Raw genomic sequence first — 71,234 nt, 5'->3', positions numbered from 1 at the left:
TGCCAGACACATAGGGCAAAATGGGAATTTTAGAATTACGGAATTCTAAAATTAAATACTCGAAAATGATTAATTGAGAATTAATTATTATTTAAATAATGCGATTATTTAAATTTGAATTTGAACACCTCTAGATTTATCCATTTAAACTTATTTGATAAGTTGTTCAATTTAGAATTCAAATTAATTTAAGTTTGACTTAAATTGGAATTTGAATTTGAGTCAAAATTGGACTACAGGATAAATGATGATTTTCTTTTCCTTCCCTATCTGATATTGGCGCCACACAGGGATGAGAATCCCCTTAGAATGGCCGGCCATATAGGATAGAGGAAAAGAGGAGATTTGGTTTAAAATTCAAATAGGAGATAATTAACAAGCTTTATCTTAGAGATAGAGATTGGATTCCTTCTAGAAGTTTGACTTCTACTCTATAAATACTATTTTTGAGACAATTTTCGGAATGGTTTTTTGCCCTAATTTTAGAGGTAGCCGAAATTTCTCTATAGAAATTTTGGAAACAATTTTTCAGCCCTGAGAGTTAAGGCTGGCCGAAATTCTCAAGAGAGAAAGGAAGGAAAAATTTTTCTCCAAAAATTTCACATCGTGCATGCGATGGTGTTTGTGGAAATTCGAGTGTTTATTGTAACCCGTTTTGTCTCATGTGTGCCCACACACACGTCTTCGTGGATTCTAGGAATTGACGTGGAAGACATTGGTTTTCTAAACACAAAGATTGGAGCAAGGACTGTTCGTGGTCAAAGAACTCAAGTTATCATCCGAGTCGGCTTCCAGGTATTTTTCCTAATTGAGTTCTTGATATATATAAGTTAATGAGATTAATTTATTCGTGCATAAATTAATATAATCTATAGAGTATCTCAAAAGTTTTATGAAAATTTTTGTTATACACGATCCGCCTCTTCCCCGCACCACCACGCTTCCGCACCCGGATTCAATCCGGGCAACCAACAAGAACAACGATTGATCGACATGTTGAGAAAGCACAAATCTTTATTGGGTTGGATGATTGCTAACATCAAGGGTATTAGCCCGTTAATTTGCTTCCATCAGATTCATTTGGAAGAAGGGACTAATCCACGACTCCCAAAGATGCCTGAATCCAACCATGAAGGAAGTAGTTAAGAATGAAGTTTTAAAATTATTGGATGCTGGCAGCATTTATCCCGTTGCTAATAGTGAGTAGGTTAGTCCAACCCAGGTAGTGCCAAAGAAACCAGGAGTTACTGTGGTGGAAGATGAGAAAGGGGCTCTAGTTTCCACAAAGGTCGTGACTAGTTGGCGCATGTACATTGACTGTCTCAAGCTTAACGCTGTCACTCGCGAAGACCATTTTCCACTTCCATTCATCGATCAAATCTTAGAACGTGTGGCAGGTCATCCCTTCTATTACTTTCTTGATGGTTATTCGGGGTACTATCAGATAGAGATACCTTTAAAAGATCAAGATGAGACCACATTCACATGTCCTTTTGGTAACTATGCCTTTTGGCGAATGCCATTTGGACTGTGCAACGTACCCGCCACATTTCATATGTGTATGATGAGCATTTTCAGCGACATGATCGAGAAATGCATGGATGACTTGACAGTATTCAGAGATTCATTCGACACATGTCTTCTCAACTTGGATGTCGTTATGCAAAGATGTGAAGAGAAGGGTCTCGTGCTCAATTGGTAGAAGTGTCATTTCATGGTGTCATCTGACATAATTCTTAGACACATTGTTTCTGAAAGAGGAATCGAGGTAGACCGTTCCAAGATTGACTCATTTTCAACCTACCCACCCCTAAGGTTGTTAAAGATGTTTGATCTTTTCTGGGGCACGCCGGATTCTACAAGAGGTTCATTCAGAACTTTTTATCTATAGCGAGACCACTAAGCAATCTCCTGGCAAAAGATGTTGTGTTCAACTAGACACAAGAGTGTGAGGACGCATTCCGAACACTCATGACTTCTGCCCCTATTATACAGCCACCAGATTTGAGTTTACCTTTCGAGATCATGTGTGACACAAGTAACTATGCTGTAGGGGCCGTTCTTGGTCAACGGAGGGAGGGGAAGCCTTTTGTTGTCTACTACGTAAGCTATACTCTGAATAGTGCTCAGATGAACTACTCAACTACTGAAAAAGAGTTGCTTGCTGTAGTATTTGCTCTCGAAAAGTTTCGTGCATATCTAATTGGTTCACCTATCACCATCTTCACAGATCATGTTGCCCTTAAGTACCTTCTCTCCAAAAAGGATGCTAAGGCGCGTTTAATTAGGTGGATCTTTCTTCTTCAGGAATTTGACTTGACAATCAAGGACAAGAAGTGAGTCAAAAATGTGGTGGTGGACTACTTATCTGGTCTTGAGTTTAATGATTCCGCTGAAAGTCCTGCTATTGGAGATGACTTCCCCGATCAACATCTTTTCACCGTCACTAAGATGCCATGGTATGCTCACATTGTTAACTACTTGGTGACGGGCGAGATTACACTTACCTAGAGTGTACAAGATAAGAGGAAGTTTTTGGTCGAGATTCGTAACTTTTATTGGGATGACCTCTATCCTTTTAAGTACTACCCCGACCAAATCATGAGATGATGCACCCCGGATGATGAAGTGTCTAGTGTCCTGAACTTTTGCCACAACGATGCATGTGACGGTCTTTTTTCTGTGAGGAAGACTGCCGCGAAGATCTTACAGTGTGGTCTCTATTGGCCCACTTTGTGCAAGGACACCAATGACTTCTGTCGTTCCTATGAGAGGTATCAAAAGCTAGGTGTTTTGTCCCGTCGCCATATGATGCCCCTGAACCCGATTCTCATGATCGAAATATTCGATTGCTGGGGGATAGACTTTATGGGACCATTTCCACCTTTTTGTGGATTCCCCTACATATTCCTTATTGTGGATTACATGTCTAAGTGGATAGAAGCCGTGGCATGCCGAATCAATAATAATACCACTGTTGTGAAGTTCTTAAAGGAAAATATGAATGCCGCGTAGCATTATCAGTGATCAAAGCACCCATTTTTGCAACAGTTCTTTTGAGTCTTTGATGCATAAGTACGATGTGGTTCACAAAGTTTCGACTGCCTATCACCCACAGACAAATGGCCAAGTTGAGTTGGCCAACAGGGAGATTAAGTAAATTCTAGAAAAGACGGTTAATCCTGATCATAAGGATTGGTCTATGCGCCTTCCAGGCGCACTTTAAGCATACCACATTGCTTACAAAACCCAACTTAGGATGTCTCCCTACCGGCTTGTCCTTGAAAAAGCATGTTATCTACCTATAGAGCTCAAACATAAGGCTTATTAGGCTACCAAAGCCCTCAACTTCGATCTCAGCGCTGTAGGTATCAATCGGAAGCTCCACCTTTCTGAAATTGAGGAGTTAAGGAACGATGCTTATGATAATTCTAGGATCTACTAGGTAAAAATGAAAGTGGCTTATAATAAGCAGATCCTGAGGAAGAACTTCGAGCTGAATCAGCGGGTTCATCTTTATGGTTCCCGTTTGCATCTCTGCCCTGGTAAGTTAAGGTCGCGGTGGACTAGCCCGTTCGTAGTGAAACGCATTTTTCCCAATGGTGCTGTCAAGGTTGAGGACCTGACCGATGGGGAATCTTCAAAGTAAATGGCCAGCGTCTAAAGAATTACTTAGAATGGATGAATCAGGTTGAAGAAATCATTTTCGACGACCCCATTTACCAGCCCTAAGTAGTTTGCTCACATCTCCTGTACCAGTTTTTCATTTTCTGTTTTCTTTGCTTCTTTTTACATTTTTTTTGTGTGTTTTCAGAGAATCATATCAGGAAGCTTAGGCTATGCTCATATGTGGAATGCTCATCGTCCATGTGTATTCTTTCTCTATATTTCCATAATTTTTTATACTGAGGATACTGTCTGATTTTGGTTGGAGGTGGTGAACATATTCATGCGTAAGAACGATTTTTGTCATGTTGATATTTGGGTTAAAATTTTTACGAAGTTATCTGAGTATGATTTCAAAATGATTGGTTTGAGTCGATTTTCGCTGTCTTGGTTACTAAGAAATGACTTCCAGAGTTTCTTTTTGCACGTGCTAAACCTTATGGTAAGATGAATGTTAATGCATGTCAGCTGAGAAAATTTTTGAGTTTAAGTGCTTGATTTTTAGTGAGTTAAGAGAGTAGAGAAAATGACTTTTGAACCATCAATGATCTTTTGAGCTAGTAAAATCACTGTTAGAACATCATTACATTATTAGTGGTATTCTTGGTGCATATGCCTGAGGGATGAATTTTGGGTTAGATAGGAATGATCTTATATAATAGCCTCATTCGTTATCTTTCATTAAAAAAAAATGAGCAAGAGTAACATTTCACAGATCCTGTAGTTTGGTTGTAATCACATTTGATGCTATATAGTTGTTTGTCAAAAGAACACCTTTCTACATTCACTTCATTATTACAGGTTGTCTCTTGCCAAAAAAAAAAGAAAAAAAAAGAAGAAAAAAAAAAGTAATTTATTTTCGTATACATTTTTTTGGCTCTTTGTTCGTTTTTGTAAATTTATGTTTGACCTGAATGAAATCCCAAAAGCTGGTTTGTGGTAAGAATGGTGGAATGTTCTAGTAGTTGATTAACCTATCTTTTGATCAATATTCGTTCGATTGTTTGTCCTCAATATTACCTTCCTCACACTGAACGTTAACTGTTCCATTTCTAACTCCATGAGAGAAAACCTTTGCACTTAAATATTTCTGACACCTGTGAGATCAATGAAGTTAAGACTTCTGCTTGGTGAATTTTTCAAAGTTGCATTTGTTTTGGTCATTGGTAAGAAGGTTATGGTTTGGAGAACACACACACGACTCTGGACTTATAACTGAAATAATCTTGACAGTATCTTTTGACTTCTTACTTGCACTTTGTTTGAAATACTCAGAAGACTAAGCTAGTTGAGACTCAAATTTTCTTTGTGACGTGATTTCTCTTGCGCTTCGATTGCTAAGGACTAGCAATAAGCTGGTTGTGGGTTGTGATAAGTGCATGAAAATGCACCTTAAATACGGCTTTTGATTTATATAATATTATATTTAAGCTTTAGTTAAACAATTGTATTATTTTTATTCGTAATATTTTTAATTAGAATTTGTTTAATTTTTGCTTAATTATTTGCAGATGAAAAGTAATATAAAAAGCTACACAAGAAAAGCCATAAAAGAAATCCTCCAACTGAGCCAAGCCTTTCAGCCGAGCCACACAAGCCGATCAGAGAGAGGGAGAGCCGCGCCGAGCTAGTTGAGCCGGCCAAATCGCATCAGCACCGTGGGCCCCACCGCCCCAGCTCTCATACGTTTCCCCATATTTCCTTGCGTGTGTCACCAACACCGCTTAGCCACCAGACCGCATCTCATTCACGCGCAATAATGAGCACGTTCCATCCCGGTCTCGCGTGGGTCCCACACCAGCTTAGTCCAGCTGACTGCCCACTCTTCCCGTGCCAGTTTTCCAACGTGGACCCTGCACCTACTCACGCCAGCCTGCCTTTCCTCTCCGCACCCACCAGCTATCCTTCTTTTTGACCTACGCCACCACATGCCAAACAGTCCGATCGCGATACGTGGCGAGCTGACTCCCTCTTGCCAATTGCATTGCGACACGTGTCTCCTTAATGTGCTGAGCCCGAATTTATTTCCCAAAATCAGAGCAAATTGCCCAATTTTCTCCTCAAATCATATATCTGATTTCTTTTAATTTATGTCTAATTTTATTTTGTTTCCTTTTCTTATGTAATTTTCTATTTTTATTATTTGTTTCCTTATTTGACAGGTAACCTCTAAACACTTTAAATAGGGGATTAGCCTAAGATTTTTGGAAGTTTTTAATCTTCAGTTTTATGTTGTCTTGCTGTCACACTCATATTTTCTCTCTAGAACTTGTGAGAATGTTTTGCAAGCTAGGTTAGAGTTCTCTTGGTGAGGTTAGAGATGAACTTTTGTTAAGTGACCCAATTCGGGGTTTTGATTCCTTGTGTTGTAAAGTTCAATATCCGATTCATTTATTTTTCAAAATATCGCTTGCTAATTTTTATATGAGTTCAGTCACACTTTTCTTATTTAATTCTGTCATGCACTATTTTTTCATTCAAATTATTTTATAAATTGTCTTTTACTGTAATATTGTCAAATTGATATATTGTCAATTTTGGATAACTTGTAATGATAATATTTTCGGAGTCAACATAGAGATTCAATTTATTCGATCCTTTTATTTTGTGAATCAAAACTTAAATTGGTGAAAGAAACATTAGGGATTCTCGACACCTTACCGTTTTTACTACTAAACTTTCTTCATACAAATTTTCTCCTTTTTATTTTATTTGCAACAACAATCTCAAAAACTCTTCTTTTTCTTTAATTCACTTGTTATTTATTTTTCTCTAACGCTCTTATTCTGGTAATCTTTCTTGTTTATTTTGTGACCTTTCTATGGATACGACCGTCCTTCTGAGCTACAATTGACCGCTTGTGAACAAAACTTTTGGGCGTGTTTTTGAGATTTTTGTTGCAAATAAAATAAAAAGGTGAAGATTTGTATGGAGAAAATTCAACAATAAAAGCGGCAAGGCATCGAAAATCCCCTATGTTTCATTCACAAACTCAAGTTTTGATTTTCAAAATAGAAGTATCGAGTAAATTAAATCCTTACGTTAAAATCACAAAGATTATTATTATCAGTTATTCAAAATGACAATATATCAATTTTATAATATTGCAGTAAAATACAATTTGTAAAATAATTTGAATGACAAAATAGTGCATTACAGAATTACATAAGAAAAGTGTGACTGAACTCATATAAAAATTGGCACACAATATTTTGGAAAATAAATGAAAGATAGATGAGATTTAATTCATTCGGATATTGAACTTTACAGCACAAGGAATCAAAAGTCTGAATTGGGTCACTCAATAAAAGTTAATCTCTAACCTCACTAAGAGAACTCTAGCCTCTTGCAAACATTCTCACAAGTTCTAGAGAGAAAATATGAGAGTAATAGCAAGACCACATAAAACTGAATATTACAAACTTTCAAAAACCTTAGGCTAACCCCCTATTTATAGTGTTCAGATGTTGCCTGTTAAAGAAGAAAAAAAAATAAAAATAAAAAATTACAAAAGAAAAGGAAACAAAATAAAATTACACATAAATTATGAGAAATCAGATATTTGAGAAGAAAATCGGGCAATTTGCTCTGATTTTAAGGAAGAAATTCGAGCTCAGCACATTAAGGAGACACATGTCGCAATGCAATTGGCAAGAGGGAGTCAGCTCGCCACGTGTCGCGATCGGAATGGTTGGCGTGTGATGGTGCGGGCCAGAGAGCAGGACAGTTGGCACGCGCGGAGAGGAACGACAGGCTGGCATGAGTAGGTGCAGGGTCTACGTTGGACAGCTGGCGTGCAAAGAGTGGGCAGTCACTTGGACTGAGCAGGCATTGGACCCACGCAAGACCAAGATGGAACGCGCTGATGATTGCACGTGAATGGGATGCACTCTGGTGGCTAAGCGGTACTGGTGACGCGCGCGAGGATAGCTGTGGAAATACGGGAGAGCTGGGGTGGTAGGGCGCACGGTGCTGATACGACTTGACTGGCTCAGCTGGCTCGGCGCGGCTCTCCCTCTCTCTGATCGGCTTATGTGGTTCGGCTGAAAAGCTTGGCTCAGTTGGAGGATTTCTTTTATGGCTTTTCTTGTGTGGCTTTTTACACTACTTTTCATCTGCAAATAATTAAGTAAAAATTAGACAAATTCCAATTAAAAATATTTTGAATAAAAATAATGTAATTGTTTAACTAAAGCTTAAATATAATATTATATAAATCAAAAGCCGTATTTAAGGTGCATTTTCATGCACTTATCCAGAACTACCGCGCGTTCCCACTTAAACTCGTACAAGGCACTGCCCCATATGAATTCATCCACCCATCGGGTCCTCTGCAAGACACAAGTAAAAGCCAGGACTAACCAATCCCGTGGTATGAGGCAATCACGCAGCCATACCCTATGTGCGACGTGTTCCCCCACAAGTGCAAGATACTGGCATATCAAAGGCATAGGAACACCCACTACGCTCGTCAACACAGTGGAAGTCCCGATAAAGGATGAGGGTACTATCCATCATGCAAACCCCTCACCAGTGCGGTAATTTCACCGATCTCCAAATCAAAGCCGACATTGCGTCGCTGCTGGTCTGACCAACCGATGCCAACTATCGCAGTTGATGCCGAATCACTGATGGGGTTGATCCAACATCATCCAACTACTCAAAACAATCTACCTCTAAAGGATTAACAACTTATGACATGAGTTCACCGGTCGACTGGTTCTATTCATCAATCAAATTATGACGACCCTCTTACGTGGCCGTCAACTTAAACATACTTAACATATTTTTAGACTTAAATTACTTGAAATAGCAGAATTTTTTTATTTTTTAAATAAATACTTAAAATATAAGAAAGAATAATTTCATAAATCATAGTAATAATTTCCTAAAATGAAATATTAAATTTCTTAAATCCTTTCTTAATTTCAACTAAAATAAAACCTTCTAAAATATTTTTTTTTTTGTCAAACTGAATGGCGTTTGAACTCTTGTTTCAAATACTCTTTACAAGCCTTTCTAAAACTAGCTAATTTAGACGAACCATCTAATATAACCTTAAACCGGATTTCATGGGAAATCTTAAATTCAAGTACTTCTTAAAGTCTTTTCAAAAGCAATCCTTTAAAATGCCATATTTAGAAATCCATATGTTTGTTGCACGAACTGTTGCAACATTTTAAAATTTAAATACTCAAGACTAGAGTTGTTAGCTACAACCTCGGTTGTCTTTAACATACATACGTATACATGCTTGAAACCTTTGAGTCATATATATACACAACTTAACTTAAATTAAAATCTTCTAAGACAATTTTAAATAAGTAATCGTTATAAATTCGTATTTCAAATACTTCTTGAAGCCTTTCTAAACTAAGGTTGTATAATTACAACTTCGGTCTTCAATAACATACAAACATATATACATGAATCTCGTGAATCATAAATACATAATTTTATTTAAACTTACTGCAGAAGGTTTATTTAATCTTCACCTTTCGTCCGCCACTCGCCACTGCCCGTTAAGAATTGCTACTAGGTTCCTTACCTAAAGATATTTGAATGAGCTTTCGCTCAGCAAGTAAGAAATCATTCTCGCAAAACATAACTTTAAAAACATTTAATAAAATATGTATGAGCCGATTATGTTTCATTATGAACTTATCTTAAGAATATATCATATATTTTATTATCTTTTCATTCTTATGGGCCCAAGTGTCCGTACTGGGTGCACACGATCAGCAGGTAGAGAGGGTTTGTAAAGTCCCCAACTACACCGTGACCCTAATTTAGCTCCTCATGTACTGAATGATTGCCTCCTCAGGGCTTAAATCCTCCCATAGGTTGAGAAGTTGGTATGACACTCTTCACTTAACATTTCACTTGACTTATTGTGTGTATACAGTATGACATATTACTATACAACAACACATTCTTAAACATAATCATGGTATGCAAATATTAATCATATTGCATGACCTTTCATATATATATATATATATATATATATATATACACACATATAATATGACAAATCATGATCATAGCATTTCTCAAATATAACATATCATGACATTACCTAGCATATAACTGATCATTCATTTTCGTAATTCGTTATACGTATGAAAAACATTTTAATTTGAAAACCATAGTTTTCATGCTCTAGGGGAGATTCCTACTTAGTTTTTTTTTTTTTTTTTCAGAAATGTAATTCACTAGCTCGCCACGTACTTAATTTCTTCAAATAATTCCTATGAAAATCACCCATTGAGAGTGTAAGATAACTTGTGTTATGCTATCAAATTTTAGCGTAATCGTAAAGGATTTAATCTTTCTTATAACATATTTCCTTTGCTAAGGATCATAAAAATCACAATTCTTATTACAAGGATTAATTAATCTAAATCCTCATAATCGTGTTTTTCTTTAATTGCCATTACTTATACGGACTGGATTGATAATTAATCAAATGAATAATTACTAATTATCAGGGCTAAGATTGATAATTAATTAATTTAATAATTATTTATTTATTTTAGACTATAATTGATAATTAATCAATTGAATAATTAATTAATTATCTTCACCATTAATCAATTAAATCACATATTTATATACTGAGTTCAAGATAAATCTTCACCTTCATATGATATGCTAGGCTCAACATAGAATTAAAGCCGCTTGATTCTAGAAGCGTTGGATAACTCGTTCTGCATTTCAATCAGTCAGTTTGATTCGCCTTGATCCGCGTGCGCCCATTTTGAACGACTTTTAACGGAATTGAATTAATTTGAACGGAGGTCACCATTACGTTCAACACGTCAAAATGAGTCAGGATATAGTCTTCCTTGTAGATCTAAACTTTGCATCTCGATTAAGAAACATTTGCGTTATTTGACACATATTTCCTGAACTTTTTTGATTCTACTCCTTAAACTTTTAATTTTAACAGTTACTAAATTTAACATTGTGATAAAGTACCTCTAAATCGATTGTCCCTCCATATATGTAACATGAACACATTCGAAGGAAGAAACTGAAGTTACGAAAGATGATCAAAGCATGACGCGTCTAAGTGCATGAGTTTCATTCCACATTTTAGCATCATTCCATAACATGTTAGTAAATTAGAATAATTTATCTCATAATTAAAATTCAGATCACAACCCATCAATTCTGTCTGAATTAGGGGAAAAAAAAAAACCTCCATATTCCTTCTTTCATCGTCGGTGGAACCAAATACGAGTCAAAGAAAAGGACGAAGCCTACATCACAATTAGCACCAACAAAATCTATAGACATCATTTTTGAACACGGAAATCAATCTTTCACGAATATTTTCATTTTTTTTCCTCGCCAAAAATAGCAAATTACCAACTCCAATATCAAGTCTGGGAGCTAGTTGACTCTGGTCCTTGTCTTGATGTGCTAGAGACAGTGTACAAAGAGTGCCGATGTGATCTCTCTCTCTCTCTCTCTCTCTCTCTCTCTCTCTCTCTAGGTTGAAAATTAGCAAGAGCATTATTATTTACAAAAGTCGACGGTCAACTTGAATAAAAACGCAATTTTAACCAAAATGAAGCAAATAATGAACGTCATTTTCTCTGTCCAAGCACAACTCAGGGATAAGTTATACAAGCCAGCAATTTTGAGCAGATCTGTCTTAGCTCCATTGACGGATCTGTCATAGAAACACTAGACAGTACGGCCCTCGCTTCTATTAGCCCGCCGGAAATACTCGCCAAAATCTCGTCTTCACTACCCATGAGAGATGCCATCATCTTAGCCCCAGCCATTTTTTCCTGATGAAAAATACAGCCATCAATTTAAGTTCATATAAGTCGGGCATTAACCAAGATGGATTACTCAGCAAAGCCTCAAAATCTAGGTGATACTCTGCTAATGAAACATGAACAAAGCGAAAACATCGAGCCATTTGTAAGAATTGTCTTAATACGAAAGTTTTCTTAATAAAATAACTTTCCAAAAACTTCAATTTGCAAAATAACTACGAAATGACCAAGAAATGACCAAGAACGACCCGGTCATTCTTTGTAGAAATGAACAGAGTTTATTTTTGCATAAGTTCACTTTGTAGAGTAGTCATTATAGTAAATTCCAGGAAAAAGACTCCCGTACAATCCATTGCTGAAATGCGAGATGACGAGCTTATAAGCAATAAACCAGAAGTTGAGTGGTAAACTAGGTTTCTATACCTTCTCTGAACCTTTTTCAAGAGCTTTCAGGGAGAGTTTGAGAAGATCACATGCATAAGTACGGACAGCAGACTTCAAATGATAGACTGCTGAAAAGAGAACTTGGAGGCATGCAGCTCTAATATCCGATTCTGTTATTGCCTGCATATCATTGCACCCTTAATTTCAGGAATGAGACGGGACAACGAGCGACTTCAAGAGTAGACCCTGAGGCAATAAGCATGTAATTATTGGTAAACCAAAATACCTCGACAGAAGAAATGAGACGAGGAAGGGCTTTTTTAGCAAGACGCTTCTTCCCAGAATCAGGAATTTTTTGACAAGCACTGATGAGAACATTGGCCATGCACAAACGAAATGAGAGAGGAAGTGGCGCCCCAAACATGCGCATTTGCCCACCAAACTGGGAGGTTGAAACAGGTTCTTTCTTATCGGACGTAAGTTGACTGATCACGTAATCAAGGACAGGCCCATTCTTCTCTTGGTTGGAGTCTGTAATTGATTCTGAAACTTGTAGGTCGGCACATATCATTAGTGCAAGACAATCAATGCAGCCATGTTGTGCTCTGGAAACTGAAGAAAATATAAAGACATCAAAGTAAGCACTAATAAGATTCTAGCTTAGTTTTGGGAATCCAAATATTTGCATACCTTCATCCTCGTCCAGAGAAGGCCATAATAACACTTTCTCCAGTGATTTTCGTACTTCAAGCATTGCAGGCTGAGAAAATGAAGCCCTGCCTCTGACCTTGAACCATCAAGAGTGCAGTAAAAATGATGGGTAGTACATAGAAGTAAACAGATGAGAACCAAAGCAACAAAGAAATGAGGTATGCGAATGCAGATAATGACTGAGAAAAGCGATAATTACCACAAGGGAGGTGCAAACCGAAAACAAACAAGTTTTTATCTTTAGTAACTCTCGAGAATTTGCAGCATGTTCTAGCTGAGAGGCAACAATAGGTATGAGCACCTGGGGGAAAAAGAAACTACATCAGTGAAAACAAAACACAAACGTGAGAGATACAATGCCAATAAGAATAACAGTAAGAATCTTCCTGGAAAAGGCGAGGAAAGTGAGCAAATACAAAGGTGAAGTCAATATTATATACTTGAGGATGAATTCGCCCACAGAGCTCAGCAGCCAGTTTGCGTACGTCTTCAAATTCAAACTTGTCAAATGCCCTGAAATAATAATAATAAAATCGTATGAAATAGGAAAAACATCAGAATTCCCATTTAGCTTTGAAGTTTCATGACATTTCTGTGATGAATCAACCTTTTGAAAAGGAGAGAAGCAACAGAGTCATGACCAAAGATCTTGACATCCCCATGATCTGGAATCAAAAGGAATAAAAATACAAAATTAACAAAAAGGATTAAGAAACCATCCCAGAGAGGGAAGGAGTATCAGTCAAAGAACTTGTAGGTTTATGTGGGAATCAAAAAGAACAATACCATTGGTAAAATGATCCCCAAGTACGCGCACAAGAATAAGACATCCATAGCAATGTATGTGCACATGTGAGAGAGAGAGCATAAAAGGTAGATAGAAAGCTGAAAAAAAGAAAGGTAGCTTGATGAACAATACCTTGATTGATGAGTTGGCCATACATGACAGACGAATTAAGGTCATTAAAGACACTTAAAGGAAGCGTCCTAATAATGAGTAATGGGCAAAGGTGCTCAAACAGCAATTGCTGCATATTTGCAGGGTCATCACTTGCATACGTTCTGCTCACCTCCATACTGCGAAAAGAAAATTGAAAATGGGAAAACACGAACTACCATGAAATTGAAAACTAAATAAAATTGTTTATCCTTCGAGCTATTATAGTTTCAAACTAACAGGTGATACATATTCAAGACATCCAGAATTTTTATTTTTTTAAGTTATCATGGTTATTTTGTGGCATATTCTTAATATGTTGGACACAAAAAATCCAAAACTTTTCAGATTTGGAAGGAAAAGAAAAAATTGTGAATCACCAGATTCTGCACATGCTCTATTAGTGCTGGAGATGTGTTCAAGTCCCAAAAGGAGCAAGTTTGTTAAAATTAAGAAATGACTCATGAATTCATGGTTACTTCTGTGCTACTTGGGCAGAAACTTCAGTTATGTAACGGCTATTTCAGTTCAATCACTACTTCTAACTCAATGCATCTAAACTACAAAAGATGAATTACTAAAAAGCTAGATAGAGGCGTGTAATACAATTAAATGCATATCTATAACGATAAGATCAATGACTTACTCCATCTGTGCTTTTGTATGCAGCAAAACGTGATAGAGGACTGTATCAGCAGCTTCTGCCAGGTGGCTACTTATATGACTTAAAAACCTAACAATAGTAGCATTTGAAGGATGTGCAAACATCTTGCCAATCAAAGGTCCGATTAGGGTGTCCCAGTTATGAACCTACAATATTAAAAAAGAAAAAAAATAAGGAAGTTAAAATTTTTAAACAAGAAAATTTATTGTTCTCTCACATAATCTTCAAGTCTTGACATCATGTCAAATAAAAAAGAAGCCCTCAAACTGAAACTTTAAAATGAGATTCGCATATTAAGAGACTGAAAATTCGCAAGACAATTAAGAAAATTAGTAGTCTAGACCAAGGTTTAAAATTGCGTAATTGGGTACTAAGGCGTTTTGTCTTGTGAGGCAATGCATAAGCCTCGTAGCATTTTGAGGCGTAAGCCTCAAAATAAACCATAAAATAATTCAAAAATATGCAAAATCAAGCAATTTAAAGTAAAAGTTATAAATCATACTTAACACCATAAAAAAAATTATAACACAACAAAAGTCATTAAATCAAAATAATTATTCTTGATTTTTCTTTTCTCCCTGTTGAAATATGCAGATTCTTCTCATGAGATTAGTCAACTTTCTGCTTTATGTCTAATGTAAATAGGCTTGATTTGTTTCCTATTTTACTTGTACAGATTAGTCAAAGAATGTACATTAGGAAAGATAGAATTAGGAAAGTTAGCTGTATTTTACTCTTTCCTGTTTTTCATTATTCTTTCCGATTTTTCTTTCTTGTATTCGGCTATTAATAGCCTGTAATTCTTGGTGATGAATAAGAAAAAACTGAACTATTTTTTCTTCACTCCCTCTTATTTTTAGCAATCTAGGGGGTTTTTTTTTTTTAAATCTGCACCCTTGCCTCTTGGTCATACCAACGTCATTCTTCTAGAATTCTTTACATTTTTCTTTTTTATTGGGCTGCTTTTGGCTGATATGAGTTTTGGCTTGGGCCTTTATATTAATTTCAGCTCCAAATAGTGAAAAACGTGAAGGCCACCGCTGAGGCGGCCTTGAAACGCCAATTCACTTACAGAGAGGCATGCGCCTCTTTCTTTCCTCGTGAGGCGTGTGCCTCAACGCGTTTTTCCAGCGCCTCAAAGCACACCTCCCATTGCGCAATTTTAATGACTGGTCTAGACCAAATACTTCAAAGAATGTGTGTGTGTGTGTGTGCAATCCAGCATAAAAACAAAAACTTTTGAACTACTATTTCACGAATGTTTACTAGATGGTCTATAAATCTTAGGTGCTAAGACATATGTGTCGTTGCGTATGTGCGTGCAACAGAGAGCATAAGAACTGCTTTTACAGTGGAGGCTGGAGTGACTGATTAGTGCGAAGATATTACACGACATTGACAAGCATAATATTGTTTTCTGAAGACCAATAATGCAAAAAATTATAAAATTACTCTTACACTTCTTGACCACTCTGGAATCAGCTTGAGTACTTGATCATTCTCCAACTTCGATCCTGGAATAGAGTACAGAGTGGTCATCTTTGGGAATAAAGAAACACAAGCTGTTGAGCATCAATACTATGCTCTATTAGTCACCAAAATGAAGGTAGAGAATAAAATTCTGGTGTACAATTGAAAGTCCTAAGATTCAAAAGATTTCAGGCAATTCAAAAGATTTCAGGCAATAAAAATCTGATGCAAGAGTTAGGAATCATATAGAAAGTATGATTTCAGGGGTAAATACAATCTAGAACTTAGAAAATAGTTACATATATGCATTAGAATATGTATAGAGAAGAACATTAATTTCTCCAGTTTCTATGTCCAATGTTGATACATTATACCTGCTGGAGAAACAGAAAAAGAAGAGAAAAAACTTGATGTGCGATTCAATTACCAATAAAACACATACCGTCCCATCCATCTCCTACACCTTTCTGGAGATCGGGGTCATGGCAAATGTTTCTGCGTGGAGGGTGTGTAAAATCAGCAGCTTGGAATTTTATCATAATTTCAAAAACAATGCTCATATTTAACTTTGACGATTGAAGGAACTTAGAAGAAGACGAGAGGAAGGTACCCTAAACAGTCAAGCAGCAGGCATATTACTTCTGCACTCTGGTTATGATATTTGAGCACCTGAACAAGGGCATCAGAAGAGTACGATTGCACTCTTTCATCCAATGAGTAAACAAGCGGAACTAATGATGGCAAAATAAGGGAAGGATCTGCAAGAAGAATAAGAACAATTTCATTAACTGCGGATTACCATAATCAAAGGTAAACCTTCAGTAATAAGCATAAGAACTTGAAAATTGAGCGCAGGACAGGATCACTACTACATTCAAAAGATAAATCCTCCGCAAGAGAGTTTCACTAGAGGAGAGGACCATCCAGCTACAAATCCAATTATATCAAGACTTCTAGAATGAAAATAAAAAGACTCGGTGATTAAACGGAAAATACCAAAACCCTTTCCAAAAATCACAACATATAATGGCCAAATGAAACGCAGTTGGCCAATTAAAAGATGCAAATAATGGATAGAACTAGAACCAACTTGAATGAAATGAAGAAGATTGGAGCTGTTAAATTTATTTCCCCCAATCCTATTATCCTTGATTTGATATTTGATCATGTGCTTTTACCAGTTTCTAAGCAAGTTAGCTCTACATTTTTAGACACTATCAAACTAACCAATCATCGGAAGCAAATTGGACACTTGCTCACGGATTGCTGGTTCTTTATCTTCAAGACGCTCAAGTAAATGATGTGCTATATCCTGCCTGCAAGGTTCATATGAAAAAAATATAATGACAACATCAATATCAACAGTAGAAAGCATAAAAATATTAAAAGTTAATATTAACTAGTAGGCCATTATAATACCGTGACGACTGAGAAAGTACAGTAGTTGTATCTGGTGAAATGCAAATTAGTTCTTGTATAACTTCAATTGCATTCTTCCTTTGTTGAACAATTCCAGAAGAAAGGCGCTTCAGAACTTCTTCAAGGCAGTGGCTGCCTTTGCTCCTAAAGAAAACCAGGAATCACAAACCATATTTCAAAAACCAGGTTCATAACCTAAAAAAGACTCGTCATCTAGCATTCAAGTAGCAGGAGGAAGAATAACAAAAATTACGTCAAGCAGTATTCTGCCAAGAGCATAACCACAGCCCTAGCCGTGCCATCTTGCTCGTCTAGAAGGTTAATCAGCAGTGGCAGCACCATATCAGTCTCCCCAACATAAGTATGACTACTTTCGGATGAAAGATGTGGCTTGAAGATGACTGCCTTTAATATGCATACAACAGCGTCTATCACATCTTCATCAACAGAATGGAGCTTCAAATGGGAAAAAGAAATGTTAGCACGTCCACAACAATGGTTCTATTTAATAACTTGTATCCTATTCAGAAATGACTAGAAAGTTTGTGAAAATAGTTTGTTTCCCAATTCCGTTATGCACTAAACAATCAAATGCGGTTAATCAAGCTATCACAATTTTCAAAAGGTAAAAATCATTACAATGGGTAGAGTGATCATCTTACTCATTCTCTCAAAGATAAATCAAAAGCAACATAAGTGAACAATCAATCAAACATTCTATAAAAAACATACATTACTCTCCTTAGGAAATACTACAACTTTTGGCTTTTCTTGTACAGAAAATAAATGAAAAACAGGCGACTTTCATGATGTAGACCACTACTACCTGTGGTAAAATAACATGTGATATCCGAATTCCATATTCAGAAACCACACTTTCAAATTTATTCCTGTCAAATCGCCCCAACAGAAGGCATAGACAATTAAGAAAAAATTTTCTGGTCTCAGCAGCACTCCCCTTATTCTCAGAATGCCCTCCCACATGATTATCTGAGTAAAACTGCAAAAAGACCGACATTAATTAGGTAATTATATGGTATCAGAAACCTAACAGCATAACGACAGTAGAACAAATGAAAAGGAAGATAACGGGCTGTTCAAACACGAAAAATGAAGGGGGAAGGAAAAACAGCCAGTAAGTTGAGATACTTTTTAAGAAGCGCATCTTGGTATTTGAGTGAACATGAACATCACTGAAGATTGTTAAATTCAGCGTTTGCTTTATCTGACCTGGAGTCCCGATAAGTACTGTTCCAATAATTCCTTGTAACGATGAGAAAATTTGTGATCTTCTAAGCGAAGTAGCAAACTGTAATGCTTCCAGCAGGAAGATAGCAGCAATGCTCCAGTCTTGATGGAACCTGACTTTGATTATGCAAACATGCAAACCACAATGCACGGATGATTAGACATCATAAAGCATATTTATGCAAGTAAAAGCGTATCTTGGTTAGAGGACTGCATCAACCTGAAGATGGTCATAGTGGTGTTTAATCTCTTGTAGCCACTTGAGCACTTTCTCCAATCCTTTGACATGCAGGGGTCGACTTTTTTGGTTCCACTGTAGTTCATAGTTAAAGGGTCAATATGATTAAAGATCAAAAGAATATCTTGTAAAAAAAAATGAGGTTTTATTACAACAGTATCTCATGTTTATGCACCATAATTATCATTTACTCACAGTTTTACAATCTCTCTTTAGAAAATTAAAACCAACGTGAATTCGAAGTAAATAAAAAGAAAAAGAACAATAATAATTATAATAAAAAGAGGGGGAACATATATGGATTATTAAAAGGTTTCAACTTACAGCGAGAAGTTTTTGTACCAAATGAATAACTTCCTCCAAGTGATCCCAAAGTAAATTTTCAACTCCTTTATTTGAAACATCAGACAATTTATTTTCTTTCTTATCTCCACTGGAGGCTAGTGCTACCCATCGATTTGGTGCATTCAAATCCGATGATTTTGGCCTGTTGCTCGGAACTGTAGGAACCTTTGTCAAAGATTCAGTAAGAACTAAAACACAATCAGCAGCAGACACTGCTAGGCGAGATGGAAGCTCAAATCCATCCAGCAAAGAACTACCAAAACAAGCAGATGAAAAGATCAGAAAAAATAAGAAACAAGCAAATCAACAAAGCAGATAAATAGTCCCAACATGTATTAAAGTAACAATCACAACAATTTTCATTAATATCAACTCTGATGGAGATAACTCAATCCTAAAGAAGCTTGTACCTCCCTTTATGTGTAATGCATGAGAGACACGGAATACACGTGGAAAATATCTTCAAGAAATCAATATGCCCCTGATTTATTCCTGTCATTGAATAAATAAATAAATAAATAAAATTAAACCTTAATCCAAAGAAGTCCACCATTTTTAATCCACAATCATAAATATGCTTTCCAACTACTCAGTCCAAAATTCATAGTTACCACACTCATAAACATGTTTACACACAATCGAAACTTTTCAATTCTTTTTGAGAGAAATAGGGACATAGATTACCGTTCATTGAGAATTGATCAGAAGCACTTTCATATTCCACAAGTCCACGCACAAGGGTACACCATCCAAGGGCTATAAAACGATCATCTTTGGTGACAATAATCTTGGCGAGATTTGTCGCTATGGCTTGGAAAATAAATTCATCTTGGAATAGCCAGTTGAGAAGGATCATAGTTTGGCCTCCATGTGAATGCTTCACATCCTTGGACTTCAAAGACTGTTTTTGATATTTCAATTAGGAGCAAAATGATGCAGCGGGATGGATAGAATAATATTTTACCGGCCTAACCCGAACAGATTACGGGACTCAAAGGTCCAAGTCTACCTAAAAGAAAACCCACAAGGGGAAATCCCCAAATTGGAGAGAAAACTAAACTTTGTATTTAATTCTCAAAATATTCAAGCCCCTTAATACAATAGCTTAAATGGTTATTTATAGTCCACTTACAAAACGATAACAAAATAATAACAAAGATAAACAACATAATAGTAACAAAACTTAGCTAAATTAATAAGCTAAAATAAACGACGTATGAAGATATAAAAAACGAGTACTTATGCCTAAATCTCCCTACATCAAAAATTAAGCATAATAATTACACGAAAAGAAAATCAAAAAAACTTCAATTAAGTAAAATTTGAGCATGAGAACATTATCCAACGACTCGTTGTTAGGATAATGATGCGAAATTGGGAGCAAATTTAAGCGTAATATTTACATCAGAATTAAAGCAAATAAACTTTAATTAAATTTAATTTAAGCTAATTCCATATCTAATACCATACATTTTTAAGGATGGGAAGAAGGATATACAATGACTCGTTCTTGGGATAATTACGTGAAAAAATTAGGAGCAAAATTAGGCAAATAATTACACGAAAATTAAAGTGAATACACTACACCTAACTTAATTTAAGAAAAATTCAGGTGCAGTCCGTACATTTTCAAGCATGGGGATGTGAATATCATCCAATGACTTGTTCTTTGTATAATTACGCGAAATTAGGAGCAAAATTAAGCTTAATAATTACATGAAAATTCGAGCAAATACACTTCAATATATTAAATTTGAGCCAATTCCAAATCTAATACCATACATTTTCAAGCAGGGGAATGAGAGTAACATCCAAAGACTCGTTCTTTGGAAAATTAAGTGAAAATTAGGAGCAAAATTAGGCAAATAATAACACGAAAATTAAAGCAAATACACTACAATTGCATTAATTTTAGCAAAATTCAAGTTATGTCCGTACATTTTCAAGCATGGGAACGAGAATCTCAGCCAAAGACTCATTCTTTTCCGCAGCGTCCTTGACGTACTTATGAAGAAACCAGAGAGAGTCATCCAATGAACCTGAACAACAAAAACAAAAATCAAATCCAAAAATTAAAAATTAGACAAAAAAAAAATGAAAACGAAACTAAGAACTTGAGGAGATAATTGAAAATTCGCAGTGAGATTTCTGAAAGGAAAACGAACCAAGAGAAGGCCTGGTTCGGGGTTCGGAGGAGGGGCGGGAAACGGCGTCGTAGAGCTTTCTGGGGCGAGCACTGAGAAGAGTGTTCATTACTCGCCCAAGCGTCACCGAAACCATTGACTCTCCGGAGTCAGATTTCAACACGAAATCTTCGTCTTCTTCCATTAGAATCGGAGAATCTCTTTAGGGTTTTCTGCAAGTTTTTTGTTTCGCGGGCTCTGCTTCTCTGGAGTAGTCTCGAAGAAATGAAGAGGAAAGAGTAGACTACTACTCAATTCCCAACAAACTATCACCGCATAAAGATTTTAGGATACCCGTTCACTTCGATGAGTATTTAATTTGAGTTGAAATATGATTTTATGTGAGAATTTTTTATTATAATAAAAAAGTTAGATGTGATTATTTATGAGAATTTTTTACTGTAATAAAACTCGAATCAGCGAAATGAACGGGCCTTATGACCTCACAACAAATCATAATTGCTTGCATTATATTTTTAATATTTTTATTAACTATCCTAACTTTATTTGTTTTTTTATAAAGATCCGTGAGAGTGTCGTTTGATGATAGGAATTATTTTATATAATCGATCATATCGCGACCGCTTAGGTTATTTTTCCTTTCTTTAATTTTGCATTATTTCAGTCAATTTAGAGGATGTTTTTTTGTCCTTTTTGAGTTAGGTGACTTGAGTGTAGATTTCTCGTTTAGTTCGCTGATTCTAATTTTTAATTTGAGTTTATATGTGATTTTATGTGAGAGCTTTTACTGTAACAAAAAAGTTAGATGTGATTGTTTGTGAGAGCTTTTTACTGTAACAAAACTCGAATTCTAAACTCGAATCAACGAAATGAACGGGGCCTTTAAGTTGAGTTTGAGTTATAACTTGAGTTTGTACTTGGTTGTGTACATTTGAGTTATGGTTTGAAATAAGAATCTTTTTGAGTTTATGTTTGAGTGAGTCAAAACTTAAATTTGTATGTAGACAGTATTTTAATAAAAACTCAATGCTAATAGAAAATTTTAATAGGGTATATGGGTGGGGTTTTATTCGTCTTTTCGTTGTCAATGCATAGAAAAAAAAATCATCTCAATCAAAATTAAAACGAAAAAGTTAAAGCATTTTTAAGAATAAAAAAAATATTGTTCATTAATTTGAGCTTGAGTTTTTAAACTCGAATTGAAGGGAAAACTTGAACTCGAGTTTTAGTCTCAAACTCGAGTTCAAACTTAAAAGAACATGAACTTAAATAAAGTTGTAACTTGAGTTACTTTTTTTGAATTTTTAACTCAAGAATGGGGCTGCCGAACAGCCCCTTAATTTATCGAATCTAACTTTACAATATTTACATTTCAGTTATTTAATTTCCTTACAATTATCAGTTCAAAACTGGCGAAGTTATGTACTTTTTTCTATATTTAACTCCCTTACAGTTGTCAGTACTGTAATGGCTAAACTTTTAATTCTCTATTAATCAATTTTGCAATTTAATTTATTATTTTAGCAGCTAATCTAGTTTACGCACATTTTCTTCATATAACCTACATTACTGTTAAATAATTACAGTTATTACCTATAAACTAGAGATACTAAACTTTAAACTAGAGGTGTCAAACGTGCCGTGTCAGATCGGCACGGCACGTCTCACCTCAGGCATGCCTCGGGCTTGGGCCGGGCCAGGCATGGACCTGAATAGTTCAGGGTCGTGCCTGGGTCGGGCTTGAGGGAAGACCCTCAGGCCTAGCCCTAGCCTAGGACCTTGTCTGTAAGGGCTAAGGCTGGGCTCGGGCCTAGGCCCTTCACGGGCCGGCACTAGCCCTTTTAATATTTATTGCAATATTTAATGAAAAAATGAAATATATCATATGTCCCTAAAAAAATGTAATTTTATTGAATTGAAGTAATACGAATAAGTACACATAAATGACTACATCATTAAAAACCTTGTCAAGTAAAACCCGTGGTGAGATGTGGCCAAATTGCTTCCAGAGGATTCTGTTATGTCTAAGTTTGAGAAATATTATTGAACTATATCATCTGCATAGTGTTTATCAAGATGGCTAGTACCCCCACCTCTTTTGTTAGAAAGGTGTTTTTTTACAATATTTACATACCGCACGCATTTCAACTTCACCTGATTTTGGATTAGGTCATAGCTCATCGGTGAAATGTTGTCATGCAAGAGTAGTTCACGGTGTTTTTCCTTTGACACGTTCTCCAACTTCCTCGTTGTACACCGATTGATTATCAACCAGAACGTTATCCAGTTCAGTGGGGTTGGACTTGTGCATCAACATTTCATCCTCATAAAATGGTTGATCTCCAAGATCAGGGAATCAGGGAAATTTCCTTCCACCATATTTTGTAAAAACCATAAATTAATGTTAACAAAAGGGTTTATAAACAATAAACAAGGTAAGTAAATATTAAATATAAACAAAATATTTTACAAAAAATAATGAGAACAATACTTTAGTACCTTTGTTTTTCGGGATGTAGCAAAATTTGATTAAAAATTGTAAATGAAACAAATAAGAGATAAGAATTGAGAGGGAAAACTAAGAATCGGAGAGTGAATATGAGAGATAGAGTTATGAGAGTGAGAGGAGTTGAGAGTTGAAAGAGAGATAGAAGTGTGAATAATGTTGTGAGTGAAATGGGGTATTTATAGGGTTTTTGGGGTGGTTTTTCAAAACTGTGCCGTTAGGCATGTCGTGGGCTGGGCTTAGAGGAGCCGTTTCCGATCGTTAGGCCCGTGACGTGTCGGGTTCAGTGTGATTGTTAGACACGCCGCAGGCTGCGTGTCGGGCCAGGCTAGTGCCTCGCATGGCCCTGGGTCGTGCCAGGGCCGCGGGCTGGGGAGTTGCTGCCCAACCCTAGCCCACGAGATGTGCCGACCCGGCCCGTCATAGTACAGGGCCGGGCCGTACCGAGCCCAACACTGTAGCGGGCTGGGCCGGGCCGTTCATGGATGGCCCAGCCTAATTGACAACACTACTTTAAACCCAAACAGAACCTTAACCAAAAGTTCTCCTCCGCGGAGTGTTGGAAGAAATACAGTCGAAACTACAATTCAAGAATTTGAATTTATTATCATAAATTTTGATTGAAATTTTTTTCTACTTAATTTCGATAAAATATTGGGAAAATATAGGAAATATCAGTAAATATCAGTATAAATATCGACATCAGTAGGTATATACTACAATTTGAGTAAAATTTCAAGAAATTTCATTAAAATTTCAGTTCAAGGAAGTTTTGGCCATTTATTTTTTTCTTTTTAAATATTATATCTACGTACATGATGTTTATCCTCACTTTTATTACCTATATAGTCATGATTTTTAAAACTGTGATGGATATAGAATTCTCAATTATCTTCATCTAAGCATTCCACCATTAAACGTATCGCTTCAAATAATAAAGTTTGTGAGTAAGGGTATTTATCCCAAAAAATTGTAATAATTTAAATTAAATATCAAATTAATTAACTCTATAGATTATTTGAACAACCTATAGAAATAAACCCTAAAGCTAAGCTAAGTTCAATGTATTGTGTTGCTTTTAGTTTTATTCTAGTATTAAATTAAATTATATTTTACATGCCTAATTTGCATATACTACTTTTTGCTTATATGATGGCTTGTATTAGTTCCAATATGGTACTTAAATCTATTATTTGTCATATTCCTGTCTTGTGTTAGTCTGTGACGATAATGTATTAATATATAGCTTTTTTGTCTTGTGTTAATGTTAAACAGTACGGTACTTAGGCAACATTTGGTTCTAATATTTAAACTAATAATTCTGATTTTGTTATAGTATTTTTTATTAAATAAAAAATTTAAATTTAAAAATTTCTTCTCTCACAAAATTTTTACTTATAAATTAGAATTATTGACTTGAATGTGTAACCAAACATGCATTATTTGGTAAATGTGGGATTTACATATGTGTATAAGTATGCTCCTTGTACTGGGAATTGTACATCCAGCAGCTAGAAGTTGTTTCTCTATTGATGAGAATTGCTTGTGGTTGTGTTTTGTTTCTTGTATTTCTAACTTTATTTTGGTTAAGAGTATTTTACACATTTATTTTCTGAACGTGTATGATTTTAGTAATTTGCCTCATGAATTTTTAATTTTGACAAGTTGTCATCTCAACTTGTAAACTTATTATAATATGCCTCATTTTGACAATAATTATGTTAAATTAGTGTTGAAAAAACACGTTCGACGAAAAATTTCAACATCCCGATTCAAATATGAGATGAATCTTTTAATTTCTCAACTTTTAATCCTTTAAATCTAACAAAAAATTTGAGCAAATTTAGTAAAATTAGTCAAATGGGGGATATTGTAATAATTTTATAAGTTCGGGAGGCTCATTGTCAAAATTAAAAATGTAGGAAGAAATTTATTAAATTACGATAAGTTCTTGGACAATTATGTTAAAAATCCTTTGGTTGATCTTGTTTGTCCAATATTGTATTTTCCGTATAGAATATAGAAAAAATCCCTAAAAATTTATATATATCAAAAACGGAAAACACCAAAAAAAAAAAAAAAAAAAAAAAAAAAAAAAACCAAAAAAAAAAAAAAAAAAAAAAAAAGCAAAAACTCGAGAATACACATAGCTCTTTAAAAAAAAAAATCCTCTATATTGGACTAACGAATTGTTTGTTGGTGTCGTATTTTCTGTATGAGTTTTGTATGTGAATCGGTGTTTGTATCGCCTTTTTATTCTTTGAAATATATTTATTTTCCTTAAAAGAGAGCTAAAATTCTCATGAACTACTAGCAACGTTAATTCCGTCTTTCGTTTGCTTTTGGTGGCATGTTTTCCTTTTCTTGGTATTGGATGCTTTGCCATTAAAAAAAATATGCAACATTAATAGCAGAAAAATGCATAAAAATACTATTAGTATTAAACATTATTACCAATAAAAAATAATTCTACTTGTAAGTTTTATACTATCACTAATAAAAAATAATTCTACATGTAAGTTTTATACTATGGACACATTTTCTATTAGTAGACGTGATTAGCGGTGTATTGTAACAATGTTCTTAATCCGTACGTGCAAGTCATGAACAACACTTTAATCTCAACCTCAACGGTCGAACCCAAACCCAGAAAATCATAAGAATCTCCGAATGCTTCACCAACTGCCCAAACGTCGTTTCCAACTGCCACCACCACCAACTGTCACTCCGACCATCCCAAAACCCCCACTAAACCCTCCTTTCAACCACAAAACCTTGGTGGAACCCATCAAAGACTACAAGCAAATCTGCGACCTCCTTCTTTCTCAAACCCGCTCAAGGTCCCTCCCAAAGGGTCTCCAACTCCACGCACAAATCATCAAATCCGGAATTCAATCAATCCCTCTCGTCTCTCACCATCTCATCAACTTTTACTCCAAAACCCAATTCCCACTTCACTCCCTCCAAGTGTTCGACGAAACTCCCCACAAGTCCTCCACCACTTGGAGCTCCGTCATCTCCTCTCTCGCCCAGAACGAGCTTCCTTTCATTGCCCTTGAGCTCTTTCGCCGAATGCTCGGCGAGGGATTAAGAGCCGACGATCATATTTACCCGAGTGTCACTAAGTCGATCGCGATTCTCGGGAGGATCGATGCTGGGAAGTGTGTTCATGGACTTGTGATTAAGACTGGGTTTAATTCCGATGTGTTTGTGGGTAGTTCCATGGTTGATATGTTTGCAAAATGTGGGGAGATAAGGGATGCGAGGAAGGTGTTCGATAAAATGCCTGAGAGAAATGTGGTTTCTTGGAGTGGGATGATATCTGGGTATGTTTTGTTGGGTGAGGATGAGGAGGCTCTGAGGCTGTTTAAGCGGGTGTTGGTCGAGGATTTGGATGTTAACGATTTTACGTTCTCTAGCATTGTACGGGTTTGCGGGAACGCGACATTGCTTGAATTAGGGAGGCAAATACATGGATTGTGCTTTAAAACTAGTTTTGATTCGTCGAGTTTTGTGGGCACTTCTTTGGTTTCTTTATATTCGAGGTGTGGGGTAATCGAAGGAGCATATCGGGTTTTTAACGAGATATCTGTTAAGAATCTTGGTTTGTGGAATGCGATGCTCATAGCGTGTGCACAGCATGCGCAGACCAACAAAGCTTTTGCGCTGTTTGAAGACATGATTTGTGTGGGAATGAAGCCCAATTTCATTACTTTTTTGTGCCTGCTCTATGCTTGTAGTCACTCAGGGTTGGTCAAAAAAGGACGATACTACTTTGAGTTGATGAAGGAGTATGGGATTGAACCCGGGCACCAGCATTATGCTTCCTTGATTGACTTGCTTGGCCGTGCGGGAAAATTGCAGGATGCAGTTTCAATCATTGAGAACATGCCAATAAAACCAACAGAATCCATCTGGGGAGCTTTACTAACAGGGTGTAGAATCCATGGTAATACCGAATTGGCATCCTTCGTGGCTGATAAAATCTCTGAATTGGGAAACGTGGGCTCAGGCCTTCTCGTGCTTCTGTCCAACGCTTATGCAGCTGCTGGAAGATGGGAAGAAGCCGCCAGAGCAAGGAAGATGCTTAGGGATCAAGGAATTAGGAAGGAGGCGGGTTTGAGCTGGGTCGAAGATGGAAACAAAGTTCACACGTTTGCTTCAGGAGACCGATCTCACATGAGAACCAAAGAGATTTATGAGAAGTTGGAGGAGCTAGGAGAAGAAATGGAGAGGGCGGGTTACATTGCAGACACGAGCTTTGTGCTGAAGAGAGTAGATGGTGAGGAGAAGAACCAAACAATTAGGTACCATAGTGAGAGATTAGCCATAGCATTTGGACTCATTACCTTCCCGCCCGAAAGACCGATAAGGATTATGAAGAATTTGCGTGTCTGTGGTGATTGTCATACTGCAATAAAGTTCATGTCCAAGTGCTCAGGAAGAGTGATCATTGTGAGAGATAACAATCGGTTCCATTGGTTTGAGGATGGAAAATGCACTTGTGGAGATTATTGGTGATTCATATTCATTTTTGGACCATGACCAAATTTTGTATGACAGAGAAGCAATAACAAGAATCAAGTATAAGATAAGGAAATATGAAGATTATTAGTGATTTCCATTTATTTTTGCGACTCATGACCACATGAATAAAAAAAACAAAAAAACAAAAACAAAAACAAATGAACAATTCAACTGTAGGTCTCAACTTCAACAAATGCCTTTACCCACTCAACTAAGAAAACTTTTTTTTTTTTAATAATTTCCTTGGACAAATTCCTTAAACCCCATAAAAAGTTCGTACAAATAACATGGTTTTGTATTGAGCCTGAGACTAAAGTATTATTAAAATATAGTTTTTATTTGGTTTGTTCTGTGTTTTACATGACTGAGGGAGGCTCATGCAGTGCCTTCCTATCTGGGGCCGGACGTAGATTTGTCATTCCAAACCACACCATTTTTACACGTGACATAAATTCACACGCTATAACTTTCCCATACAAAGCATATACTTCTCAGTTCCTAATTAATCTGATGATCATCATAATCATAAGTTTTTTTTTTTTTTTTTTTTTTTAATAAAATTATGATTTGTAGGAAAATCTCTTGATTTTTTCTTGTGGGTTTTCTTTCTCTTCTCGTTTTCTTTGTTATGGTTGACCTGTATTGAAAGTGTTATTTCTGCTAATCAAACCATAGATATATAAAGTCGTTCGGATTCTTGAAAGAGATTTTTTTTTTTGGTCTTTTTTTGTGAGCCAATCTTGTACCTGATCAATCTGCACTATGTGGAAAAATATGGGCAAGTTTCCCTTCTCTGTGTTCTGCAACGAAGCAAAGTACGTATTAATTAAGTTCTTTAAATACTTTTCTTTGGCCCTTATTATGTTTCTGTCATTCCTATTTTTGTTGTTTTCATATTCATAAACTTGGTAGCTTTATTTTTTGTGTAATAGTAAGAGTGGTAACTGATGTGATTGAACTGTGCATATCATGAAGACTTTGTAGTTTTGTTTGTTAGTAATTTAAATGATTTTTTTTTTGGCGAAAATTAGTAATTTAAACGGTGGTGTTTATGTTAGAGAATTTGAGTGTAGAGAAAGTAAAGAATGCAAATAAAATTTAGCTTTGAGGCGTATTAAAGAATATTTTTCTTTAAAGTTTTATTTATGACACTTTTTAAAATTTATTAATCAATTTTAATGGCAAATCTAACAATAATATTGTGTTTCAGAACAATAATAATATCTGTAAATTTTTTGAAGATTATAGAATGACAGAGTTCCCTTTCATTAATGGATATAATCATTTCAAACATTACAACCATTCTCAAAAGATGCCTCTTCAAAGTAAAGGTATATTTTCATGTATTAATGCATCTATTACAATAGATATGTTTATTGTTAATAGGTGTTCAGATATGTGTGATAACATAATTCAAAACATTTCAAATCACGCATCACACACGCGCACAGTTTTCTGCATCGTGTGCTGCAGTGGGTTCACTGTGCGCTGCAGCGCTCGACTCAGGTTGCAACAGGCGCGCTGCAGCGCGCAGCTTAGACACAGCAGCACCTCCAAAGGTAGCTGCAGCGCTCATTCTGTCTCTGCTGCTCTTAATTACAATATAACAGGCCAAAAGTGTGATCTTATTAAGAGACATATTACAATCTCTGTAACAGTTTAGTTCCTAATGTGAAATTTTGAAATGGGGTGGTTTCCAGGAATGTTTTCAAAAAGGATGAACTAGGCCTGGAAATCGCCCAGATTGCAATTCCCTCAGCTCTGGCATTAACAGCAGACCCTATTGCCTCTCTAATTGACACGGCATTCATAGGCCATATAGGTTTGTTTTTTCTCTTGTATGCATATTGTTCCTCTCTCTCCAATTGCCTCTCTTTATATAAATATAAATATAAATATATATATATATAATATCAGAAAAGTTACATCTTAGTTCTTTGTTTTTATCAAATTAGTGGATTGGTATCTCAGCGTTTAGTTAGTTCTAAATTGGTACCCCTTACGAAAAACCTTGTGTGCACAAGGGATATTCTAAAATGCTCTTTCTGCCATTTTAAACAAAAACTTCAAATTAATTTCTTTGATACATGAAATTTGAAAAGGGATTTTTTAGGTCAAAAACCCCTTTTTAGATCCAAAAATAGACTTTAAGGTATTCAGATGACAATTTTTTTTTTTGAAGTGCAGTATACGTGTTTGGTACTATCTAACCACTAACATACCAATCTACTATTCGATAAAATACAGGATACTAAAATGCAATTTTTCCCTAATACTATTTGGCTCCACATTTGATCAATAATCCAATATATAGGTCCAGTGGAGCTAGCAGCAGTGGGAATTTCAATAGCCATTTTCAACCAAGCATCAAAAATAGCCATTTTCCCACTTGTCAGTATTACAACCTCCTTTGTTGCTGAGGAGGAAGCAACTGAAAGATTAGTTAATATTGAAGCACCAGAACATGAAGAACTCAAAAGGGGTTCTTTTGATGCCAACAAAGAACTTGAAATGGAAGAGCTTGAATCTCTAATTGGTAACTTTATCCCTCCATGTAATCCACTTGACGTTTTTCTTGAACTTATTCCTTCACCTTTTGACATTCTTTAGTTTTTTCAACTAGACCCTGCGTCATCTTTAACAAGCGGTAACGCAGAAATTCTCAAGCTTGAACATGTCAGAAGACGTATCCCATCAGCTTCATCAGCTATGGCTATTGGTAGTGTCTTAGGATTAATCCAAGCTTTGTTCCTTGTATTAGCAGCTAAGCGATTATTGAATTACATGGGGGTTGATTCTGTAAGTGCTATTCAATAGAAAGAAATTTGAACTTGTTTTGATTTTCTTTGTGTTTCATAGTGTTCATTCATTATTGACCTCTTTTAGTATTAACTTATGAACTAATGGCAATTGGAATTTCCTTTTTTTTCTCTCTTTTTTTTTTTGGTGCACTTTTTTCTGTTGTGGTGTATACAGAATTCTCCTATGTTAAAACCAGCAATTCAGTACTTGACTTTGAGATCACTGGGTGCTCCAGCTGTTCTTCTCTCTTTGGCAATGCAAGGGGTTTTCCGTGGATTGAAAGATACAAAGACTCCTTTGTATGCTACAAGTAATCTAACTTTTTTCCCATGATTTCTTCTTTTTCTTTCTTCTTCTTGTTCTTTTCCTTCAAGCATTTTAGTTGACTTCAAATTGAGTTTCTTCTGAGAATTTTGTGGCCCGTATGTTCATTTGTTTCACGTCAATGATTTTAATTCTAAACTCAAATTTTGTGAGAAAATCCATTAACGAGAACTTTTTCATTCAAATTTTTTGTAAGAGAACAGAATCAAAATCATGGATTAAAGTCTTAGAACCAAACGGGCCCTTGGAGTCCCACAAAAAATGCATCCACTTTAGGGTCTTATAGAACTTGCACTTGTCCTCAAGTGTGATCTATTCATGGAATTTGACATGAGTTGGTCAACATGATCATCTTGGAATTTTATATTCTATGATTAGATATTATAGAAAGATCCAATAATTTAAATTCATGTGCATATATATCTAAAGTATAGTATGTTTCTTCTAATGAAGTGGTGGGAGATATATCAAACATCATTTTAGACCCAATATTTATCTTCATTCTTCACTTGGGTGTTAGTGGTGCTGCCATTGCCCATGTTATTTCACAGTAAGCTTCTCTATCCTTTTGGTGATAATGGTTGTCTTACAACTTGTGGTCCTTTATCAAATAAATAAAACTTATGGTATTACCTCCATAAAAAGAACTCCATAATTATGTTTTTTTATTGCTCTATAGGTACTTAATCTCCCTAATACTTTTGTGGAGATTAATGAAACAAGTTGATCTTCTATCTCCAAGTATGAAAGATCTGCAATTTGGTCGATTTCTAAAAAATGGTAAGGGGATATTCTTTTTTCCCTTTTTTTTTTTGGGTACATAACCTTGCTAGAAAAACCTCATTAATTCAATCCACGTGCTAACTATGCATCTAGGCGATAATAATCTCCACACGCCCAACATGATCCTCTAGGTCAAATGAAGAGGAGAAATTCAGTAAGCTTTGGCAATGCTAATGGCATAAATGCAATGATTTTGTCCATGAAAAGTCACATTCTTGGAAGGTTTCAAACTTCAAAGTTACTAGTGAGCAGACTGATAATTTTCACTTTTGAATGTATAAATATCTGTAGAGAAACTTGTAATCTCCTTCTCATTAACCCGTTTGTTTGTTCTCTACTAAAACTAAAATGCTATTATCTGCAATACTCAACTTGCATTTTAAGGCCTACTTTTTGTCCTCAACCTTTGTTCTCTTTGTTACTATACGAAACCCGTGCCAGTTCAATAGGTGTATAACGTTTTTTCTGGTGCTTGAAACTTTCAGGACTTCTGTTGTTGGTGAGAGTCATTGCTGCAACACTATGTGTTACATTGGCAGCATCATTGGCTGCGAGGCGGGGCTCGACGACAATGGCTGCTTTTCAAATTTGCTTGCAGATTTGGCTGGCAACCTCCTTGCTTGCTGATGGCTTGGCCGTGGCTGGACAAGTAAGCCATGTGTTTCTAAGTAACGAAAAGCAACTCGAAGTTCCATCGAAATTGCTTGATAGTATCGAATATATTAAGTGATTTCGACATCTTATTTTCTAGGCGATTCTTGCAAGTGCCTTTGCAAAGAAAGATTACAGCAAAGTCACTGCCACCGTTTCTCGCATATTGCAGGTAGCTAATTTTGAACAGATAGTATAGAGTATATTTAAAAGTCACATTTAAGATTATGTCTTATGATTCTATTCTGCAGTTGGGTCTGGTTTTAGGACTATTTCTCTCTATCATCATCACATTTGTACTAGAGCTCTCTTCCAGATTATTCACAAAGGACGCCGACGTTTTGCACTTGATGAGAGTAGGAATCCCGGTAACTAACTCTCTCACCTCTCCAAGCAAAGAAATTCCCACTCTCTCTTTTTTGCCTCTTCATTGTTACATTTATTAAGATGGTTTTGGGGTTGGGACTGAGCATTTTCTTTGTTTGTTCCCAGTTTGTTGCACTGACTCAGCCCATTAACGCTTTAGCATTTGTCTTTGATGGAGTCAACTATGGAGCATCAGATTTTGCATATTCTGCTTACTCAATGGCAAGTACTTTATAGTATTTTTCTTTCAGAAACATAACATATTCTGTTTATTTCTTTCCTTCCAGTTCTCACTAACACATGTTCGTTATTGCCATGGAAAAAAAAAAAAAAAAAAAAAAAAAACCTGCAGGTTTTGGTAGCCATAATAAGCATATGGTCCTTATTCAAACTGTCCTCAAGTTATGGCTTTGTTGGCATCTGGTTTGCTCTATCTTTATACATGAGCTTGCGCACATTTGTTGGCTTTTGCAGGTAGAACCTATCTACTACTCGTTTACTGTTAAACTCTTACGTGTAACTTGTAACAATAGAAGGTTTAATATTGTATTAAATCTGTATAACAATGACTTTATAAAGGTATAACAATAGAGAATTTATCTATCATAGACCAATACAAACTAGCTTGTAGAGAGAGATTGTCCAAGTGGTTATAAACTCACATGCTAAGCACATACTTTAACAATGTGGGACTCAACTAGGATCTTAACAATAAACCAATATGACACCTTTTTAAAGTCATCATTACATAAATTTTAATCATGTTACGATAAAGGACTGGATATAGAACATAACAATATATTGTTTATATTACAGTTCCACTATAACCGTGAAAAGCACATCTTTCTTTCACCTTCAGTTTAATTTTTATCCGTTGTGAATGAATTTTCTATCTTTTCAATCCAGATTGAGACTACTTCTTACCAACCAATTAATAGTTGAGATTTGTAGTTATTAAGACTAGACAAGACCAAAAAACTCATTTCTTTAATGAATCTTATTGATTCAAAATTTTTCTTTAATCAAGGATTTACTTTTTTATTATTATTATTATTTGAGGAGAATTCATAATTGATCCAATTGTGTAATTGTCAATTACTAATATTGGTAAACGAGCTAGAGCAATTTGATTATAATTCAATTTGTGACAATCATAAGTAGAAAGGTCATATTTTTCAGTCATTGATAAACAATTTGTTAGACAATACTCAACACAGTTACATCACAAATTATAAAATAATAATAATAAAAAAGAATACTAAAAGATACACTTGAAAAATCAGATTAGTTATCTTTAATGATCAACACAGTGCGTAGAGACTACTAGTTTTTGTTGTCCAGTCATGCATATAGCCATACAATAATACAGGAACCATAATTATGAGATGACAATGTTTTAATAATATTCTGTTGATGAATTATGAGGAATTCTATCGTCAATTTTTGCAGGGTATGGACTGGAACAGGACCTTGGAACTTTCTCAGGGATTTATGACTACCTAATACTTTTTCTATATTTTCATAACAGATGTTGTTACTCCTGTGTATTCTTTCTTTATCATTTATGTCTCTTTACAAGCTCATTGAAGGAGGGAATTGAATTTGATAATCAAAGAGACATGCATGATTAAAACATAAAATCATTTTTGTCACTTGTTTCTTTTACCAAATGGGAGAAGGTATGACCACCAACGTAGTAAGTACCCTAGTGGTTTTGGACTTACTCTCAAGCGATTTAGTAGATAGGAGTCTCAATTTCGAATCTCATGAGAAGCACTTTAGTGTATTTTCAGACTACCTGCTCAATATTCATACCTCTTGATCTCCCTACCTAAGTAGCTATGATGAAATGTAGATATTTCTTGAGGTTCTTACGGTCATATCTTAAGAGACAGTTACTGTTGGTCATGTTTTATCACATTATATATTATTCAACCAAAAAAAAAAAAAAGTATTCTACGATAAGGCACAATTTTAAATTTAAATTTTCACCGAATTCCGTTGAGTTATTGAATTGTCATATTTTTTTTAATCTAATATGATTCTGAATGAGACTTGAAAACTATGTCCTAATAGTAAGCGTATTTTTTTTTTTTTTTTTCCATATCCTACTACGTAATTCTCCCACAGAATATACATGACTAAAGATAACATTATTACTCTAGTGCCAACCATGCAATTGAAGTGTTTTATGAGAAAAGAAAATGGTGGGCCTAAGGAACAAAGTCCTCTGAACTTGAACTATCCTCCACAGCACTAAACAATTTGGGTATGATAGCGCCTAATAAGGATAGTAAAACAACTCATATCTTGTTTGTTTGAGATGCAGAGTCCATCCCCTTTCAATAGAGCAATGAATCATCACCATTCATAATTTGGGTCTCTTCTCTTTTTTTTTTTTTTTTTTTTTTTTTTTTTTTTTTTTTTTTTTTTCCTTGTGACTTGATAGGTTTGTGCCATATCTGGGTTACCAAAAGCATTAATGTCCTTCTGATTTTCTTGCTTGGTTACAGCCAACCACCACCCTCCACCAACTTACTATCCACCTCTCTCTCTCTCTCTCTCTCTCTCTCTCTTCCTCACAATGTCTGTCCTCTCTCTCTCTCTCTCTCTCTCTCTCTCTCTTCCTCACAATGTCTGTCCTCTCTCTCTCTCTCTCTCTCTCTCTCTTCCTTACAATGTCTGTCCTTTGTTATTTCTGTTTGGTTACAGCTAACCACCACCCCTGCACCAACTCTCTCTCTCTCTCTCTCTCTCTCCATCTCTCAAGTGAGTGAATTTTTGTGGGCAGAGAGTAATTTTGTGAATGAAATTGACTTAGGAACTGTTATTTCCAAAAACTCTCTATGGTATAGCAATTAAATGCAAATTATTCAAATTGCGTTATGGTTGGTTTCCTCAAAACATGGCAAGAAAAACACCAAAATAAGGGTCCAAGGTTGTATACGGATTCCCAATAGTGCAACTCATCTACCAAAGCACAATTCTAGAACTAACAATATGGCCTACTCATTCCTATAATATTTGTTCCCTCTAGATTTTTTGGTTGTTGAAGAAAATCATACTAGATAACCTACCCCAAAATGAAATTAATATGTGAGACAATACATATTATTGGCTTTCAGGAACATAAAATTAACTTTAACATTGAAAATCTCAATTGCATGCTGCTTTTGCACCAACTTTTTTTCTTTTTTTTTTTTTTTTTTTTTTTTTTTTTGCTTTTGTGTTTTGTACACTGTGAGATCCATTGCCAACAACATCATAAAGAAATGGAAGTTTTTTTTTTTTTTTTTTTTTATTGTTTATCTTTCCTTGGGGTCGGTGGGGTATGACTATGAGTTATTTTCTTTGTTTTATTAAGTGGACAAATGAGAAGAATAAAATAGAGGAAAAAAAAAGAATATTATATCAACCAATGGATAAAAAATAAGGGTGTTGCAAAGGTGGTGTGGTGCCAAGTTGTTTTCCTTACCCTTTTGTTTAACGGAACACATTTAAAGATTAAAGAGAATTTCACCAACTTTTTTTTCTCTATAATGTGGATTTGTTGGCTTAAAGGGTCCAAATCGAAGCTTTTTTTAAACAACCAAACATTAGTGATTAGTTACATCAACCAAACATAAAAAAACACAAGCGGTTGTTTGTTGCTCCACTTTATCAAAAAGATACAAAGAACATGTTCGTGTCCATTCCATTCTTAACGTCGCTTTTGCTTAGCTTCTTGTTCCAATTTTCCTCTTCGCCAAGTTCTTTTCTGATAAGTTTGGTTAATCTAAAGAGACACTTTTTAAAAAAACGAAACAAAAAGAAAATTAGAATAGAATCTCACTTTCTTATAAGCTGAAAGGTTTCTTTTAAAGTTTGTTACAAGGGTTTCTTTTAAAGTTCGTTTGGTAAGAAATTCAAAGTGAATTAAATCTTTATTTTAAATTATGCGTTTTAAATTATAAAATTTGAGCTGAAGTTAAAATCTTAAGAAGTCAAAGAGCATATGGGTTTAGAAATCCTTTTAAAACAGACTCTATTCCAAGGCATATAATATTCAAAGAATCTGATCCATCAACAAAAGAGATTATGGAACAATCAATCCATTAGAATAACTTTTTTTTTTTCCCAAGTTCCACATCCCACACAACTGTGACAAGGAATCCATCAAAGCGTAGCTTCCAATGCCATCAATCCAGATGAATGATTTAGATCGACAAGACAGAACGGGATAAGAAAATTAAAAAAAAAAAAAAAACCAAACAAATATCTGTAAATAAAAAATAAAGGTATTAGAATACCAATAGCAGTAAAATTGAATGTTACATGAAGCATGACAATTTCTCCATCTCTGTAAACAACCCCCAGTAACTGGAAAATAGTTACATAATAATTCTTCTCAATTACACAGAGACCAACATTTGGTGCAAAATCCTCTAAAACCAAAAACGGATCAGTGGTCCATACCCATTATATCAATGAACTCTTCAGGAGAAGATCATGACCACCTTCCTAATGTTTACCAAATCTAGAAATGAATTAAGAGGAAAATGATGGAACAAGCATATAGCATTTTTCAGTTTCATATCAATGGAAACATGTTCCAAAATCATAGAAGAAAAAATGACAATCATATAATTCCTAAAATTTAAAAATATTAGATGCAAAAAGACCCACATTGGGCTCTTTTTTTTTTTTTTTGTGTTTCTCGAGTATAACCCAGAGGTGTTCTTACCCTTTTCTAAACTTATGTTGTAATAATAAATGGTGAAAACGAATTTTCTTCTTAAGGAGTTGATTTCTTACTCCTTTTTGCTTTCTTCCTTGTTACTGTTACCTTCTTTCCACACCCACCCGCCAACAAAATTCTGGAAAAAAAAAGGCATAATGTTATGTACCAAAATGGCAAAACCTCTCTGTTGTTAACTACCTCGGGGCTCACTGAAACTTATTTAGTTCTGCTGAGCCACAAGATGATCAAGCTGCATTTGTTCGAGCCATGCTCCAAGCACAGCGTGATCAACCGATTCAACCTGCGAGTTCACATTCGAACCCTCATTGGATGACACATTAGCCGCAACGCCTGAAACGGGTGCTGACAACTTTTCTTTCATTTCAGTTGGAGACTCTTTCACAAGCGACTGAACCCATGACAGATCCGGTTCCTCTCCGTTGTTCCCAAGCTCAAACGAAGAGGATCTGCGAAGTTTGCCTAGCTCGTCTGCACTAACCGCCCAATCTGGTTTTCCGTTGGAGGATCCCCATTTTGACCAAGAATTTACAGGAGAACCAACAATGGAAGCAGAGTTGGAGCCTAGTTCACGTGAGCTGAGACTGCGAAACTGCTGCTGCTTCTCACGTTGAGCTAACATGGACACCCGAGAGCCCATAGGTGAAATAGGCTCCAGATTTCGTGGAGACATCCTCCCAGAAGATGGGACCCCAAAAGAAGCCTGCAATAGAGGGTGATCGACATTTTTGGGGGAGAAATTTGTGTTGATTGGAGAAAGCATGCTCTGCTGCTGCTGAAATTGATTGATGACGGCTGATTTATGAGTCGGGGAGAAAACACCTGATGGCAACGCTTGATCAGAGTACCGAGGAGATGAGCTCTCAGCAGAGAAGAGATCATCTAGATTCGAGGGTGTAAGGGTTTTCAACCGACCAGAACGATTAAAAGAATTTGAACTCATGGATGGTTGCGAGAGACAAGAGAACTCATTCAGGAGCTGCTGTTGCTGCACATCAAAATCTGGCAGCAAATCAAAGTCTTCTGCCGGAATGTCTCTCGCATTAAGGGAAGATCTCAAGCGACTGGACTGGAAATTGCTGCTTGGAAGATGTAAAGCAGGAACATTGGGCTGTGGCCAAGCAACTGAAGAGTGCGACATGCCATTGGATGGTGACAAAGGTGGTGTGAACGGTGAAGGAGACATGACAGACACTGATGAGGGAGAGCCAGGCAACATGCTCATTGCTGCAGCAAAATCCATGGCAGCAGCTCCAGGAGTGCCTGTTCGGGGAGAGGGAACAGCAGAACCGGTAGAGACATACAATGGTCTGAGTTCCTCAGCAGTGTGAGCAAAAAAGCAGACTCTTCTTGCACAGCTCGTTCCATCCTTGCAAAGACGGGTTCGATACTGAGCTGGGTGTAACCAGCACTCAAATACCCCATGAGCATACTCGCACATATCCCCTCGTCTGCAAGCCCCTTTACGGAATTCAGGACAAGGGACACAGCTGTAGTGAAACTTCCTTGGATCCCTTCTTCGTGCATTTTCACCTGGATGGACAAAAGGGCATTCAGTCCAATCATGGGAGTATGCACGTGAACAGGGTCGCACCTTAAATGAGTACATTCGGAATTCATCTGTTGAATAAATGCTGTTCTTAATGTCCGGGAGAGATGGATCAATGGGGTACTCTTTCTTATCAGAAGCAGAAGAAACAGGAAGATCATTAAACTTGGACTTAGTTGGTGAAGAAATAAAATCTGATGCCGATGGAGACTCCGTCCCATTTTCTGGTGAAGAAGAAAGCGGTGGAGAGCTTGGATTCAAATTTCTGGTTGAAACAGTTAAAGTGCGTGCAACAGCAGAACTGGTAGTCTTGAGGAGTTCTTCAAGTGCTAATTTGACATCTTGCAGCTTAGGAGGAACAACTATAATATCAACAGGAAAATGGCCATTTCCATCCATCGAATTTGGATCAGCACCCGCTGCTAAAAGCAGCTTCACAACATCAACAGCATTCTCAGCCCCGCCTGACGCAGCACAATGGAGTGCAGTGCTTCGATCAAGACCATAGGGTCGATTTACATCGGCTGCAGACAAAGAAAGAATAACCTTCATGACATCAATACTACCGTAAGTAGCAGCAACCATCAAAGGGGTTCTCTGCTCATTAACCATCAGTTTTGAGCCCTTTTGGCGGCCATACCAGAGACCAGGCTCATCGATGCTAGACGGGTCACGCTCAATTGATCTTTTGAAACCCTCAACATCATTGTTAGCTGCAAGCTCAAGCAAACTGGCAAAAGTATCTTCCGTTTCAACAGTCAAGTGATTCATCGCTATGTTGGAGACTCTATTTTCTTCAAAAGAAATTGAAGATGGTGCCGGAGATTGTATGGGTTTTAGCCGCTCCAAACCACAGCACATGCTTTTATTTGCTGGACAGCCAGCTGAAATCAGAAAACACAACGAAAATAATCATTGAACTACGTCCATCAACAAAAGCTAATATATGCATACACAATGAGAAAAACAAAATCCTATTCTGCAAAATCATTAGTTCACAATATAAACCAGCCCAAAATCTCGATTCAATAATCATGGGTTCCAAATATTCATTCACAAATCACAAGAAGCCAAGTGAAAATGTCAGAGACTAAAATCACCAAAAAAAAAAAAAAAAACACTTAACACTGAACAAAACAAAGCATGGTTAAACGGAGGCAAGATTGTTCAATCGTTCGACTAATATATATTCAAAACCGTGACTCTAATTCAAATATATTGCTTTTCAATCAAAAATAATTCTTTTGTTTGGGAAAAAAATAAAAAAATCATAGAAGACAAAGTCCCAGGTTAAATTTATGTGAAACAAACGAATTCAGAAACTGGTTTTGGAATCTTATGAATAATTGGAGACATAACATTAATTCGGCATGATCCAGTCACAAAAGCAAAAGAACCATGACATAATTTGAGAAGATATATTGAAGACAAGGAATTTAGAATTCGAAAATCATGGAAAATAGAAAGAAAGAGAATTTAAACATAAAGTCATAAACCTCCATAGCCACAAAACCTTGTCACTAAAATATGGAAATTTCTCGACCTCAACAAAACAAAAGGCAGAAGTCTCTATCTATGTATTTTCCTTTCAATTAACGTCTTATATTTTAGCAATAAATCAAAGATTAACAAAAAAAAAAAAACTCGATCTGCAAACACAAGGCAAAAGTTGAAAAAAAAAAATTAAAGAAAATACGGACTTGTCAACAAACACAAAACAAAAAATACGCGACGGATAAAACAAAATATTTAATCCATTTCACCGATGATTTTCGACGAAAATAAGGAAAAAAAAAGAAACCAAAAAATAGAAAATAATAGCTTCAAACGAAAATTCAATCAACAAGTCAAAAGAACGATCGAAATATGAACACAAAAATTATACGGATCAGAAATTCGCATAATCCGAAGGCTAAACCAGTACCTACTTTTAGTAAAAATTCGTGAGAGAAAAATCTTTCTCCATGTAATCAAGGAATTTCAGAAGAGAGAGAGAGAGAGAGAGTAAAATCATTCAAAAGATCAAGCGTAGAGAGAGAGACAGAGAGAGAGAGATAGAGCAAGCGAAGTTTAACATGCGATCTAAGCTAAGTGTTTGATCAAAGGCGAATCTTACCAAATCTTCCAGCTAAGAAAGCGAGGCAAGCACCATTCAGGCACTGAGACAGTGACGCAGATCTAGAGCTTCTTTAAGGGGAGTGTTTGGTTTCCGAGAAAATGTTTTCCTTAGAGAAGACTTGACGAGAAAAAGAAAGCTTGTTGGGCTGTTGTTGTTGTTTTTCTTCTTCTCCTTCCATCTCCAATTCCTATGCTCTCTTGCTTTCTCATTGAAATAAAAATAAATTATTATTAAAAATAAAATAAAAAATCTTTTTTTTCTTCTGGGTTTGATAAAATCGCCTATCCAATAGAAGCAAAAACGGAAAATGAATTTATAATACATAAATAAATGAATAAAAAGAAAAAAGCAAGCGCACTGACTGTAAGAAGGGTTTTGAATATTCTTCTCCTTCGATTTCCTCTTATATATTATTCCCAATCGCATCTCGCCACGTCATACAGTCTGGACATATGCGTGATTCTGGAAAGACCATGGGGATATATTTGTGATTTTGAATTCTGGTCCGCTATTCTTAGACTGTTGTGGCGGTTTCTGATTGGTGGATGCTACGCAAGCAAAAGTGGTGACGAATAGACGAAAGAAACGCTCCTTTGTAATAATTTAACCACTGTCTTCGGGTCAAATTCCATAGAAATTCAACCTAAATTCATCCCACATGAAAGTTAAATTTGTAGGGTGTGGGAGACGGGGATCTAGTGCGGAGAAGACCAAACGAGAATATCTGCAATCGGATGACATGGCACCTCGATATTTGCTAAACTCAGAACTTATCCACTGTAATCGAACTTCATTACTTGTCTTGTCCGATTAATCAGTTTCTTGCCTGAACAATGCTGTATTATTTATAAAAAGACGGAATTGTCCTCCCTTTCCAGTAATTTACTGACACGTCATATTTTTGTTTTAAAAATTAAAAAAAAAACAACTCAAATTTTAATTTTATTTAAATTCACGTTCTTTTAAATTTTAATTTTATTTAACTTTATTTAACTTTATTCAAGTTACAATTTCAACTCAAATTATAACTTAAATTTAACTAAAAATTACACTCAAATTACACTCTAAGGCCTCATTTATTTCGCTGATTCGAGTTTAGAATTCAAGTTTTTCTAAAGTAAAAAGCTCTCACAAATAATCACATCTAACTTTTTTATTACAGTAAAAAAATCTCACATAAAATTATATCTCAACTCAAATTAAAAATTTAAATCCGCGAACTAAACGGGCCCTAAAAGAACAACCCCTTAACTTCAGGAAGTCCTTTGGAAACCGGCTTGGAAGGTCGAAAGACGGGAGAGATCACCGGTTAGGTGTGTAAAAGTGGAGTGAAGCTACCGGAAGAGCCGGTGATTGTCCGCGTGCGCGAAATTTATAAAATCTGATTGAATGGGAGTCTGGCGTCCGCCAATCAAAGTGATCCGGAGTTCTGGCCTTCAGCGTACGGGAACGGACTTGAATAACTTAAGTCCAATCCAGTTAATTATGGAGTCAAATCACAATTGACAACTATTTTTTTAGTACTTGATAAAAACCAACCAATTAATTTAGGGAGTAAAACCAAATTTAAAAAAAAAAAAAAAAAAAAAAAAACCACGCAACAAAACTTTTTCAAAAACAATAGGCCAGCCTACAGCCTCTCTACTTAGAACCCAAAAAACTTCTAACGATAGAGCTCCTGCTTTTATCGTATTATTTTTTTAACCATTAGATTTATAAAGAAATAATTTTGTGCGTTCTATTATAAATTTTTAAGTTATATAAAATTTTTTCATTATAATAAAAAAATTAAATGAGATTATTTTTAAAAAAAATTTTATTATAATAAATTTTAAATTTTAAATTTTAATTGATAAAATAAACATAACTAATATAATTTTTTATAAATTTAATCGTTAACGTGTCAAATTGAGTATTCACTAATAAAATCTTTTGAGAGGTTTCACTATATAATTTACTCAAAAATATATACATACTTATTTTGAGGAAATTTATTTAATAGAGCTTCACTGATAATAATATTTATTTTTTACCGTTAAATTTAATAAAAATTATAATAAATTAAAAAATATATTAAATAAATAATTTTTTATATAAATTTAACGAACAAAAATAAAGACTTTTATTTATAAATTTTTTTTAAAAACTCTGTAATTTTAATTAATTATTTAAATTGTTAGGGAACAATACGTTTCCCCCAATAATATTAATAAGAGCTGAGAAAAATAAAAATAAAAATACATTAGCCGCCCCGGTTGACTAAAAAAATGGCCAGTGAAAAATAAATTTATATTTTTGTTTGAAGAAAGAGAGTGGAATTAAGTGTGGTACTCCGACGGAAATCAATGACGTGGCGAACAGAGAGCGTACGGAATAAGTGAGGATCCTCAATACCGTGGGGCCAAGAGAGATGAGTTTGGCGAACGGACTTGATTTAAATTTTTAATTAGAGTTAAAATATAATTTTATATAAAATTTTTTTATTATAATAAAAAAATTAAATATAATTATTTCTTAAAATTTTTAAATCAGTAAAATGAATATGATTAATATTGTGATTCGTTATAGAGAGAGACGTGTGAAGATTGACGCGCTTTTGAAGATGATAAATTAGATGGTCTTGTTCATTTTACCGATTTGAGTTTTTAATTTTAGGTTTTTATAGTAAAAAGCTCTTAGAAAAGATCACATCTAATTTTTTCTGCTACAGTAAAAAACTCTCATAAAATATTACATCTCAGCTCGAATTAAAAACTTGAATCCGTAAAGTGAACGGGACCATAATGAGATGTGTTTGGGTGCTTTTAGAATTAATTTTTCATTTGTTTTCAATTTTTTAAAACATTTTTCACGTCTTTTTAGGTATAAAAATGAAAAAAGAATATAAATTATTTTTGTTTAACAAATGTTTTGAAAGCGAAAACAAAAATAAAAAATAATGTGTGTGTTTGGAAGCCTTTTTAAAAACGATTTTTACGTATTTTGAGAAGTAAAAAATAAAAATGAAAATGAAATAGCGTTTGTTTAACAAATGTTTTGAAAACGAAAATGAAAACGAAAACAGTAAGAATAATTTTTGTGAATGAATTAGAAAACAGTTGAAAATTATTTTCACTTTTCTGCTTATATTTTTAATACTTATCAATAATTTTATAATATATTAATTAATAAACATGATTTTACTTTTTTATTATACTCAACACAATCTTTTAAAAAACTAACCAAATGCAATTTTAGAATTAGTCTGAGAATGATACTCAAAACAATCTCATTTTTACTTTTTATTGCAAATATAATTATTTTGAAACCAATTCTAAACGCACCCAGTGAGAATGGTTTTTGTGAAAATTAAAAAACAGTTAAAAGTTATTTTCCCTTTTCTATTTTCATTTTTTAGTATTTATCAATAATGTTATAATACATTAATTAATAATTATAACCAAGACGATTTCATTTTTTTATTATACGTAAAAGAATATCTTAAAAAACTAACTAAACTTAATTTTACAATCAGTGTTAGAATAATTTTAAAAACAATCTCATTTTTATTTTTATACTAAAAATAAAATAATTTTAAAAACGTTACCAAACAAACCTTTCTATTGTGTGATTCTTCTTGTTCCTGTCTTATTTTAGGTAGAATACTCAAAATATTCTTAAGTAATTTACACTGACACCCCCTGTATTTTATCAAAATAATAGAGACACACCCGTAACCAATAAAAATCACACCAATACCCCTCCACTAAACTCTGATTAGTTTTAGATGTGAAATGACAAGAATACCCTATTTAATATCAGCCCTTGATCTAGCACTGTATATATATATAACGATTATCTTCTTCGATAACGCCTCCCCCTAGACTCCACCCACGCCTCCCTCCTATCCTCAACCGTGGTTCGTCACGCAGCAGAGCGCCGTTCACCCAATCCGCCTAGCACAAGAGCGCAGTTACCCAGTGCCGCCCCAGTGCCGGAGCGCCGTTTTTCCTGTCTACCAAGCGCTGGACACCTTTCCTCCGATCTACGCAGCACCGGACAAAGTTCCCCCGACAGCCCAACTGAAGCCCTTTTCCTGCGCCGCCTAAGCTGCCGAAGCTTTTCCCCCGAGACGCCCGACGCCGGAGCGTCATTCCCACGAGCCGCCTGTCCCTGATGCCATTGCGCCGGATTTCTCAACCTCCCTTCATCGAGCTGCGGAATTTATGATATAAGTTTGCTTTAAACTAGTTTGTGTGATTAGTTGGTTTTTGAAAACTGATAATTGTGAGATTAATTTTGTTTGTGTGTGTTCCATTTAAAAAAAAATAGTTTGTGTGAATAGTTTGTCGTTGAGTATTGATGTTATTGAATTTGTTAAAAATATACTTTTTGAATTGGTTTGATTGATGTTAGTGAAATTTGTTTGATATTGTTGTGAATTGTCCGATATATGTTGTATTACTTTGAATCTTAAATATTTTGCTTCTGCACTCGAAATGTTACTGTAAAATGACTTTTGGTCCTTTTGTTGGTCACGGGAGTTTGATTTGAGACGTATAATTTATGAATTAAAATTATGAGATTAAAATTATTTTTAATTTATATGTATTTTTTATAAGAAAAAATATTATAATAAATTATGAATAATAATTTAAATTATGATATGAATTCTTTTATTAAACGTTTGTAGACCCTCGTCGCCAATGATAGTCGTCAGTAGACACGGCTGTCATCTCCATCCCTATATCTATCTGCGACCCTCTCTCATTATATGATTATCTTCTAATTTGCTCTGAATTATTTGAAGAAAAAAAGAAGAGAACCTAACAAATGATATATATGAATTACGAAATTTTGTGCTCCAGAGGAAGCATATGATTGTTGATATGTGCATGGAAGTTTGGAATTTCTCTCAACTGTTTTCATTTATTCTTCTTCCGAAAATGCTCTAACTTGATAGGTTGAATAAATTTTATATGAAAAGGAATGGTTTTCAATTTTCATGGTGTGTTATGGCTTTTGAATGTTTAGGAAATGAAAGAGAACGCGAAGAGAAAGAAGGGCTTGATGGCATAGGTTAAATGGTTAATTATTTCTACGTAATTTACACGCACAAAAAAAAAAAAAAACACTATTTTACGTATGTTGTTAAAACAAAGGATTTTTGAAGAAAAACAGAAATTAAAGGTTAGTTTAGTTCGCTGATTCAAATATTTAATTTAAATTGAGATGTGATTTTATATGAGAATTTTTTACTGTAATAAAAAAATTAAATGTGACTGTTTTTTAGAGCTTTTTACTGTAACAAAATTTGAATTTTAAATTTGAGTTGGTGAAATGAACGGGGCATAAATTTCTGTTTAATTTCCAGGAGAACAAAAGTTATGGTTATAAAGGAAAAAATAATTATACCACTTTTCTAGTGTTAAATAAGGGTAAAAATGTCATTCTAAGCCCTCTATATAGATTAGGGTCCGTTCACTTCGCTAATTCGAGTTTATAATTCGAGTTGAGATGTGATTTTATGTGAGAGCTTTTTATTGTAACAAAAAAGTTAGATTTGACTGTTTCTGAGAGTTTTTTTATTGTAGCAAAACTCGAATTCTAAACTCGAATCGGCAAAATGAACGGGGCCCAAAAAACTTTCTGATACATAGAGGGATATTTTTGGCGTTTTAACAAAATTTAACTGTCAAAAGTAACAGTCAACTAAGAGAAGGAGTCTATGTGTAATTTTCTTGATAAGTTAGGGAGTGTTGACGTAATTAGATTTGATTGAGTGGGTGTCTTTGTTATTTTAGTAAAATATAAGGGTGTTAATGTAAATTTCCATATATATATAACGATTATCTTCTTCGATAACGCCTCCCCCTAGACTCCACCCACGCCTCCCTCCTATCCTCAACCGTGGTTCGTCACGCAGCAGAGCGCCGTTCACCCAATCCGCCTAGCACAAGAGCGCAGTTACCCAGTGCCGCCCCAGTGCCGGAGCGCCGTTTTTCCTGTCTACCAAGCGCTGGACACCTTTCCTCCGATCTACGCAGCACCGGACAAAGTTCCCCCGACAGCCCAACTGAAGCCCTTTTCCTGCGCCGCCTAAGCTGCCGAAGCTTTTCCCCCGAGACGCCCGACGCCGGAGCGTCATTCCCACGAGCCGCCTGTCCCTGATGCCATTGCGCCGGATTTCTCAACCTCCCTTCATCGAGCTGCGGAATTTATGATATAAGTTTGCTTTAAACTAGTTTGTGTGATTAGTTGGTTTTTGAAAACTGATAATTGTGAGATTAATTTTGTTTGTGTGTGTTCCATTTAAAAAAAAATAGTTTGTGTGAATAGTTTGTCGTTGAGTATTGATGTTATTGAATTTGTTAAAAATATACTTTTTGAATTGGTTTGATTGATGTTAGTGAAATTTGTTTGATATTGTTGTGAATTGTCCGATATATGTTGTATTACTTTGAATCTTAAATATTTTGCTTCTGCACTCGAAATGTTACTGTAAAATGACTTTTGGTCCTTTTGTTGGTCACGGGAGTTTGATTTGAGACGTATAATTTATGAATTAAAATTATGAGATTAAAATTATTTTTAATTTATATGTATTTTTTATAAGAAAAAATATTATAATAAATTATGAATAATAATTTAAATTATGATATGAATTCTTTTATTAAACGTTTGTAGACCCTCGTCGCCAATGATAGTCGTCAGTAGACACGGCTGTCATCTCCATCCCTATATCTATCTGCGACCCTCTCTCATTATATGATTATCTTCTAATTTGCTCTGAATTATTTGAAGAAAAAAAGAAGAGAACCTAACAAATGATATATATGAATTACGAAATTTTGTGCTCCAGAGGAAGCATATGATTGTTGATATGTGCATGGAAGTTTGGAATTTCTCTCAACTGTTTTCATTTATTCTTCTTCCGAAAATGCTCTAACTTGATAGGTTGAATAAATTTTATATGAAAAGGAATGGTTTTCAATTTTCATGGTGTGTTATGGCTTTTGAATGTTTAGGAAATGAAAGAGAACGCGAAGAGAAAGAAGGGCTTGATGGCATAGGTTAAATGGTTAATTATTTCTACGTAATTTACACGCACAAAAAAAAAAAAAAACACTATTTTACGTATGTTGTTAAAACAAAGGATTTTTGAAGAAAAACAGAAATTAAAGGTTAGTTTAGTTCGCTGATTCAAATATTTAATTTAAATTGAGATGTGATTTTATATGAGAATTTTTTACTGTAATAAAAAAATTAAATGTGACTGTTTTTTAGAGCTTTTTACTGTAACAAAATTTGAATTTTAAATTTGAGTTGGTGAAATGAACGGGGCATAAATTTCTGTTTAATTTCCAGGAGAACAAAAGTTATGGTTATAAAGGAAAAAATAATTATACCACTTTTCTAGTGTTAAATAAGGGTAAAAATGTCATTCTAAGCCCTCTATATAGATTAGGGTCCGTTCACTTCGCTAATTCGAGTTTATAATTCGAGTTGAGATGTGATTTTATGTGAGAGCTTTTTATTGTAACAAAAAAGTTAGATTTGACTGTTTCTGAGAGTTTTTTTATTGTAGCAAAACTCGAATTCTAAACTCGAATCGGCAAAATGAACGGGGCCCAAAAAACTTTCTGATACATAGAGGGATATTTTTGGCGTTTTAACAAAATTTAACTGTCAAAAGTAACAGTCAACTAAGAGAAGGAGTCTATGTGTAATTTTCTTGATAAGTTAGGGAGTGTTGACGTAATTAGATTTGATTGAGTGGGTGTCTTTGTTATTTTAGTAAAATATAAGGGTGTTAATGTAAATTTCCCAATACCCTTTATATTTTGTCAAAATACCCTTTCACCTCTCTTATTATTCAAATGTCCAAAACACTTACATATTTTTAAAAAGATATCCAAAACACCCCTTGTAGCAACAAACTTTTTAAAATACCAAAACTATCCTTCTCAATCTTTATTAAATACTATTTAAAATATTATAAATCAAAATGTTAAATAAAATCCATCTTAAAAAATGAAAAACTCTCAAAAAGTTAAGGGTGCTTGAGAGGAAAAACTAATCAATTCTCAAGATTTATTTTTTTTTTAACTCTCTTGTAATTGAATGACGTGTGCCTACTCGCACTCTAAATCGTGAAAATGAGAATAGTAAAGAAGGCCAGCTAGTTGAGACTCTTCCGATTTTTTCTTCCGATTATTGTTTGGAACGCTTTAGTCTGTCAGACGTGTTATTTCAATAATCTTTAAAGGTATGATTAGATTTTTATTGTTTCTATTATATAGCATCATGAACATGCACTTAATTAACTTTGACATTAATTAAAAATTTTAAAAATTCTGTTGTGGCACTCGATACTTTAGCTTTGGCACCGTTTTGGTGCTCTTCTTTTTTTTTTTCTTCTCCTTTTTATTTTATTTTATTTTTTACCCTTTTTACTCTTTCTTTCTCTTACTTTGTTTTACTTTTTTTTTCCCTTCATTTGTCTACAACTCTCTCTTATCCTTAAAACTGCTTGCAGATTTTTCTCTTTTTTTTTTTTTTTTTTTTTTCATGTTAACTCCACCGTTTTCATGTTTTACATTTTTTTATTCATCACACCTTGGTGCTTTTTTTTTGTACCTTTTTATTTTTCTTTCTTTTTATTATTTTTAACTCTTTTTACCTTTTCTTTTTGTTTCTTCTCCATTCGTCTACTATAGTCTCTTACCATTAAAATCACTTGAATTTTTATTTCTTTTTAAGTTCGTTGTTTTTGTATTTTACCCTTTTTATTCATTTTTAATTCTATTTATCTATCATTGTAATTGACAAATAATGCGTTAACTTTCTTTCTTTCTTTATCTACCGTAATTTTTCATCACTAATTTTTTCTGTTTTTCCTCTGTCAATTTTTTTCCAATTGAATTTTATTGTTCTCTCTCTTTCTCTCTCATAAATTTTTTAAACCTTCAATTGGTCAATTTAATTAATAAACAAGATATTTTATAAATTTCAAGATATTTAGACCCCTAAAAGTAGACGTTGGAGGACCAAAATAAAAGAAACGCATATCTTCATAAGTTATTTGTACAAATAACTCTTTTCTTTTTAAAATCTCTAACTAAAAGTCTCCTTGTATTTATTTCCCCATTCATCTATAATTTATTTTATAATTTACCTTATAAAAAAACTTCAATTACAACTCAATATGTGCATTGCACTTATCTCAACTACATAAATATTCTAAATCCTAATTATATCTTAATCCTAAATCCTAAATCTTATCTTATTATATAGAAGAGTAGACATGTAACTACTGTTGATGAAGTAGTTGAAACGGTGAGTTATATACGTTTTTTTTTCTCTCCTTTTTAAATTTCCTTTATTTTTTTATTTTATTATATGTGGATACTGATCATGGAGATAATTAAAAATTGTAATTTTTAGATGTTTTTACTTTTTTTCTATCCTTTTTAAGTTTTAACTCCTTTATTTTTAATTAGTGCGAGTAACATTCATTCATGGTCATCCAAAACAGCAAATTTTAGGTGCTTAACTTCGTTTTCCCTTTCTTTTTTAAGTTTCAACTCATTTACAATGTTTTATATATTTAATCATATAAAATTTTCACTTAGACTACTATTTGTATATATACTTTTCATTTTTAGTAATTTTTGTTTTTTTTACACATATTACGTTATAAAAATTTCAATAACAACTCAATACGTGCATCCACATGAATCTAAACTAGTATGTGAAAAAAATCTTATAAGATCATAAGAATGATTTTGGTCAAATGTTAACCAGTAATTCAAAATGTCACAAACTCAAATGTTTTTTTATAAGGAATAATTTTTTTTAAGGTATAGTATGTAATGAGTATTTTTTAAAAGTTAATTTTTTCCTTGAAAGTAATTTTTTAGTTAGTGAGTAATCTATCTACACATACTAAGAGACAATCATTTTGTTTTTGGAAAAGGTGTTTCGTTGCCTCTCCCGTTTCGGTTTTTTTTTGTTCTTTCTTTCTTTTTATTTTTAAACTATCCTATTTTCTTCTTTTTTTTTTCTTTTTTCTCGAACATTTTTTTACATTCTTATCTTTTTTGCCCTGCTATACATTGTGGTAATCGGTTTTTTAAGGGAGGTATTTCATTGTCTCTCCAATTTCGTTGGTTTTTTTTTTCTTTTTTCTTTCTTTCTTTCTTTCTTTTCTTTTATTTTTAAGTTATCCCCATTTTTCTCCTTTTCTTTCTTTTCTTGTCTACCTTTTTTACGTTCTTATCTTTTTTGCCTTATTATGCATTTTTTTCTTTTTTTTTTCTCTAAATTTGCCGTCATAAATATCTATTCCCTCCTTAAAAGTGAGAATAGGTTTCTTGGGAGAGGGGGTGGGGGGTTTGTTGCCCCTTTATTTATTTATTTTTTTAGCTTTTTTTAGCTTTTTTAAGTTTTTTTCTTCTTTCTTTTTTTTTCCTCCCTTATCTATTTTTATTGCATCTTTTAACTTTTGATTTTTATATATTCTCAAATATATATCCTTTAAATATTTTTTTACGGTTATTTAGAATATTATTTCTTTCTAATTACCCTGTTAAATTAATTTATTTTCATATGTATTCATATATAAATATTTTTTATCTGTAATCTTCATAATTTTAAGTTTCAATTGCAAAACATTTCGCCCAAGTTTTTTTCTTCTTTTTCTCCATATCTTTTATTTTAGATATTTTTTTCCACTTTTATATTTATTTTTTAATCTTTTTTTCGACGATTTGCATGACTATTGTTTTAAATTCACGTGCGTTTTTGACTAATTTTATGTAAAAAGAAAGAATGGGAGATTATCAATGGACAGTTGGACACCATCTTTAATAAAACATAAAGTAACATAATGGCCTCGTTCACTTCGTGGATTCGAGTTTTCAATTCGAGCTGAGATGTGATATTTTCTGAGAACTTTTCACTGTAGCAGAAAAAGTTAGATGTGACATTTTCTGAGAGTTTTTTTACTGTAGAAACCTAAAATTAAAAACTCAAATCGGTGAAATGAACGAGGCCAATATAACTCTCCCTGTCTTAACTAAACGATTTTGTATAGATCAGAAGGTGAAATAAATTCTTTTAAAAATTAAAGTTTACTCCAATGTGGTAATTGAATTGTATTGTATAGTAAAACCTCTATAAATGAATATTGTTGGGACTAAGAAAAAATATTATTTTAAAGAGGTTATTAATTTATCGATAAATGAATAATTTATTAATTTATGAAAAATTTTATATTTTAATTACTTTTGTACATGTACTTTTTCTTTTACTAATATTCATGCATGAGCTATAAATAATAAAGATAATGGTATATGGTCAAAAATTAATATGTGTAGACAGAGGATTGCAAAAGTTTATATATACATTATGAAAAAAAATTAATTGTTGTTATGTACATGCATATAAGCCCAAAATTGATACATATTATACGTACATTTAACATGAAGGTTAATAAGTATTTGGGCCTACGATAAATGTATTTTTTAAATTTAATACGCTTGTTGATGATTATTATGATTCATATGAAAGTCGTGTTTTACCAAATGTTTTTTTAAAAAAAGGCGCAATAGTAACCTTAAATAACTATTAACTACAACATAATATATATATATATATATATATATGTGTATCAGATGTAGTGCATAGTTCGCAAAAAATTAAGGGCGAGGTTGAGTTCAATTTAAGTACAAAGAAAAAACAAAAGAGTTTAGATGCATATTTTGTAATATATATATATATATATCTAGAAATTTGATGATGTGCCATAATAAAAATTCAGTTTCACTAATTATTATAAATTTTTTTTAGTCAACTATTTAATTTATTACAACTGTCGGATTAATATTTTACAGTTAAAATAATAATACCCATTAATAAATATTATATACGAGTAACCATTAAATCCACACGCCTATATAAAATTAAAATTAAAATTAAAGAAAAGATGTTTCTAGATTGGGTGTTAGTAGCGTTAAGCATTTAATAAAAAGACTAACATTAACTTCTAAGTTAATGAATTATACAATCAATATTCCCTACTTTTGTTTTTTGTTTTTTGTTTTTTCCTCGAGGAAGATGGCTTATAGAGATATATATATATATATATATATATATTCAATTATAAACTATTCAAAATTTCAAATACTTTGTTCCTTTGCATAGATTTAATGGTCACTTGTGTAGTTTCTTTAATCGCAAACGGATTATGAATCTAGAGGCATACAATGTACCCTTTCAATCTAAACGGGACAAATACAACACATTATTACATTTATATCTATATATTTTATGATGACTTTATCTGCAACCAATTTAATAATAAATTACATCTGTCACATATCCATGATAAAATCATTAAAGTAATCGGATGGTATTCTTTTATTGATCTGTAGTATGCTTTTAACCCAAGTAATTTTTTAACAGGTTTTAAAGTTAAGTTGAACCGACAGAAAAAATTAAAAACATTATAAAGATTTCATCTTTTAAGTTGTCCTAAGAGATATTCTTATTATATTTATTTACGGTTTAACACACATGTCCTTTCACAATCCTCCAACAGATGCATGATTTTATTCGCTTTTTTTTTTGGCTGGAAATTTTATTTGCAAGTTTTCATTTATGGAAACTATAGTCGATTGAGATATGTTTAGTTTAATTGTTTCTATCTCATTATTATGTTATCTTCTTTCCTTTTTCTATTTATTATTAATTTTCAACATAATTTCTCACTATCTCCCCTAATCTAACAAGGGGGCCTGTTTGACATTGTTTTTAGATATTGTTCTTAACTTTTTTTTAAGAAGTTACACTAAGTTTGGGTGTTTTGTAAATCCTACTCTTGTCTGATAATTTCTAAAAACAGTTGTCAAATAATAAAACCTAAAAAATAGGTCATGAGTTGCTTTTACACAATTATTTCTGCTGTCATTATCCAGATTTACTTAAAGAACCTTAATATTAAAACTAAATTCTCTATTTAACCATTTTATTTTTTAATACAAAATTAAAAAATACATTTTAAATATTTATTTAAAATTAAAATATTTTATAAATACATTATGTTAAATTTTACTCAAACATTTTTTATAATTATCAAATTGTTAAAAATAAAAAATAATAATAAATTTAACAATTTATTTTTATAATTATTTTAAATAACAAATTAAAATCATATATTTTTCTTCGCATTTTGGTGTAAAAATATTATGAATGTTGTCCTTAAAAATAGAAATGAAACTAACTACAATTATGTGTGCTAAAAATAATGTTTGTTTTAATCATTATATATCTCCACAATAATTTTATATATGTTTATCAAACACCAAAATTTCTGCTTATAGTATTCACAACAACTTTTATAAAAATTTTGCTAAACACCTACATGTTTTTAATTATAACAACTTCTGATTAACAGTACAATAACAACAAAAATTTTTAACAACACAATAATGCCAACCTGACTCGTAATATCTATAGACTATAAAGAAAGAAGAATGAGGTTGGGTAAGTTTTGTACTTCATCCTTCAATCTAATGGTTCACATTAATCAATTATCTTTTTTCTTTAAATACAGTGGTTAAGATTTTTCCACATGGCTAAACTATTCTCTCACACCTCACACTCCAATAAATATAGAAGTGAGAATGAATTGAATGAAATTATTACTTCAACCTCTTTTCTCTATAATTGACAATCAGCACATGTACACTATACAATTATCACACACTAAAATGCTTGTGTATTAGTGCTTGTATGTCATCATGCACCATAGGAAAACCTGTTTTTTTTTTTTTTTTTTTTTTTTTTTTTTTTTTTTTTTTTTTAATTAGTTCATGGGAAACTAATTAGATGCATTTTCTGTGTCCATTGAATCATTAATAAATTTTTACAAGAAATTTTTAAAACGAAAATTTGTCAATTAAAACTAATTAGTGATATATATATATAGGTGTTAAACTTTATACTTGTATTGATCATGCACTTATTTTGTTAGCTTTTTTTTTAACCATATGTTGCTGGCCGTTTTTGTATCAGGCCCGTACAAGAGTCCAAGCCTAATGATTTCGTCCCATGATGATATTGGGCTCGATTCGAAGACCCAAGTCACGCTCGATAACTTGTTAGTTTTCAAAACGTTTTCAAGTGCAAAAGCGTGGTAGTGCGGATCGTGTATAATAAAAAATTTTCACAAAACTTTTTGAATACGCTATAGATTATATTAATTTATGCAATAATAAATTAATCTCATTAATTTATAAGAATATATATTGCTAACGATTAAGAAGTTAACTTGAGGTCTTTGGCCAACAGATGTTCCTTGCTCCAAATCTTTCTTAGAACATCTAAGCCTTCCTCGTCTACTCCTTGATATCGCAAGACGATGAGTGTGGGCTTAAGGTATAAGCTATCGGAACAATCACTCGCTAATTTGTATTCTTTCACTGTCAACACATGTATGTAAAAGAATTTAGAAAATTGGAATAACTTTTTTTTTTCTCTCTCTCTTGTGATATTCGGCCAACCTAGGGAATAATAGGAGAAAGAAATCTTTTTTTTTTCAATTCCTATTGTCTCCTATTTATAGACAATTAGGAGTACTCTTTTGCTTGTAGGCAAAGAAAATAAGAATTTGGTAACTACTATATTTTTAATCTCATTAAAAATACAGTTTTCTTTTTTCTTTTAGAAACAAGCTTTCCTTTCCCTTTTGATTTAGGAAACAAACTTTCCTTCCCTCTTTGCTTATAGGGGCCGGCCATATCAAGGAAGGAGAGAGAAAAATTCTTGCTTTATTTAGTTTCCAGTTTTAGCTCAAATTCAATTATAAATAAAGTAACATCTTACTTTCATTTTTGAATTTAATTTGAAAACTTGTCGAACAAATAAACCGAATTACTTGGAGAGCAAGCAATTAAATCCCAGTGAGATTTCTCTTAGTGTCACTCGCCCCTTGTTGTCCTTCCACAGTGTGTGACATAATAATTAAATAATCACATTATTTAATATATAATTAATTATCAATTAATTATTCGCGAGTGAAATAAAATCCTAATAATCCATCTTGTTTGCAAGTAATACAAGGATGACGGGGGATTTATGGACCTATAATTTCGGACTCCAATAAAATTAATAATTAATTACAATTTTTAAGTAATTTATTAATTCTATTAATTTCAAAAGTTACTCCACTAAAAACTTGGAATTGCACACTCAAAATTATAGATATAATTTACTTCTAAGAACTTGAAGTGTCCATTTGATATAGTCACTACATATAGATCGATCCTCTATAAATAATTTATAATTAGAGTTAGGTAAAATCCGCTAACCTCTCTAATTATATCTTTATCCTTAAGTACCATTGATTCTCTAATGAATAGTATATTCATAAACACACTCATGAATATAAGCTCGTTACTTATTCATGTAACGAATCAACCCTCAAGGGAATTATTTATCTTCTTCTTTAAAGAAGAAAGAATGGATTCCATCTTGTATATTAGCATTCCCAACTATCCATTTCATCATGTTCCTAAGATACAAGGAATTAGATTTACGATCTCAAAATTCGTACCGAATAAGTCAAAGAACACAGATCCATAAATAAGAGTCTACTAACAACTCAGGATTAAGATCATTTTACATATGAGTATCGGTAGACTCAAATTTGATTTCTATGCTTAACGGAAATTATCAAAAAATCAAATTGTGTATGTGTCCCAGTTCTACATAATCTCACTATACATAATACACTCATTCAATATCCCTCTATATTAATAATGCGGATAACACTATTTCATTCTTAATGGGAATGACATGTATTTATAATGTTTTAATTAAAGATTTCAAAATTTTAATTAAATTAATTTCGAATATCATTTTGATTACTATCCTTAAATATGATCCTCTTGTATATAACATTTATATACAATATTTAATGTTACATAAATAATCGTGAAATTTTCTATGATATTCATAAAGTATTCAATAATACATGCACATAAATAATGAATAAACTATTTTATTAATCAAATAATAAAGTATCCTTATTACATCTCATGCTTTAAGGACACCTTTCCCAACAAAAGTCGCGTGGGCCGTAGTTTGGTGGGCCATGGGTAATCGAACGTGCCCATTTATTTCTTAGTCCGATCTGATTTTAAGTCCCGCTTGGGGGTTTTAAAATAATTGGGTTAAGGAATGAATGGGTGATTGAGAATCCAATCCAAACATCTTTTGTTTGCCTTTTAGGAGTCTTAGAAACCCTTTTCTCAGCCTTTGGAGATTCAAGTCCAAAATTTAAGTTGTGGAACCTTCCCTTCCGACGCCAGATGAGAAGTTTTTCTGCTCGAGAGCAGCTTCCTCCGGAGCTGGTAAGGACTCGTCTCCGTGACAGTTGCTGTTCTGAAGGCATTACTGTGGACGTCCCCACGAAGGCATCACCACAGATGCCACCATAGAGATACTTTCCATGCTCCAAGAGACTCCTCTGTGACCAAAGATACATCCTATGCTCCAAGAGACTCCCTTGTTTCTGAAGGTTCTTTCCGTGCTCCATGGAGATTAAATGTGTCAGGTGCTCCAGTGACGGCTATTTAGCCAAAATTAGATGGTGGGGCTCTGAAGCTGGTCTGATGCGTGTTCAGACCTTCAGAAATAGAAACGCCTCCAGAGCACCATATTCAGTCAAACACTCCATGATCTCTAGACTTAGGGAAGGTCCAATGTCAGCAAGAATTCTGGATTTGGTCTCCAAATATCCCTTTTTTTGGCCAATTTGTTTGTCAAAGAGGAAATCACCTGATGCAAGTGCTCCGGAGGGAAATGGTTCGTACAAGCCTCTGCAAGGCGTGATCGTACAGCTCCAAAGCAACCGCCAAAATCTTCTAAACATCTCCTATAAATACCTCTTAACTTCTTCATTTCAAGGCGTGATCGTACGACCTCTTTTGGGACTTTTGGAAAGTTTTTCTGACACTTGAGTTCATCCCTCTGAGAGTTGTTCTTCAAACTTATGCTCTTCGGGGTTGAGGTTCTTCATAGAAATTTCACTCAAAAAGTCTCAAAACACTTCATTTGATCCATCCAAAAAGTCTACAAGCTACATTTGAAGTTTCTAAGGTTTCTTCAGAGGTCTGAAAATCTGCCTCCATGGCTGGACTCTGCCGTCCCTAAGCACACTTTCAAAAAACCATAAACTTCATCTGTTGATACACATTCTCGGAGGCAACCTATGTTTGTTCTCCAATCACTCCTCTGAAACAGCCTTATCCGCACTTTACGAGTTAGACAACTGCTCCAGTGGCAACCCGTATTTGTCCTTAGAGCATTCCTCCTCTGAAACAGCCTTATCCACACTCTTCTAGTCAAATCTCCATTAACCGTTCGGTTACTCTTACCACTATACTTCGTCCATGCGATTTTCATGATTGAGTTCAATATCTTCCCATGCACATAGTCAAGAGTGCCTCAGCAACTTGGCAGTAAAGTGGGCCCTAGAATATGATTTCTTTGGCTTACTTTCAGCCTAACTAATCCCCTCTTCTTCATTGGAGGTCCTACTGTACAAGCTCCTCTGTGAACACTGCATGTTTCATCCACGTCAGCATTGACACCACCCAATCCGATACTTGCATGTATATACCTTGTACATTTCGTACCCACCGAATCTACCGGGCCCCAACACCATCATTTTTAGTAAATATAAAATTTCATAACTTTCTAATAAATTTGCATGTTAATTCTTTACAAAGTTGAAAATTAAATATTTTTTAATGAAAAAAGATTTGTAGGTCTCTGTATATATTAAGAAATTAAATTATGAGTCATATAATTTCCACTTTATAACCAAATATTCCTACTCACTTACGACCTTCAATTATGAATAGTAACAATTTAAATTACTCTTCCAAACAATCTTTTTCTACTTTTTATTTTATTTTATTATAAAGTGATTTCAGGTTAAAATGAATTTTGATTTTTGTGACGAAAAATACCTTTTCTCATTTTAGCAATTTAGATTAAAGAAACTCTAACTGTCAGAGTTATAGAGAAAGAAAGCTAGGTAGAGGTGCTATGCAAAAAGCTTAGAGGATTCGTTAGGCTACTGGCTCCTAAAGTTCGTTGTAGAGATCGCAGAGGTCATCGGCATCGAGGTTGTGCCGACAGAAGTGTGGATAGTCACCAAAATGGAGTTGTTCAAAGGGAAGTAGTTTATGGTCTTCTACCTAGAATCTAGGATGCGTTCGTCGTGAGATTTTGTCGAAACTCTAGGAACTAGATCGTGGAAAGGAGGCGAGAAAGGTGGCGTAGAGCATGTGGCAGTCGCCGCTCGTTGGTGGCAGCACGTGGGTCCCACGGGTACACGTCGCCGTATCTCCAGTGCTTTTGTCACCATTTCAGGAGCTTTTCTCCGGTGCCACTCCTACCATGTTTTACATACCTCCGGCGTTAAGGGGCTCGATTTTGCTAGTTTGATTTATTGGGATCTTTGAAGAGTCTTTTTGTTTTTTTGTTTTATGTTTTTATTTGTGTTGTAATAACAATGATAGTGTCCCCATGCACCGACATTAGGTCTTAGTTAGAGGGCGGTCTCCCCACCGCTCTAAGTCCGAGTTATGTAGTTCATTTTGAGACTGAGATGTGGTTCATTTAGAGTCGTTTTGAAGTGGCCAAACTCTGTTGTAATGTTACTAGTTGGAGGAGTTCTCTCCGTTATTGGGTAAGGGATGTGTTTGTATTGTCTAGTCATGTTAGTAACACCAGGTTCTTAACTCTAATTTTATCTTGTATCTTAGTGTGACTTTTTAATGAAGTTATGCTATTGCTTATAAAAAAATGATAATAAATGTATTTAGATGAAGAACTTTAAAAAAGAAGAATTACATGAATAAATTCCAATACGAATAACAGAATTAGACATAAAATTAACAAAATGTATTTCGGGTGAATTATAAATAAGGATAAATTACTCAATTATAACGGATCAAAATAAAATGATTCATCCCTTTATAAGGTTTTAAAATATATTTTTATTATTAAAGCACGTGAATATAATTATTGTTAAGATATTTGCTATGCTGCAAAATGTTCTAAGGCACGTTTCTAATAAATTGATACAATTGTCTTAAAGTTTTATGATATTATTTTTAATCTTAAAACAATGAAATTGGTATATTCATTCATATTTGTATCTCTGTGCATGAAAATGTAAATTTTATACATGTTCAAGTTGGACTTGAATTGCAAGTTGAATTAGATCAACTACTTATCAATTTCATTTTATAATGATAAATAATTATTAGAGTGTGTGTGTGTGTATATATATATATATATATATATTCATATTTCAATCATATTTAATGATTTAAGATGAAAGTTTTGCAATCGAATACATAAAAGTTTATACAAGAAAAGTACTAACGGAGGACGTGCCTTACCTCACACTAGTATATGTAATAAGATTCAATCTTACTTAGGCTTCTGAATTATGGGAATGTAATCAATATCAATATTTTGTGTATTTTTAGCTAGTTTCTTTTTTATTTGGTCAGAAACTGTATATATTGTGCACGTTAATATCAATTAATTTGGTTTAGTCATTGACAAAAGTTTCTCTCTCTCTCTTCATTTATATGCTACCGAACGAAATGGAGTTATTCAAAAGGAAATAGTTTGTGGTCTTTTATCTTAGATTTTGGACGCGTTCATTGTGGGATTTTATCGAAACTCCAAGAATTAGATCGTGGAAGGGAGGCAAAAAAAGTGGTTTGGAGCATGTGGCAGTCGCCGCTCGTTGGCGGCAACGTGTGGGTCCCATGCTCTGCCGTCTCTCCAGTGCTTTTGTCGCCATTTCAGGAGCTTTTCTCCGGTATCACTCCTATCATGTTTTACACACATCCGACTCGATTTTGCTGGTTTGATTTATTGGGATCTTTGTAGAGTCTTTTTATTTTTCTGTTTTATGTTTTTATTTGTGTTGTAATAACGTTGATAGTGTCCCCATCTATCGACATTAGGTCTTGGTTAGAGGGTGGTCTCCCCACCGCTCTAAGTCTGAGTTATGTAGTTCATTTTGGGACTGAGATGTGGTTCATTTGGAGTCGTTTTGAAGTGGCCAAACTCTGATATAATGCCACTAGTTGGAGGAGTTCTCTCTGTTATTGGGTAGGGGATTTGTTTGTATTGTCTAGTCATATAAGTAGCACCCGGCTCTTGACTCTGGTTTTGTCTTGTATCTTAGTCTTTTAGTGACTTTTTAATAAAGTTATGCTATTGCCTATAAAAAATGATAATAAATGTATTTAGATGAAGAACTTTAAAAAAAAGAAGAATTACATAAATAAATTCCAATACGAATAACATAATTAGACATAAAATTAACAAAATGTATTTCGGGTGAATTCTAAATAAGGATAAATTACTCCATTGCAACTAATCAAAATAAAATGATTCATCCCTTTATGACGTTTTAAAATATATTTTTATTATTAAAGCACGTGAATATAATTATTGTTCAGATATTTGCTATGCTGCAAAATGTTCTTAGGCACGTTTCTAATAAATTTATACAATTGTCTTAAAATTTTATGATATTATTTTTAATCTTAAAACAATGAAATTGGTATATTCATTCATATTTGTATCTCTATGCATGAAAATGTAAATTTTATACATGTTCAAGTTGGACTTGAATTGCAAGTTGAATTAGAGCAACTACTGATCAATTTCATTTTATAATGATAACTAATTATTAGAGTATATATATAGGCAAAGTCTTTGGTCAGGTAGGCATCTTTCGTCTGACCAGAGTGGCAGTTGTACAATTTAGTGATTTCTTGTACATTTACGTAACGACAGTTGTACAATTAAGTATAAGTCTTATTATTTACACGTTGTACAATTCAACATATACATTGTACAATTTAGCATATGAAAGTTGTACAATTCAGTATAAGTCTCGTATATTTACATGTAAAGATGTATAAGTTGTACGACAAGTTGTACAATTCATCATATATCTTCTATATTTACATACGGCAGTTGTACAATTCAACATAAGTCTTGTATATTTACAGAAGTACAATGTTGTGGTTTTCAAACGTTTTAACTAGCATTGAAGGTAATATTGTCTTCCTTATATGATTTTTCTATAAAATTTCAAGTTATCACGCGATGAGCGTATGTAATTACCATTAAATTTTTAAAATCATCGTTCCTTTTATTATTAGTATCCAAAGATTTGCTCAAGGAAAATGCAAAGTTTAGGGATTAATCAACCAAAAAAAGTTTAGTTGCGGTTGTTGTCATGAGGCGGTGGGTCTCCTCGTCCACCTGTTAAAAGTCGCCGGCAATGAGATGGCTGCAGAGGAGGTCGAGAGAGAAATGGGTTTGGTTGTGGGAGATGGAGTGCGCTTGAGAGACGCATGAAAATAAACTTTTCATCTGCACCGTCCATTTTTTAATCTAATGGCCATAATTTTTGAGCGGATTAGTCAGGTAAAATTGATGTGCCAGATTAAAGACTCATCCTTAATATGTATATTGGTTGATTTGTTGTATTTCATATTATTGATTTGTTTCTTCCAATTAACCACTTTCTCATCGGTGTCTTGTTGTTCAAAGTCGTCCTCGCCATTAAACAAACCCATAATTTTACCAGACAACTCCGCTATGAGGAAAAACATCTTCCCGCAAATAGTTAATGAGCAATCCTCCTCTTTAAAGTTGTCCACCATCCACATAATCACGCATATATCAGCGACTATTGTCTTGAACTGGCTTTCAAAGATGGCAACCTTAGCACTGGAGAAACTGGCACCAATATCAATTGTTGGCTCACTAGTAGTGCTCGCCTGTGTTTTTAATAAACCTGCTTAGTCACTTTTGTTAAACTTGTAATTTAACTTTAGAACATGAGGTGGTATAGATGGCTCTTTCAACTACTGTAAAACTGTAAAAGTTGCTACTTTTACTAAGCTCTTTTCCCCTCTATAAACGGTTAAGCCTCACACTTTTTTTTTTGGTTGCTAATTAAGCCTCTCTCTGTTCTGTCCAGAGAAATAGCTTGTTTTTTTTTTAATTGGGTTTCACATTTTTTTAATATATTTTTTTCCTGCAGCCATCTCTCTTGTCTCTCACATCATCCATTGTCTCTTACATATACACATGGCCACCAACCTGACTCTTCCTTCTCCCTTTTCTCTTCGTTCAATACATGGCCAATAAAAGCTGCCACTTACAGTATACGGAAGCTAGCACCTACGAATGCTTCTGCAAGGACATGATGAATTTTGCCCGTCCATTTCCATCGACCGGCTAAAAATTACTTACCAGATGAGTCAGGTAAATAGTTACTGCTGGATTAAAGACCTTTCATATATATATATATATAGGAATGGTCTCCTATCCGGCACCTCAAAAATACCTGTCCAGTCAGCACAGTAAACATAGCCGTTGGATTGCTATTTGGATGGTCAGGAAAAAAAGTTATTTTTCAATGTTTGGGCGGTAAAAGTTAGGGCACCTATTATAGTTTATCTGACAAAAAGTAAAAAAATTAGCAATAGAATGGGTACCTTCAATGATTATTATATTAATTAAAATATTTGTTATTCATAAAGATGAAACGAGTGTCGTTTGAAAACTAAATTTTCTGGCCAAGTTTGCCGTCTATAACGGCAGAGAAAGTGGGGCCGGTCCGTGGGGTATTTCAACGTCGGCGGAAAAAGGGGGACAATATGCAGACCTCAAAAACTAGAGAAGAAGAAGAAGAGCTAACCCACACCATCTTCACCAATCATCATATCTGGGTTTTTCTCTTCGTTGTCAATGAAGACTAATCCGCGTCAATTTACTCGCTAGGAAAGCCTAACTCCCGCTCTCAATGAATCTGAAACCACCACTTCGCCACTTAACACCAGCCCTATTGTGTCCTATGTCGATCTTCGTCGCCATGAGGCTCCGTTGTTCTCCTCAGTCAATATGGGTTTCCTTCTCCATCGATATTGTTGTCAGATATTGTTGTCTTAATGAAGTTATATAATCTCAAATGTATTTACTTCCTGAATATTAAACATTTTTTTATACTGAATCATTTTTCGTACATTCAATCTATGCACTAAATTGCGAAGCAAAATACTGAGAGGAAAAAAAAAGTTGCTCCTTTAGAGAAGTTGAGCAAAGTTCTTGCGATTCATCGTCAAAGAGTTAATTTCTTTTGTTTATATTTTCTTTTGATGCTCCAAACAAAGCTCAACAAAAAATTATACCTTAAAGTCTTTGATTCCACTTGTGTCTCCCTTCCATCATTTGGTCAAGATTTTTGTTTTTTTAGGCTGGAAATCATTTTTTGAAGTTACTATTAATTATACATTCATTAATGCGAACCAAACTACAAGTCCAATTTCTTTTCATGAAGTATGTTTCTTCGGATTACGAGCGGAGCCTTATCCCCGAGTTTCCGGACTATTTTTGAATTGTGGGCCGGGAGGAAACGTGGGTGTTGGAACTCGTTTGCTGGATTGATGAATTGGGGACTTCAATTATGGAGAAGAAGGCGATGGGCGGGGATTCGGATTATGCCAAAGGGATGCCTATAGCGTTTTCTATGCATTTTTTTGAAAGGTTTCGAGATGGATAAGAAGTTGAAGAAGTGGGTGAACTATTGGCAGAAGCTGCCTTACGTTTCTCCTTGAAATTTTGAATGAGTTTAACTTATTTGTATGTGACTTTTACTTTAGTTTCTAGTAAGTAGTATTATAGCCAATATACATATTTTTATTCTATATATTCACTTAATTACTATAAAATATACATATTTTAAAGATTAATATACATTGTCATTTTTAATATACATATTTACATATAAATATATACACAAAACGCATATAAATATACACATTTCAATATAAATATACAAGTGCCGTTCTGATCAGATACTTTTCAAGTGTCTGCCTATATATATATATATATATTCATATTTCAATCATTTTTAATGATTGAAGATGAAAGTTTTGCAAAAGAATACATAAAAGTTTATATAAGAAAAGAATACACACTAGTATATGTAATAAGGAAATTCAATCTTATCTGAATATTGGGAATGTAATCAATATCAATATTTTGTGTATTTTTAGCTAGTTTCTTTTTTATTTGGTCAGAAACTGTATATATTGTGCACGTCAATATCAATTAATTTGGTTGTCATTGACAAAAGTTTCTCTCTCTCTCTTCTTTTATATGCTACTGAGGTATGCATAATGCCTTCAGTTCTACTTGTTTAACTGTAAGGGATATGTATTGACTAACGCATCAATTAATAAAATAATGGAGGATGTAAAATGGGTCTTCTGAGTAGACTACTATGTTAAAAATATATTAGTCTGCAAGAAAATATCATAATAAAAATATGAAATTGTAAACAATTTAATAAAAATTTCCTCACTCATAAATGTTTATTAGTTATTTACTATCATATATTGTAGTATTCATTTTTGTCAGGTTACTCTTTTAAAAATTAAACAAACACAAAGGGAAAACTACGATCTTAGCACACTATCGATGTCGAGCACAACATATATTAATGAAAACGAGTTATATAAAATGAGACTTGTAAATAGGTTATACAATCTATTTATATTAGTTGTGGTGCTTATCATCTTTTAGTTGTCATCATTCGCTGAATTTATGAGGACAATAAATAGACTATTTGTAAGGTCCTTGCCCAAACACGATATATGGCATATAATATTGGCCTTTGGAACGCTTGGACCTGTAGAATTTAAGCACTCTTCTGCCTAGCTTCTTGTGCACAGCAATAGTGGTATGTTCTTTCATGTAGGATTACATCTATGATTAATCTTAAACTATTGCATGTGTCTAATTTATTTTCTAAACTTTGTAATTGTTGCTTGAGCAATAGTCACAAATACTCATCACAGAGTTTATCAATAGTATCGTTTACCATTTTCTAGGGCCAAGGTACGTCTATTTTAGTTTAGTTTAGGACCGGATCAATTTTTAAGACATATAAAATATCTATCTTGCCTTTTATTTTTGTTTTCTTGAGAATATTGTGCCTTTTTAAAAAAAAAAAAGGAAACTTAATGAATTTATTGATTTACTCCAACTGTACTATATCAGTTGCAATAAAGTTTTAATACAATGAGATAAACAGTTAAGCAACAACCATCCGTTTCTGAGGACCAGACTATTACTAAGGAGACGTTTTGTAAGGATATTCATACCATGATTTGAATCATGATTCATGGTTCGTTACAGTATTTTCTCTTATAAAAAATACACGTAAATCGAAAATGATTCTAATCTCATGATTCTAATCCATGAACCAAACGTCTCTTAAAGTCTAAAAATATGGTCACATTAGCCACCACTAGTCTTGGTCATTAGGACTTCAATATCCTTAATGACAGGATTCTCCGCAGCAAAAGAATAAACCTTGTTGATAGCCCGGACTGCATTCTCAGCATGACTTCCAACTAGCGAGACACGGAGACGACTTCTCAAATAACAAACCTTCTCGAACAAATTTTCTACTTCAACCAAAAATCTAATGGTTCACATTAATTCTTCTTTTTAATTTTGAATGCAATGGTTATGATTTCTCCACATGGCTTATGTATTCTTTAACACCTCATATAGAAGTGGAAATCAAAGATAATAAAATGATTACTTTAACCTCTTTTTCTTGCCACCATTACAAATATATATTCCTCTTTATTTTGGTACTTGGTTTATCAAGTTTTGTCTTTTTTTTGGCCGCTTCTTTACGTGAGGTGGTGTTAGTTTTGTTTTTCTTATCTCTGTTTCATGCATATAATATGTGTATGTATGTGTATTGCCTTTATATGCATTGCCAAGCATGTTAATTTAGTTATTGTCTGTTTTCTTTAGTTACGTGGCAACTATGCCAATGTACACCTTTTTTATTTTTTTATTTTTATTTATTTTTATTTTTTATTTTTTATTTTTTTATTTTTTAAACACACAAAAGCACAATCACACAACCCACGAAGCAAATAGACCACAGAGGCCTTGGAGGGCAAGTCGACCTAGTGGACCGATAAGTGCACCCCACTAAGTTACAACTTCCAGGTAATGTACACCTACTCTTACTATAGTTAATGAAAACAAATTAATTATCTCAAAAAATAAATTGTGCTTTTTCCGTTGAAAACTTTTAATTTTAGGATAAACTTTTCATTTACCTGTAAGACAAAAGTGTACTCATTTAAAGTATTAAGTTTTTACTTCATAATTTTTAATCAAACATTTTAAATAATGTGAAAAGAAAAATCACACTTTGAAAATGTTTTTCCTATTATTCAACAATATTAATGTCAAACATTTAACTTTAATTTAAATAATCCCTAAATTTGAATGTACAAATTGATAAGAAATGACACTTTTTTTCTCTCTCACTATTTTTAAAGTCAAAATTATCCATTTTAGTATCATTGTCTTTTACCAATTCATATATTATGTCTTTACCTCAAACAAAAATTCATATACCATGTGAGTAGTTATTTTTAATTATGAATGCCTAAAAAATAAATATTATCATCACTACAAATGATTATTAATATCATAAAATGCAAAAATATTATTTGAATTTAAATAAAATATAGAATTTATTAACAGCAAGCACGTCCAATGGACGTGCATCATCACTAGTTTAATAGAAAAACTCAGGAAAAAAAAAACTAACGAAGAATCTTTTAGGACCCATTTGAGAATGGTATACTCAAATTATAATTTTTGATTCTGACGTTTAAATTTAAATTTTTTGTAAGAAAAAAATACTATAGCAGAATTAATTATTTGAATTTGAATTTGAATATATAAAACAAACTACCTTTAATAAGTTCAACTACTGAGAGGGACTTTTACAATAATTTATAGAATTAATCAAATCATTGATTTTTTTAATAAAAAAGGGTTTTTTCATTCAACTAAAATAGCTATTACAATTAGGGGTATTTACGGATTAAAAGTCAAACCTAATCCAATATGTTACCTTTAGAAAAAAATCCCAATTTGTTAAAAATCCAATGAGACCTCCAACCTAATAAAATCCAATACAAAACATTGCATTTCATGGATTCACAGATTTCATCCAATACAAAACCAGCATCGACAGAAAGGACGCTGAGGAAAATGGTCTCTGATTTTGAAATAGAGTTTGTTGTGTTGTGATTTGAGTATCTTTATTTTTTTATTTTTTTGAAAAATTTTTATGGAAACTGTGCAGAGGGTATTTCAGTATGATTTGAAGGTTTTGCTTTGAGGGTTCTCATTTCCATGGTGAAGAAAACTCTTGCGAAGATTCATCTTTTGAGTTCTCGAAAGCAGAAGAGTGATAGGAAAACGTAGGAGTGAACAAATGTATTGTATGACTGGAAAAATAAATATTTCTCCAAGAAAATGAAGCCAATATTTGCTTCCTTATATCATTACTATGTTAGGCGCAGAAATTTAGTATCAAATTAAAGATTTTTTCTTTTTTTTTTTCTTTGTGGTCTTAAAAAACCGATTATGCTCCTTAAAAAAACCACATGTGACTTGCAGGGACAGAGTTCCGATAGTTTTTTAACAGCTATTTACGAAATGGGATTAATCTCAACAGTTAAGCAAGTTGAGGGGTTAATTATCAAAAAAAAGTTAGAAGGTAACTTGCTAAAGCATGATGAGTAATTGTGCTAAACACCTCCCCTCTTTGGTAATATTTTTAAAATGATTTTATTTTTAGTATAAAAGTAAAAATGAGATTGTTTTGAAAATTATTTTAGGATGAAATTGCATTTGGTTGGTCTTTTAAGAGATTGTTTTGAGTATAGTAAAAAAATAAAATCGTGTTTGGTTATATTTAAGAAATTTTGTTTCGAGTACATGTAATTAATAATGTTAAATTAATATATTAAGTAATTAATAATTAATAATCACTTAGCAAATAAAAATTAATATATTGATAATACAATAATAATGGATATATTATAATTAATGAGTACATTGGTAATTAAACTATATATATAATGAATTAGTATGCTACATAATTAAAAATAGTAAATAATAATCAGTTATAAGTAATTACTATGTTAGTAACGTACTCATATTTATTAGTTTATAAGTAATTAATAAATGTATTAAGGAAAAATAATTATTATATAAATAATATATTACTTTTAGTTACATAATTAAATAATTAGTTAATTAGTTACTAACATTTATTTAATAATCTATTATTTGATATATTACATGATCAATTTTTGTTAATTATTCTTTAAATAATGATGAATTGCTAATTATCAATTGTTAATTACTATTAATTAGTATATTACAATTTATTATATAATTTAATATTGATTATTAATTGAGTAATTATTATTTTTTTTATTTATCAACTATTTACTAATTACTAGATTATAATTAATATATATGATTGATATATTAATTATTAGTTATTTATTTAATAACCTATTATTAATTATTCTATTATTAATATATTATATAATCAGTTTTTGGTAATTAATCTTTAACTAAATAATTAATTAATATTTATTATTTATCATTTTTATTAATAAAATTAAAATTTTAATATTAATAATTTAAGATTAATCAATAATTAAGTAATTATTATCTATTTATTAGTTATAGTCATATCTATTTATTAATTATTAATTAATATATTATATAATTAGTAATTAGTAATTAAATAATTTAATGTAACATTGTTGGTAACTACAAGAAAATGAAAACGGAAAAAGAAAAACAACTTCTAATTGTTTTTTAACTTCCTTTACAAAAATTATTTTCATTCGTTTTTATTTTTAAAATATTTGATAAATAAATACGGTTTACAGACCGTTTTCATTTTCGTACCTCAAAAAATATGTGAAAACGTTTTAAAAAATAACCAAAAAATAGTTCCAAACGCACTCAAAACTTCTTCATCCCAAACAAAAAAGAAAAGGACTTTTCTCACTTCACTTCCATTTGGTTTTTGGTAGTAGGCCAAATGCTAAATTAGACACTTTCTTGTGGGAATGTGACATGAAAAGTTGGCCGGCTATATTTGGCTCCCTATCATGGGGACTAATGTGGGTCCACCCATTTTCCATCATGAACACTTGTCAAGCCATCATTGCATGGACGGCTTTGATGCAATGCCTTTTCTTTTTGGAAATATGGATTTATTGAAAAAACAAAATTTTTGAGTGTGTGTGTATGTGTTTAACATAATTCAAAATTGGAATGTAGTGATATTAGATAGACTATAATACCGAGTAGGTTTTTGGGTTGAAAATTTCTCACAGATGAGAGATATTAAGGCCCCGTTTACTTCGCTAATTCGAGTTTAGAATTCGAGTTTTTCTACAGTAAAAAGCTCTCACAAACAATCACATCTAACTTTTTTGCTACAGTAAAAAACTCTCACATAAAATCACATCTCAACTCGAATTCTAAACTCGAATCAGCGAAGTGAACGGGACAATTGGGTTATCCAGAATTACGGTAAAGTATTGCACGAGTAGATATGCACAGCGTCTAGTATCCATGGTTTATTTACGTCAAGATGTGGATCAAAATAAAACAATTAATGGATGATGGGTCTCTTCTTCCACTTCAGTAATTCAGTAATTGATGAGTTTGTGTGTCCACAAATGGACCCTTCTTTTGGACCATTGCTAAAAGTGTATTGGGGGGATTTTGGCATTAAGAAAGAGAGAACTAAATGGTCATTTTTCATTAATTATTAGTTGGAATTATTAGTTTAGGTATTGGATTAATTTTTTTAGCGATTTAGTA

The 71,234-nt window shown here is 33.5% G+C and overlaps 4 protein-coding genes across 7 annotated transcripts; 2 read left to right on the top strand and 2 right to left on the bottom strand.

Annotated features, from left to right (window-relative positions):
- Window positions 1-10,970: 10,970 nt before the first annotated feature.
- On the bottom strand, window positions 10,971-21,292 carry LOC21390371. Of its 3 annotated transcripts, none has more exons than XM_024163351.1 (23): window positions 21,041-21,292; window positions 20,814-20,914; window positions 19,560-19,776; window positions 19,286-19,367; window positions 18,855-19,128; window positions 18,513-18,605; window positions 18,275-18,409; window positions 17,871-18,044; window positions 17,298-17,500; window positions 17,045-17,188; window positions 16,853-16,941; window positions 16,236-16,383; window positions 16,068-16,120; window positions 15,608-15,669; window positions 14,138-14,301; window positions 13,474-13,631; window positions 13,162-13,219; window positions 12,995-13,067; window positions 12,754-12,855; window positions 12,534-12,630; window positions 12,130-12,455; window positions 11,883-12,023; window positions 10,971-11,468 (listed from the first exon to the last, which is right to left on the bottom strand). In XM_024163351.1, exons 1-23 carry the CDS (start codon window positions 21,201-21,203, stop codon window positions 11,286-11,288), a joined length of 3,240 nt encoding a protein of 1,079 aa, XP_024019119.1. In that variant the 5' UTR covers window positions 21,204-21,292; the 3' UTR covers window positions 10,971-11,285. The 3 variants fall into 3 exon arrangements, with proteins under 3 accessions (XP_024019119.1, XP_024019120.1, XP_010092988.1); XM_024163352.1 differs by having other exon boundaries at window positions 12,130-12,386; XM_010094686.2 differs by having other exon boundaries at window positions 15,614-15,669.
- A 4,824-nt stretch (window positions 21,293-26,116) lies between these two features.
- Window positions 26,117-28,087, top strand: LOC21390370 (putative pentatricopeptide repeat-containing protein At5g52630). The gene has a single exon (XM_010094685.2). The coding sequence runs from the start codon at window positions 26,196-26,198 to the stop codon at window positions 28,044-28,046; it is 1,851 nt and encodes a 616-aa protein (XP_010092987.1). The 5' UTR covers window positions 26,117-26,195; the 3' UTR covers window positions 28,047-28,087.
- A 1,648-nt stretch (window positions 28,088-29,735) lies between these two features.
- On the top strand, window positions 29,736-34,566 carry LOC21390369 (protein DETOXIFICATION 42; the record flags this gene model as incomplete). The annotated part of the gene is made up of 12 exons (XM_024163354.1): window positions 29,736-29,874; window positions 30,367-30,588; window positions 30,676-30,851; window positions 31,029-31,164; window positions 31,632-31,728; window positions 31,858-31,958; window positions 32,447-32,610; window positions 32,713-32,784; window positions 32,864-32,980; window positions 33,105-33,200; window positions 33,331-33,452; window positions 34,428-34,566. Coding segments are annotated over 12 exons (1,488 nt in total), but the record flags the coding sequence as incomplete, so codon positions are not given.
- Window positions 34,567-37,239: 2,673 nt separating this feature from the next.
- LOC21390368 (zinc finger CCCH domain-containing protein 30) lies at window positions 37,240-41,668 on the bottom strand. 2 transcript variants are annotated; one of them, XM_010094683.2, is made up of 2 exons: window positions 41,382-41,668; window positions 37,240-40,149 (listed from the first exon to the last, which is right to left on the bottom strand). In XM_010094683.2, exon 2 carries the CDS (start codon window positions 40,124-40,126, stop codon window positions 37,919-37,921), a length of 2,208 nt encoding a protein of 735 aa, XP_010092985.1. In that variant the 5' UTR covers window positions 40,127-40,149; window positions 41,382-41,668; the 3' UTR covers window positions 37,240-37,918. The 2 variants fall into 2 exon arrangements, with proteins under 2 accessions (XP_010092985.1, XP_024019118.1); XM_024163350.1 differs by lacking the exon at window positions 41,382-41,668 and having other exon boundaries at window positions 37,240-39,789; window positions 39,906-40,045.
- Window positions 41,669-71,234: the final 29,566 nt, after the last annotated feature.

The sequence above is a fragment of the Morus notabilis genome, unplaced genomic scaffold (assembly GCF_000414095.1).
Source record: "Morus notabilis unplaced genomic scaffold, ASM41409v2 Scaffold1211, whole genome shotgun sequence".
NCBI classification, from domain to species: Eukaryota; Viridiplantae; Streptophyta; class Magnoliopsida; order Rosales; family Moraceae; genus Morus; species Morus notabilis.
The sequence above is the reverse complement of the archived record's forward strand: the minus strand, read 5'-3'. Positions and strand labels throughout refer to the sequence as shown.

Coding starts and splice junctions, on each gene's coding strand:
- LOC21390370 (XM_010094685.2), top strand. CDS start 26,196: ATGCTTCACCAACTGCCCAAACGTCGTTTCCAACTGCCACCACCACCA.
- LOC21390371 (XM_024163351.1), bottom strand. CDS start 21,203: ATGGAAGAAGACGAAGATTTCGTGTTGAAATCTGACTCCGGAGAGTCA. Junction 17,189..17,297: donor TTGGCAGAATACTGCTTGAC/GTAATTTTTGTT, acceptor GGTTTTCTTTAG/GAGCAAAGGCAGCCACTGCC. Junction 13,632..14,137: donor CATACAAAAGCACAGATGGA/GTAAGTCATTGA, acceptor TTCTTTTCGCAG/TATGGAGGTGAGCAGAACGT.
- LOC21390368 (XM_010094683.2), bottom strand. CDS start 40,126: ATGTGCTGTGGTTTGGAGCGGCTAAAACCCATACAATCTCCGGCACCA.